This window comes from Myotis daubentonii, chromosome 5 (genome assembly GCF_963259705.1).
Source record: "Myotis daubentonii chromosome 5, mMyoDau2.1, whole genome shotgun sequence".
NCBI lineage: Eukaryota > Metazoa > Chordata > Mammalia > Chiroptera > Vespertilionidae > Myotis > Myotis daubentonii.
Window position 1 is genome coordinate 6,994,116 of NC_081844.1, and position 70,345 is coordinate 7,064,460.

The following is a 70,345-nucleotide window of genomic DNA, read 5'->3' on the forward strand; positions in this document are numbered from 1 at the left end:
AGGCCTAGTGCAAGAAATTCATGCACGGGGGGTGGGGGGTTGGGGGGCGGGGGGTAGGGCCGGGTCCCCAGCCCGGCCTGCACCTTCTCGCAATTCAGGACCACTGGCTCCTAACTGCTCGCCTGCCTGCCTGATTGCCCCTAACCACTCACCTGCCTGCCTGATCACCCCTAACCACTCTGCCTTGGCCCCCGCCACCACAGCTTCGTCAGGAAGGATGTCCAGAATGATGTCTGGAAGGCCATTTGGCTGTCCGGTCTAATTAGCATGTTACTCTTTTATTATTATAGATTATAAACAAGATGAAATAAAGAGATATATAGTGCTACGAGAGGATCATTTCATAGTTTCATTCAGAGGTAAAAATATCGGTTCATGTGTCTTTGCAATAAATTTTAAAAGGAAGTTTAATATTAAAGCTTGAACAATTCAGAAATAACTCTCATGAAGTTACACACTTTGCATTGCAGTTCTCCTTCAGTGATTTCCTACACACTTTTATAGAGAGTTGATTCTATGGCAGTATAGTTCCAAGAACCAGTTCTATTTGCCATGAATTTAGTGGTTACAAGTAAATCATGGTGAACCCTATGCAGTCCAAAATTTTGAGGAAGCATAATTGTTAAAAACAAGCTTTCAGTAGTTCTACCTTGTCATGGTCCCTTCAGAAACAACTTTGAGGTTAAGGAATGAAAGATTCTAGTTAGATTCAGGTGATTTCAGACATTTGCATGGTGAAAACAGATGCCCCTCATGAGTGATCCAGAACAAAAGCAAGAAAACTGAAGAGTATGGAATGTGCAGAACACTTGTGGTATGTCCTCATCCCTTGTAACTGTGAATAGATATGTGCAGCAACATTGAATTGAGAAAAGTATTACTATTAAGGGTTCAAATCCATAAGGATCAAGGCTTGGGTCATATCTCCGGAAAAGCACCAAATCTGCTGATGGGATCGCTGAAGGCGAAGGTTATTTAGAGTGGACAGTGGAGGAGGGAGAGGATAAGTACCAGCTGAGGTCCGCAGTGAATAATAGTGACAGAGGCTGACTTTATCCCACTATTTTCCTTTTCGGAGTTTGCCTTTAGGGCAGTGATGGCGAACCTTTTGAGCTTGGCGTGTCAGCATTTTGAAAAACCCTAACTTAACTCTGGTGCCGTGTCACATATAGAAATTTTTTGATCTTTGCAACCATAGTAAAACAAAGACTTATATTTTTGATATTTATTTTCTATATTTAAATGCCATTTAACAAAGAAAAATCAACCAAAAGAATGAGTTCGCGTGTCACCTCTGACACGCGTCATAGGTTCGCCATCACTGCTTTAGGAAGAAGAATCCATGAGAATCAGGGAGGAGATATCTTCAGACCTAGATGAAGTAAATCTACACGACACAAAGGGCCGATTCAGAGGGCCTGGGCTATTTTCTGGGAGCACAGGCTCAGGCAAAATCAACTTTGCTCTGTGTTAGACCCAGTGAGGTGACTCTTACGAAATTGTACAGCAACTACCTTTATTATGACCCGTGAGGCATAGGTTGTCAGAGGCATTAAAGAGAAGAGGCCCAAAACGGACTCGCTTATGCTTAGCCCTCATCAGCAAACCACGACGTACTTACAGTTTTGAAATGAAATGTTAAACCAGGCAACCAGAAATCGCCTAATCAGCACAAGTGGGATAAATCTCAGCCTCGGTCACTATTATTCTGTTTTGCCCCTGCTTTACCCGAAAGGAAAGCAACCTTGCATTAACCAACTCCCTTTGCCTCATATGACTGCCCCCTCTGCCTAGAAAAGCCTTTCATTTTGTACAGCGTTAAACAAGCACTTAGCTTCCATTGCCAAAAGGCTTTTCTGAAAGAAAGCGTCTATAGAGCCACGTGATGGCCAGGAAAGGACCAGGTTTTGGATCATGACATCTTGTTAGAAATAAGGTGAGCCCCTGCCCTCCCCCATCCCCCACTCCCCCAATTCAGGGGTCCTGGTAGAACACAAAACATACGTGGGAGCCAGGCAGCAAGGCAAATAACTTTTTTAAAAATATATTTTATTGATTTTTTACAGAAAGGAAGGGAGAGGGATAGAGAGTTAGAAACATCGATCAGCTGCCTCCTGCACACTCCCTACTGGGGATGTGCCTGCAACCAAGGTACAGTACATGCCCTTGACCGGAATTGAACCTGGGACCCTTCAGTCCCCAGGCCAACACTCTATCCAGCGAGCCAAATTGGCTAGGGCTTTCCTGGTTTAATTTTGAGACCCAACAGGCACCCTAAAAGGGTCCAGGAAAACTTTTTCCTTCCCTATACTCTGGTCTGTGTTACGCAAGGAATGGGAGCAAACCATGCTCTTTAGTTCCAAAGGGTCTGGATACTAATCTTCAAATGAGTAAGGATTTTGCTCTTTGAAAATTCGTGTAGCAGTGGAAACAGCAGGAGTTGGGAGTCAGACGGAACCTGCAGCATATCTCTGGTTTGGTTCTAATTGAGCAAATGATTAAACCTTAAAGCTTTGTGAATGGCATGGGTAAAAATGAGTAATGAAAATCATGTTGACCTCCAACAAATGCAGAGAAGATTCGACAAATTAAGATCATCTGCCTCATAGCAGGTACTTAATAAATATTAAGTCCTTCTCACTAATAAAATAAATATGTACCTGAGAAATAATCACGTTCTAATATTTAAATGATCCACCTATCATGTTATAGATTACCTTCTTGGTTTACCCAGAATCTTACGCTAGACTTTGGGGGCAAACGGTAGGAAAGAATCTTGATTCTGTGAAAAACGTTGTATGTGAGTTGGGAAACAGAACACCCAGCTTGCTGAATTCCCACATTTGATGGCTGTCAGTTAAGAAAGTAATCAAACGGTGATTGTTTTGACTAAAATACACAGAAAGTTGCTGAACAATTAACATAAAAACAACAACAAAAGCACAACTGGTTAAGAAAGGCAGTAGAAGCTGTGGAAACTCATCTTTATAACTATTAATTTCATGTAGAGGGACTTTTGAATTATATGTGTTGCGCAGTTACGCATTACAACATATAAGTTGGAATGGATACAGCTTATGGACGTCCAGGAAGAGGTATACACTTTGGGAAGCACAGGTCCAGACCAGGTCTAACTGAATGGTGCCAAATGCCATCCCTGGCTTCTGAAGGAGTTGACGGCCGGGCTGGAGATACCCCCTCTCCTATTCACCCTTACTCCTTTGCCACCTCTCTGTCACCTAGCAGCAGCCTCCTCAGTGCCCCCTTCACCTCTCTGTTTCGGAGGGTGTAGATCAGGGGGTTCAGGAGCGGGGTGACGATGTTGTAGAGGAGGGTGAGGAACTTGCCCTGGTTCTGGGAAGAGTTGTGCCCCGGCTGCATGTACATATAGATGATGTTTCCATAGAACAGTGAGACCACTGTGAGATGGGAGCCGCAGGTGTTAAAGGCCTTTTTCCTCCCAGATGCTGACCTTATTTGTAACACAGCCCTTACGATGTAGCCATAGGAGACCAGGATAAACACCAGGGGTGACAGCACAATGCCCACTGCCAGAACAAAGACAGTGCCCTCAATCACAGCTGTATTGACACAGGCCATCCGGATCAGAGCAGGCATCTCACACAAGAAGTGGTCCACACTGCGGTGCCCACAGCGTGGTAAGTGCAGGGTGACGGGGGACATGGCCAGGGAGTTGGCCACACCACAGCCCCAGGCCAGCGACACTAAGCCCATGCAGAGGCGAGGTTTCATAATTACCATGTAGTGCAGGGGATTGCAGACTGCAACAAACCGGTCATATGCCATGACGGCCAGGAGCAAACACTCTACGCCGCCCAGACCCAGGAAGAGAAAGAGCTGGATGGCACAGCCTATGTAGCTGATGGTCTTGTCGTGCCCACTGAGATTATAGAGTAGCTGGGGGATGGAGCTGGTGGTGAAACTGAGGTCCAGGAAGGAGAGGTGGGTGAGGAAGAAGTACATGGGGGTGTGGAGGTGGGAGTCCAGCCGGGACACCAGAATAATGGTGGTGTTGCCCACAATGGTCAGGAGATATGCAACCAAGATGACCACAAAGAGGATCTTCTCCAAATGGGGGTGGTCAGAAAATCCCAAAAGGATGAAATTTCCCTGGGCACTATCATTGGTCCCATCCATCTCTACTGCACCTGAAGAAGAATAGCAATACTAGTAGCGGTCACAGACAATGTAAGGCAGCACTTACTATGAACCAGGGATCCTCTATGCTTTTATACAGTTATTTGCGGGAAGCCACAGCTTGCCAGTACTGTCAGTGCACCAAGGAACACGGAAGGCTGATGGACCTTGGGCATTAGCAGGGCTGATGCTAAGCCCTGATTGTTCCTGTTGAGATAGTGGTGGCTCAAGGCAATTCCCTAGCCTGATAATCCTTTTACTGTTTACCAAACTTTACCTTTGATCTGCCTGTATGCATTGCTAAAGGCAAATGTGTATTCAAGTAAATAAAAAGCAGACTGGCCAGAGGTCAGTGTGCTCTTCATGAAAGAGACACCGCCTGGCCCCCACCCCTTAATAATTCATATTTCTTGTCTAGTGTTTTCATTTGTGTGTCAGCCCCTCCTTCAGATCCTGAACCCAACCATTCAGGTCGCATCACTCATTTACTCATTTAACTCCAACAACAGTGATATGGAGTTGACAGTCTTATTATCCCACATTTACAGAAAAGGAAACTGAGGCAGATGTATTTTAAGCCAATGATCATATTCTAGAAAAGGCAGCGCTTATCTGAACCAAGGAAATTGGGCTCAGAGTCTTTGTCCTGCGCTGCTGGCACCGCTTGTCATTTTAATGACAGAAGCTAGTCCTGTCATGGCCCAGCCACTGATTTTTCTTGAAACAATTTCCTGAGCTCCCGCTAAAACCTCAAAAGCCCACAATGGAATCCCAGAATAATGAATTAATAGCATGTAGAAAATATCCATTATATGAAGAATATTTTATTTGTTCTTTAACTCAAGGACACACCTCATTCATTTGACCATTATTCTTGGGGTAATTTTAAAGTACCCAAATAAATAAATAATATATGAGATAACTGAATATTACTAAAGCAACATACACATAAATTAACATCTCTCTCTCAATTTGGTCTGATTTTTAAGAAATCGAGTATATATATTTTTTCTTCCAAAGCACTATATACTGCTTGAGAAAAATAAGACCACAACAAGTAAGGCAACTTTAATGCAATAATGTACATACATGTGCAGAAACCTCTATCCTATTGCAAAACTAAGAGTTTATCACATGCAAACAAAGCATGTTTGAAGACTTAGAGCACCAGTCTTACAGACAACACAGAGGAATCAATTTAACACATCTTGTGCTACATCCCCAACCCCACTGCTACAGTCCCTTAGCCAACAAGATCACAGAAAGCTCTTTACCTTTTATAGTTTTCTCATCTAAGATGGTAATCATCAAGCTACCTTATTTATTTTATAGATACTTTGATATTTTTAATTTAATAGCTGGTGAATATGAAAGTGTGTTGCATAAAGCTTATGTGTCACATACACAGGAAATGGGAGACTAAGCCCATGTGACCAGGCAGAGAAACTCTGTATTTAACAAATATTCAAACAAACTGTGGTAAATGGGGCATTTGGAGTTGGGGAGTGTGACTCACTCATTCACTGCTTTCACCAAAACAAATAACAAATCAAATATTTAAACATTAGATATAACTATTATAATAAAGCAAAAAGTTGTTTCCTGATCATCTTGAATTTAGATAAGTCTCACTAGGCAAATTGCAATTCTCAAAAGCAATAAGGCAAAATATAACTAAATTTGCATATTTTTAATAATACTACAAGAAACACCACTAAAAATATAAAAAATAATAAAAATACTAGAGTATTCAACATGACAATTGAAAGGCTACCTTTTTAATAATATTTTCAAAAAATTGTCAAGAAAATAAACATTTTTTTAATATTGAAGACTGAAGAATTTAACTCCCAAAATATGTGGCTGTGATGATAGATGGCAGGAAACAGGACCATGTTTTTCAGAGCAGGCCCATGTTTTGCATCTTTCTAGCTAAGAGTGACACCTCTCCATCACACCCACAGCTGATAATAAACCTTTTCAATGCTCTTCCTTTTAAAAAAAAAAAAAAAGAAAGAAACACATCTCAGGTCTCATTTCCTCACATGCACTTGACAAACCTCAGTCTTTCTTAACAAAACAAACTCTAGTCCCAACATAAAAAAATAATAACTTTTTTTGTGTGTTCTTTTATATTTTGTCTCTTCAGCACTTTTATATCTCATCTTTAAAAAGATAATTTTGCACTAGTAAATTTCATTTGTTTTAATTAAGTAACATAAGTTGTGATGTCATGTGTTTGTGTATAGATTTGTGTCTAAGGTGTATGTCATAATCCATACGTTTTCCAATAGCAAAGGGTGTCGTTCCTCATTTTCTATTCCTTTGAGACATTCTATATGGCTTGTTAAATTGTTGACAGTATTACAGATGCCCCCCAGTTTTCCTCCCCGTCCGCCCCCCTCCTCCCAGCACCCGCCCCACTCCAGGCTTTCACCACAGTATTGTTTGTGCCCATTGCTTAAATTCTTTGGTAAATCTCTTCTCATCCCCCTCACCCACCGAGGTTTGTTCCATGTATCCTCTGGATCTATTTTGTTGGTCAGTTTATTATGTTCATTAGATTCCACAAATAAGTGAGATCATGTGATATTTGTCTTTCTCTGGCTGGCTCATTTCACTCAGCATGATATTCCCCAGGTCCATCCATGCTGTTGTAAAGGGTAAAACATCCTTCTTTTTTTACAGTTGATAGTTTATCTATATGGCTTTTTAATTTAACCAACCAATAGAGAAGTGCAATTTATAAACTGAGTTCCTCAATCCAGAAATCTACTCACAGTATTTACTTCTGTGCTACCAGGTTCCGTTAAAAATCAGAAGTCGGAAGGTGCAGATCCAGCTGGGGGACCCCCATGCACGGGATGTCTTCTCCTCTCCTGGGTTCAGGCAGTTGCTCTACCAGGTGTAACGGCACATGTGGAGAAAAAAGGCACCTCTCCTGGCTGCAGCCCACGGCTCTGTAAATGCAATGGACCATGATGTTTGTGCAGGTGTATGGGAATGAGCCCCAGTGATGCTGTTTTCCTGAAAAAAGAATGGAGAGAGACCCTGACGGTGATCTGGGGTCATCCACAGCCCCACGCTCCAGGGAACCTTCTGGACCCATAGGGCTCATTAGTACATACTCTGAGGCGTGCCATGGGCATGCACACAACAAATCCCATGGGCTCCAGGCAGAAAACGAGGACCGAGAATTTGTCCCTTGATATATTGAGGATTTATTACTTCATGAGAGCGAAGTTGGGACTCGCGCCACTGCTGGGTCATTTGTTCCCTTGCCCTGCCCCCAAGAATTAGGATATGTTCAGAAATCACTTGAGGCCTAGTTGGTCCCATCCTGCTGCAACTGGATCACAGTTTGTGTTCTTTTCCTCTTTAGATCCACTGAAAATAAGAAGTGTTTGACATTTTTTTACTAAGAATTTTATGCATAAAAAATGAATAACCCATTGTTCTAGAAGATAGTGGAAAAAATTTTATGGGCACATTGATTAATATTATTTCTAATTTAAGGAACCAACAGGGTGAGCTATTTTATTTAATTTACTTATTTAGCTTTATTTGGGGATTTGAAAGGAACATGTCATCATATGTCAGTTCAAACTTTTTTATTTCTATTTACTTTATTTCTTTTTATAATAAATTTAGTGGGTGACATTGGTTAATAAAATTATATAGGTTTCAAGTGTATAATTCTATAATGCATCATCTCTATATTGTATTGTGTGTTCACCACCCCAAGTCAAGTCTCCTTCCTTCACCATTTATCCCCTTTCACCCTTTCTACCTCCCCGCATCCCTTTCCCCTCTGGTAATCACCATGCTCTCATTTGTGTCTATGAGGGTTTGTTTTGTTTTGCTTAATCCCTCCAGTTTTAAAAACTGACTAGGGAGAAGTGGAGAAAATATCGTAAACCCATGATTTATTATATTGTGTACATATGACTGTGGTTTTTTTTTTAAATAAATATTTTTTATTGAGTTCAGAGAGGAAGGGAGAGGGAGAGAGAGATAGAAACATCAATGATGAGAGAGAATCATTGATCGGCTGCCTCCTGCATGCCGCACACTGGGGATTGAGCTCGAAACCCGTGCACGTGCCTTTGACCGGAATCAAACCCGGACCTTTCAGTCTGTAGGCCAATGCTCCATCCACCGAGCCAAACTGGCCAGGGCTATGACCGTGTTTTAAGGCTCTTACAGAGGCAACTATGATATCACAAGGCTGAAAATTTAAATAATAATAAAGTAAATAAATGAATAATAATTGAGTCCTTGCAGTCAGCCAGGCAACATCAGAGCAAAATCATACTTTTTGAGTCAACTGACTAAGGAATATGTCAAAATAACTTTCTGGGTGCTTTTGAATAGATACAGGCACAAACTCAGGATGTGAAGAGAATGCACCATGCAGGAGAGTGTGTAGAACTGCAGATGTGTAGCATGTGCAGCCCTCCTCCATCCTGCCCTCTTCCTCGGACAACGGAAGAGCTGCTCCCCAGAAACGTGAACGTAGGGCCAGTGCTAGGAGAACAGATGGGTTTAATAAATCCCAGTGTCCCCATTTCTCTGCCCTTGGGGACTGAAGAGTTTAAATTACTACTCTAAATTTGCTCAGTTCCTTCTACTGGCGAATAAAGCTATTTTACTTCCTGCTCCCACCAGCTCCACATATCACCACTCTCCCAGTTCTCGTCATTTAGGGCCTTCCCACATGCTAGAACAATTAGCAATTTAGTTACATCACTTCACCAAACAGTCAACCCATTGTGGGGCAAAGGTGGGTAAATGATCAAAGTAGCTATTTAAATAAATCATCCAGTTTCTGATAAACTGTAGACATAGAAACTAGAATCTAATGTTAGGGGGTGACTTTTTAGTCATTCTTGATTAATTTAGTTATCCTTTATAATAATGTGGGCTAGAAAAAAGGCCAGTGTATAACAACAGAGAGATGCACAATAGCAGGAAGAGATGTCAAGGAGGCAGACCCAAGGTACCCTGTGGGGAGAGGAGTTGGCACTATTGTGCAGGTCAGATGAAGAGGGACACATGGAACATAACTCAATTTTTTTTAAAAAAAGGTTTTAGTCCATAGAATTTTGTAAAATGTTACCCATATTTCTAGCAAGTATAAGAGAGGTGTCATGTGTATGAGGCAAAGCGGGATTTCGAGGTGTCATTGTGTTGTCACAGAAATTAAAGCTATAGGAGGCTCCGTAGGACCATGCCTATCACTAGATTCCATCACCTCTGCAAACTCAGTCTTCTATTCAAATTTCCTCTACACATAAAAATTGATTTTATTCATTTAGCACTTGACATTAAACTTTATTGGCCAGTGATTGGTTATAAATAATAATAATAATATCACTTTAGAATACTACATTTCCCACAAAACACTGTCAGCTCCATCATTTATTTCTGCAACCCCAGCAAGACAATCATTTATTTGTTCAGTAAGTGTGCAGTGAATGACACCAAGGGCAAACCAGTGTTTGAGGTGCTTAGGCGATATTGAACATTGCTGTCAACAGACAAAGACCCCTCCCACAGAGTGCTTACGTTCTACCAAAAAAAAAAAAAAAAAAAAGACAAAAGCAACAGAACAAAAATGAACTAATAAATACGACAGCAATGTAACACATTGGAAGTTGATAAATAATATATTGGAAAATATATTATTTTCCAATATATTATCGGAATATATTCCAATATATTACTGGTGAAGGGCACTGGGAGGGTGGGACCAGAGTGGATAAGGGCTGTATAGTCCTCACTGAGAATCTGAGTTTGAGCAGGATTTAAGGTTTAAATGGAATAAGTAAAGGAGACATCAGGGAAAAGGGAATTGCAGGTAGAAGACACAGCTGGGAGAAAGGCCTGATGGTGGAATGTGGCCAGCAAGGGAGGCCAGATTCTATGTAGCAGGATGAAAAGGGGATGTAAGGGGGGGAGACAGAATCAGAGAAGACACTGCATTCACATCCTATGGGGCCTGAGGGTTCACTGTAAATATGTTAGCTTTCCTTCTGAGTTGAATGAGGGGACATTGTGATTGTATTTCTGTCTTGGACACTAAAAGGATGAGCCAAGCTGCAGCATTAAGAATAGATGTGAGAATGGCCAGAATACAGCCAGGATTATAATGTTAGGAAACTGATGCAGCAACCCCAAGGGAGAGGAGGGAGTTCAGGCCATGGATGCAGAAGGCAGAGATAGGGCTGGCAGAGCTCTGGTGATGCTGTGAAGGGAAAGCTGACAAACTGACGAACTGACGAAAGCTGGCGAACTGAACGTGGGCCAGTGAAATCAAGAGTGGCATTTTACCTGGGCATTTGAAAGAATGTAGAATGTAGTTGTCACCCACTTAGATGTAGAAGCCTGTGTGTGTGTGTGTGTGTGTGTGTGTGTTCACTAGGCAAAGAGTTGGGGTAAAACTTTAGGGTAAAGTTTTAGGTATGTTGACTTTAACGTGTATTTTGATGACAAGTGGAGAGTTGAGTAGAGAAGTCTGCATTCAGGAGAAAAGATGGAGGAGAAAGTAGAAGGATAATCAGGAAATGGATGTGGATTTAGAACATTTTACTGGTAATGAATCAGAATTACAGAAAAAACATTAGAGGCCTTTCAGGAATTGGGAAGGGAAGACGGACAGTCATACCAGGAGATGCACAAAGTTTTTGTTGTTGTTGTTTTTCATAGATATTTCTTTTTTTAATTTTTATTAAATTTTATTAGGGTGACATTGGTTAATAAAATTATATAGTATACAATTCTATAATTGATTAGATATACATTGTATTGTGGGTTCAGGGATTTCTGATGTTAGGAAATCATAATATGTAAGATTATACTTAGCAATTAGGGTAACTCAGATCATGGTAATTGGCATATGTATAGTTACAATTTGCATTCCAGCTACTTACTAGTAAACTTAGATATCCTTGATCAGGTTGAACATACTGTGAGTAGAAGATCTCTTTTTCCAAGAAATAAGATGGAGAGAGTCTCTAGAGAATGGCCTCATTGAACTGGTAACTAAGTTCCTCTGGATTTTGGTGATTTCCCCAGTTCTTCCATAATTCCTCAGTGCTCTGGCCATTTTCTGGTAAGTCAAGGTCTTTTCTTTTGCCCCAAAGTTGGGCAATTTTTTTTTATACAAACTGAAAGATGCCTTTGGTTTTATCTATCACTGAATACAAGATGCCATCTTGGGATTACAGAGACTCATGAAGGTATTCAAATAGTCAGAGCTTCTTCCTGCCTTTTCCTCCCTTTTGCTGGAGAACAGGAGGTTGTACCAGCTGGTTTTCAGGGATGTTCTGCAGAGATTGATGAATATTCCCTTCAAGACAGAGGTCCACAGGACGGTTTATTACTGTTTTCCAGTTATAGACAGGTTGCTCTGGAGGCAGCGCACCATAGTAGCTGGGATTTCCTCGGACATGAGAACAGTGGTTGATGAAATGCATGCAGTCTTAGCGATCTGGTGGGTACTGAAGATCTCCAGTTGAATGTTGCCTCAGTACATCAAAAGCGTCTTCAAATGCTTGGCCCAGCCTATCTTGTTCGACACAAGCCCTACTTCTCATTAACTTGGCAATTCTGTAAACTGCTTGAAGTTGCTGCATTTGCCGAGGCATCCGTTTTCTTCTTTGGCTTGAAGGTTTCTTTGCGATAGTTTCCAGTGGCTCTGATAGAAACTATGGGTGCTCCGTTCACCTATGATTGTTTCATTCTCAGCCCATCCATCGTACCTGTTCTTCAGAATCCAATCTAGCATCCACAGGTACCAGGTGGAAATCACCTGCTCCTCTGAAACACGAGCCTGCACCACCCTCTGCACAAAGTTTTGTGGTTCTTGGAATGCAAGGGATGAAGAAAGGCTTAAGTTGGTTTAATGAATAAAATAAATCATAAAATGCACAATGAGATGACAAGATTTAAGGGCGACAGTGGAGACCAGACTCTGGCTTTGAGGCTGAGGTGGAATTTCTGGGACTCCCTTTGAATTGGCAGTAGGTCTATGCTGGTGATCTCCTTCCAACCCATTAGGCTTCCTTGTCTGATGGGTAGAGCACCCAAGAACGTGGGATCTCAGACCAATGATTCTGCACTGCCCCATCCCCATGAAGGTGCTGTGCTGCTGAATGTATGTTCTCTATCATGACTCCTGTCTCCCAATACTGGCTTTCCCATGACTCAAGCACTCAGGTGATGACCCCAGATGATGGGGAGGTGTGGGCTGAGACCAGAGCATGTGGCTCTCCCCCATGCAGATTATGTGTGGACAGACCTAGCGTGTGCAGGGTCTTTAAATTGCAACAAGACAGATGTAAGGATATGTTACTGTCAACTCTGTGTGAATTATGTTTTGTTGTTAATCCTCACCCAAGGATATATTTCCACGTATCTGTTTTTAGAGAGAGTGGAAGAGAGAGGGAAATACAGAGAGAAACGTCAATGTGAGAGAAACACATTTATTGGTTGCCTCTTGCACGTGCCCTGACCAGCGCCTGGGCCGGGGAGGAGCCTGCAACTGAGGTACGTGCCCTTGACTGGAATTGAACCCAGGACTTTGGCCTACAGGCTGACACTCTATTCACTGAGCCAACCGGCTAGGACTGTTTGCAAATGAGAGATGGAGAGTAAAAATGTTTGCTAAATCTAACAAACGTGAATGTAGAAATCTAAGGTTAATCAAGGATTCATCAATAAGTAAAGTAAATCCATCTGAAAATAGAGTTTGAAAATAACCTTGCTCCATTTCTAAAGTTCCTCCAAATGCAAAAAGTCTAGAAAATAATGTTTCAAAGCCTAAAAAGAAAACTGTTAATAATGTTATTGGAAAGTAACATTTTTTAGTTTTAAAAAATCTCCAATGGACATAAGACACTGGGGGATAGGGGAGGCTAGGGGACTGTCTAGGGCGGGGGTATAAAATGGACACATATGTAATACCCTTTGTAATACTTTAAGCAATAATAAAAAAAGATTTATCCCATATTCAACAAATGGTTATTAAAGCACTAATTATATGCCAGGCACTGGGCCTGCCAAATGAGAAATACATATATTTCTGGCCCTCCAAAAGCTCACTTTCTATTAAGAGAGACAAACCTGTAAGCAATACAATTAAAATATAATGAGCTAAGAGCCTTTATAGGAGATGGTACACTTTAAAACATCATGCAAATATAAGGTGTTATCATTAAGCATAGCTGTAGGACTGAAAGACCTCATCCTGTTTTCAGAAGTGCCTAATTTATCTACAAGGAAATCTGTGGTACTCAAATGATCTGAAGTGGATGGAGGCACACCCTGACCCAAAACCACATGGCACTACCCTTCCCGTCTTTCTGAAAAAAAAAAAAAAAATCCGATTAAAAGAGACAGAGAAAAGCATGATGCTTGCCAGCCCAGCAAATAATGGACAATCTTTGGGGATTTGAGAGAAGACTGAAGAAATATATGTGCCCAGGACAGGGAGTAAGAAAAGAGGAGTTGCCCTAACCGGTTTGGCTCAGTGGATAGAGCGTTGGCCTGCGGACTTAAAGGTCCCAGGTTCAATTCTGGTCAAGGGCATGTACCTGGGTTGCAGGCACATCCCCAGTGGGGGGGGGGGGGGGACAGGGGGCATCTGATCGATGTTTCTCTCTCATCGATGTTTCTAACTCTCTATCCCTCTCCCTTCCTCTCTGTAAAAAATCAATAAAATATATTTTAAAAAGCGAAAGTAAAAAAAAAAAAAAAAATCTCCCGGAAGACATAAACACTGTAAAATCCCAGGTCCCGGAGTTAAAGAGGAGGATTGAAGTTTTGGCAAAATTATTAACATAACATAATGTTAAGAAAATTTGAATTAATAATTTTAGCATCTAAACATTTAGCATTTAACAATTGGTTAGCAATTATTTATTAGATACAGATACATAAAAACATAGTGGCAAAGTTAGCCTTCAATGACAAACATTTTTTTTGGAACATACAGAATATACTTCAAAAATAAGCCAATTATTCTTATTTCTTCATCATCATTATCATCTTTACATTGAATTTAAGTATATTTAAGTATCAAAGTTGAATTTTAACTAATCATATCAATCATGATCTTAAATACTTACCATAACATTGTGAAGTCAATATCATTGTTCCACGTATAGAAACAGTGTTAAGTAACTGATACTGAGGGGTTATATGTTTGAGCTCTTATAACTAGTAAAGGGCTAGGTCAAAGAACTAGTTGAATCAGAATTCTGAGAAATTCCTACTCTAAAATATATTCCAAAAATGAAGGAAAAAATTGCAATCCCAGAGGATATGGTGTGGGTTTCTGTGATATTAGATTCGAAGGAAAGAATTTCATAATCTTCAAAAACCAGTCCCAGATTGTAAATCTTGAAAGTAATTAGTCATGGCAATTGTAAATACACACACACACACACACACACACACACACACACAGAGTGGCCAGATTATTATGAGCACCCCATCAGTACTTCGTTGGGCCACCTTTTGCCTTCAATACTGCGGTGATTCTTCTTGGCATTGACTCCACGAGATGTTGAAAGGTGATGCAAGGAATCTGACACCATGCCTGATGAATAGCACTGTCCAGTTCTGTGAGATTTTATGGTTGTGGAACCAGTTAAAAGTTATGGCTCTTTTAACTTCGTCCCACAAATGCTCAATTGGATTGAGATCTGGTGATTGTGGGGCCACTCTAAGCAAGGTAAAGTCTCCCTCATGTTCTTGAAACCACTCCTGCACAATACGAGCACCGTGGCATGGCACATTGTCTTATTGGAAGAAGCCATCTCCATTGGGATATGCCATCAACATGATAGGATGAAGTTGATCAGCAACGATACTTAGGTATGTTGTGCTATTCAGACGTTTATAATGATCTGGCCCTCTAGCAACTTCAGCAGGAAATTATAGCTAATTTGCCTACAAACGTCAGGTGGTCATAATAATCTGGCCACTCAGTGTGTGTGTGTGTGTGTGTGTGTGTGTGTGTGTGTGTGTGTGTGTGTGTTAGAGGCCCAGTGCACGAAATTCATGCATGGGGAGGGGGGTGGTCCCTCAGCCCAGCCTGCACCCTCTCCAATCTGGGACCCCTGAGGGGATGTCTGACTGTCTCTCACAATCCCAGACCACTGGCTCCTAACTGCTCACCTGCCTTCCTGCCTTATTGCCCCTAACCTCTCTGCCTGCCTGCCTGATTGCCCCTAACTTCTCTCCTGCTGGCCTGATAGCCTCTAACCGCCTCTGCCTTGCCCTGCACCCAGGACCCAGGATTCCCTCTTCTGGCTGGCTGCAGGCACCCAGGACCTAGGCCAGCTTCGCCTGGGCCAGCTGCAGCCACAGGGGACTGTGGGTGGGTGACTTCACCTGGGCCGCAGCCACAGGTGCCCGGGACCATGGGGCGGGGGTGCGGGTGGCTTGTCCCTCTCCCGGGCTGCAGACCCATACGCTGGTGCCTGGGACTGTGGGGCATGTGGCTTGTCCCTCTCCTGGGCCACAGGCACAGGCGCAGCCACTGATGCCTGGGACCATAGGGCAGGTGGCTTGTCCATCTCCCGGGCTGCAGGTGCAGGCACAGCTGCTGGCGTCTGGGACCATGGGGTGGGTGGCTTGTCCCTCTCCCAGGCTGCAGCCTGGCTGAACCCCATTCCTCTCTCCCCAGTGTTGAGTGTCTGAGCCATTCATGTGTGATGGCAGGAGGGCGTGATGACCATTAGCATATTAACTCTTTATTACACAGGATATATATATATATATATATATATATATATATATATATATATATATATATATATATATATATATGGAAGAATATGGAAGATGAAATAATAATAGGTATCATGCAAAAAAAGAAGAAAGAGAGGAAGAGGGAGAGAAATAGAGTGAAAGATACAGAGACAAAGCAAGAAAAAAGAGAGAGGAAATGAGAGAGGAGAAGAAAAATGAAGAGAAGAAAGACAATTATGAATCTGATGCTACAATGATATTGGACAGTTCTCAATCAATTTAAGAACTGCCATTTCTACTTCTAGTCAAGATGGCAGCATAGGTAAACGAGGTACTTGAATCCTCACACAACCACATCAAAATTACAACTACAGAACAACCATCATTCAAAACTGCCTGAAATCTAGCTAAATGAAAGTCCTACAATCAGGGATTTAAGGAAGGAGCCATTCCAAGACTGGTAGAAGGGGTGGAGATGTGGAACAGGCTGGTCCTACATCCATGTGTGATGCTTTAAGGTTGGGAGACATACCTTGGCTATGGAAGTCCTTCTGGAGGAGCAAGGGGTCCCAGTCCCACACCACACCTTCCAGCCCAGGGATCCAGGGCCAGGAAGAGAAATTCCCCATAAATTCTGGCTGTAAAAACCAGCAGAGATTGTGGCTGAATGAAATGGAGAGCTGCTGAAGTCCCAGGCAGTTCCTCTGAAAGGGCCCATGCACAGACTTACTTGGACTCACTCCCTCTGAGGTCCAGTGGAGCAGCAGCTTGAAAGGAACCAGGAACATACAGGGAGGAACTGAATCGTTCAGCATCAGGGTGAGAGCTGGGGAAGGCAACTTTCTGCTACAAAAAAGGCTGGCAGAGGCCAATGTTCCTTTTCTGAGCCCTCCCCCCACAGACCCAGCAGGTGTGTGCCATATCTAAGTCTCCATCAACCTGGCTCACACTGTTCACCCCATCAAACTGATTCCCTGAGACACCCCCCGCCCCAAAATTGTGGGCCCACCCAGGCCCACCCATTTCTATATGAATAGCCTCTTTTGCCTCATGCTTAGGACTTTCCCAAAATCTCTCAAACAAGTAGCATCTGGCCTCTGCATACCTTGTACCTCTTCCCAAGAGGCTCCACACCTGGCACTAATGGCAGTCAGGCTTGGTTTGCAGATTGGCTTCTCCTGGGCACCTCTAGGCCAAGTACAAGTAGAAACCATTTGCAGATCACTCTGTGGCTTGTGCTAGGTGACCCCAGACAAGGTACCCAGTCCCACACCACACCTTCCAGCCCAGGGATCGAGGGCCAGGAAGAGAAGTTCCCCAGTACTGACCTAGTACCTCTCAGGAGGCCCCAGAGCCAGTGGAGAGCTTCAGACCATGCTAGATTAAAACCCTACCACCTCCATGAGCTATACACTAAAGGGGAAGACTTGGTGAGCTCCAAAGCTCCACCGAAGCAAGTTCTATGCCATACAGTTGAATCCTGCACAGCAACTCCTCTGCTGTAGTCACAGTTGGTCCTCACAGCCAATATGCCTGGGTGTCAATCCCTCACAGTGACACCAACAGCAATCAAGGCTCAACTACACCAGGACAGTGCACACAGCCTACACAGGGGCATACCTAGAGCACCCAGCTTGGGTGACTGAGGAGGCTGCACCACTGGATCCTACAGGACACCTTCTACAAAAGGCCACTCTACCAAATCAGGAGATACAGAAGTCTTACTACATAGAAACAAACATAAGGAAGAAGCCAAAATGCAGAGATAAAGAAACAGGTCCCAAATGAAAAAACAAGAGAAATCTCCAGGAAAAAATTAAATGAAATGGAGGCAAGCAAATTACCAGATATAGAGTTCAAAAAAAATGGTTATAAGGATGTTCAAGGAACTTACTGAGAACTTCAACAGCATAAAAAACGGACACAGAAACTATAAAAAAGAACCAGTCACAAATGAACAATACAGTAAGTGAAATGAAGAATAATATAGGAACATCAAAAGTAGAGTAGATGAAGCCAAAAGCAAATTGGCAATTTGGAATATAAAGAATCAAAAAGCATCCAGTCAGAACAGCAAAAATAAAAAAGAACCCCCAAAATAAAGATAGTGTAAGGAGCCTCTGGGATGACAAGCATACTATGGGGGTACCAGAAGGAGAAGAGAGAGAGTAAGAAATTGAAAATCTATTTGAAAAAATAGTGACAGAAATCTTTCCTAACTTGCTGAAGACATACAAGTCCAGGAAGCATAGAGAGTCCCAAACAAGTTGAACTCACAGAGGCCTACACAAAGACACATTACAATTAAAAGTCAAAAGGTTAAAGACAACGAGAAAACCTTAAAAGCAGCAAGAGAAAAGCAAGGGAAGTCCCATAAGACTGTTAGCTGGTTTCTAAACAGAAGCTTTGCGGGCCAGAAGGAAGTGGCATGAAATATTCAAAGTAATGAATAGCAAGGACCTACAACCAACATTACTCTACCCAGCAAAGCTATTATTTAGAATTGAAGGTCAGATAAAGAGCTTCCCAGACAAGAAAAAGCTAAAGGAGTTCATCACCACCATGAAATGTTAAAGGGTCTTCTTTAAGAAGAACAAGAAAGAAAGAAAAAGATAAAATATATGAATAATAAAATGCCAATAAATACATATCTATTAACAATGTAATCTAAAAAAATAAATAAATAAGCAAGCAGAACAGAAACAGACTCGTAGATATACAGAACATTTTGACAGTTGCCAGATGGAAGGGGGTTAAAGGGATGGTTGAAAAAGGTGAGGGGATGGAAAAGTACAAATTCATTGTTATAGAATAGTCATGGGGATGTAAGGAACAGCATGGGGAATATAGTCAATAATATTCTAATAACTACTTATGGTTTCAGGTGGGTATGAGATTTATCAGGATGACTGTTCAGTAAGTTATATAATGTCTAAGCACTAGGGTATACACCTGAAACTAATATATCATATGTCAATGGTTTTTGAAAAAATAAATTGTTGAAAAAGAACTGCCATTTCTAATTGTTAATACATGGAAGACATGAGTTGAAAGGAATGAGAAATTATAATGAATATGTAAATATATTTAATACAAAATTCATTTTAAAAGAGTCCTCAAGAAAGCATGTGGAGCCATCTTGATAAAAAGTGATGGGAATATTCCATTTCTAATATTATTATATTTCAATTTCACAATGCTCTTCCAAATGCAAATAATTCATACTTTGTCTTTTGTCCCTGTGGGAAATTTTCCATAGCAGCAATGACTAAAGTGCTGTCCTAAATGGGGACATTTGGTTAGGCCTTGCATTTGTATTTCCTCCACTCTGCTCCAGGAAACTGCTACACTTGGAGTGTATCTGCAGACAGAATTTTAGGAATGGTCATCTCTAATGTTGGAAGCAGGATTAGGATGACTGCTGGATGCACTATTTCCTGACTCTGCTTCTGTCATAGGTGGCAGGACAAGAGGATTTGTGTCACAGATGAAAAAGTAAGGTCGGAGAACACCATTGAACAGTTGGCTGAATGTGTAGATGTAAGACCCATTTGTGATGTCATAAAAGGAGATTTCACCTGCTTCATAGTCCAAGAAAATCCCAATGCGACGAGGCCGCTCTAGGTAGAGGAGAGGCACGGATGGGGAGGCAAGGACCATGTACTCATTCTCTTTCAGCAGCCACATGGCCCACACTCCGTTCTCGGGAGATGGTGTAGTTTCCCCCTTTCTTGGCACTGTGTCTTGAGAGACTCCTAAACCCCACTCTGCCCTTTCTCCCACCATGACTTCCCAGTAATGCCTTCCTGATGAGAAGTTCTGCAGACCCAGGATGCAGGGCCACGTGTCAAATCGCTCGGGGTTGTTGGGGACATCCCTCCACAGTTCTCCGTCCTGCACACTGCGCAGGTCAGCAGTCAAGAGGAGGCTAGGATGCGCTGTGGCCGGGTCCAGCTTTACATCAACTGTGGAAAAAATTTTGTGGGAGATGGAAAAGGCTGGTAAACACATAGGAATCCATTATACCGAAGAGAATAATCACATCATTCCTCGTTCTCTAACAACTGCTAGAGAAAGCACAGTAAGTATTTCATCTTGCAGGTCACTGAGAATATTCTTCATTACATTTGAGTGTATTCCACTGCTACTCTGAATCCAGGGCTCATTATTGCCCCCATTGAAAACAACCACTGATGCTATAACAAAATAAGTGCATAACCACTTAGCACCCTTTTCTCTACACCCAAAGCACTTGGGTGCTCTTCGGAATATCTTTGTGAATTTAAAATAAAATTTAAAAACTACTTGGAATATAGAAAATTTCTTCTAAGAAACTATAAGAAAGTTTAATATAAAAATCATCACTTTCAAAGCTATGTTAGGTGGAATTCTGAGGTAGAACCCATGACCTCCATACTCTGGTGATACTCAAGAGGGAGATTATCTGGGTGGGCCCAATATAACCACATCAACCTCTTAAAAAATCAGAGCGGCTGCTCTGGATATTGGGCTCCTGCCAGAAAAAGGCAGAGATATTTGCATCTGATCTGGCTTTGCTGGCTTTGAAGATGGAGAGGCACCCCATGAGGAGAAAGGCAGTTGACCTCCAACTGGCAGTCAGCAAGGAAATGGGGATCTCAGCCCTATAACTGCCCCGAAATGCATTATGCTAAGACCCTAAGGAAGGCTGGGAGATATTCTTCCCAGATCTTTCACAGAAGCCTCGCCTGGCCAACAACTTGATTTTGATCTTGTGAAACCCTAAGCAGAGAAGCCAGCTCACCCCATCTGGAAGTCTTATCTGCAGAACGTTGAGCTAATAAATGCATGTGGCTTTAAGTAACTAAGTCTGGGGCAGCAAGAGGACACAAATACTGACACTGGGAAGTTCCAATGAGATTGATGTGAAATTTTACTTGTACACATAATAAGCAAATCTACATATGAAATCTCGGTGAAGAAATAAGCATGTAAAATATTCAGTGTTTTCTCTTTATAAATAATTAAAAAAGTGAATTTCATTAATATAGTTTTATTTTTAATATCACAATTAACAAATATTACGACTATGATTGCTATTCTTTGTCTCTAAGTCACTAATAGTGATTTTTTAAAATACACCTGAGTGTGTCACACAGGCAGCATACCATCTAGGTGACCCATGAAACCACCTCCAGGTGGCCATTCTCATCCCCATATTACGATGACAAGACTCAGTCAAAGACTTCATGTGATTATTTTCTCAAACTCTAGAAACTATAAATAGCAGGGCTTGAAAGTGGGTCTCCGTGGATTGTTAAGCCTATTTAACATGTTATGTCTTTCACATCATTCCTGCTCCAGCAGCCTTCTCTGTTCCATTGATAAGGAAAGATATCTGTGCGGTGGTTTTTAATACAGTCAGGCTTCCTCTTTTTACCCTTTCCATCTTAAACTCAATCACTCACGATGATAGAACTGTACCCTAACTCAGTGGTTCTCAACCTTCCTAACGCCGCAACCCTTTAATACAGTTCCTCATGTTGTGGTGACCCCCAATTTCATTGTTACAAATTGAACATAATTAAAGCATAGTGACTAATCGCAAAAACAATATGTAACTATATATGTGTTTTCTGATGGTCTTAGGCGACCCCTGTGAAAGGGTCATTCGACCCCCAAAGGGGTCGCGACCCATAGGTTGAGAACCGCTGCCTTAACTGCTCATGTCCATCTTCCCAGTGACCTCTAAAACGGTGAATATGTGGAGATCTTAACTGCCCTTTCTATAGCACTCAACACTGTTGAGAAAACACTTGTACAAGAAAACCTGCATTCTCTTTACCAAAAGGCAGTCATCATGCCTTCCCCCACTCTCTACTCCCAGCCCCTTCACGGTAACCACCGTTGGGAAAGCCAGTGATCCAGGACTGGGACTTCTCTCTCATCTCACTTCCATGTGGTTTTGGCCTGGCTGGCTCAGTCCTTTAATTAAATTGCAATCATATGCTTGCTAATTCTAAATGCATAGCTCCAGCCTAGACCCTTCTCCTGACACTCCATATTTATAAATTCATCTGATGGCCTGACATCCATATTTGGATACTTAACATTCTTCACACATTGATCTGTCCAAAACCCAACTCCTCCCTGTCTTATCTGCAATTGTACCATCAATGGAAATGGCAAGTTCACTGTCAATGAAGAATTAAATCTGGAAACCACTCATAAGTCTTCTTTTTCTCTGACATCTCATGTCTAATTGAGCAGCATATCTTCCAAGCTCTATCTTCAAAATATGCCAAAATCATGTCCATTTCTCAGCACCCCCAGTACCAGTCCATAATCAACTCTGATTGAAGTATTGCAAAGATTCAAACTGCTTTTCCCACTTCAAGACTTTCCCCTCTCTAAGTGATTCTCAGTAAAGCATACTATTCCTCTGCTTACAATTGTTCACTGAGTCCCTAGTTCACATAGAGGTAAGGCATCTGGACCAGTGGTCTAATTACTGTACTTCTGACTCTGCCACTGCGGCACAGGCCTCCTCACAGGCCCTAAAAGACATCATCTACCAGACTTCCTTCTCTGGAAGGCTCGCCTCTAGATCAGATGTTAGCTGAGTTATTCCCTACTGGGTCAGGCCTTCCTCCATCACAAAACTCAAAAGTAGATGCCCTACCCCCAGAACTTCTGGTCACCCTTACTTTTCTCCTTGTTTTCAATATTCTGTATCATCTTCTAACATTTCCTGTATATTGAAAAATTTAAGTAAATATTAGCAACATGAAGCTGGGATTTGTAGCATTTTTCTTGTTCACTGACATATTTCAATGCTTAGGAAAGTAGCTGGCATATCTGTTGAACTAATTAATTGATTACTTCAGTCTGTAAATAGCATTGGGAATATGAGGACATGAATTCTGAGAGTGTAATGATTGTAAGAATTTATGCAATTGATATATATAAATCTGCCTATCAAAACACAGGTTAAATCATTGAATGTCACTGCTAAAGAGGGGGTTGGGGTTTTGGGGGGGGTTGGAGCATAACATAGCTTTATTTTTTTATAATAAAAATTTCAAATATTAAAAATATAAAGAATAAAGTAAAAATCACAATAAATCCCATCTCTCATAGATAAGCATTATTATACTTCTGTGTATATGTATTTTGCATAAATGGAATTCATTTTATATGATTTTATATTTTTATAGCTTTCTTCCTTCATTCAATATGTTCTATTTTCTATGATCCAGGAATATCTATGTCTTTTTTTCCCTCTTTATTGAATACATTGGGTGACACTGGCTAACAAAATTATACAGGCTTCAGGTGCACAATTCTACAACACATTATCTGTACACTATATTGTGTGTTCACCACCCCAAGTCAAATCTCAGTCCCTCACTATTTATCTTCCCTATACCCTCCTCTAGCTCTCCCTACCCCATCTCCTCCCCAGCAATCACTATGGGACAAGGCTGTTTCCAATTAAGTAGTGAAACCACTATCTAGTCATAATGTATTTTCATTATTGGTATAAGTTGTATTTAAAAAGAATTTTAAAAATTAAATCTGGCCTGGCCAGTTTTCTCAGTGGTTAGGGTGTCAGCCCTCAGACCAACATGTCTCGGGTTCAAGGGCACATACCTCAGTTACAGGGTTGCAGGTTCAATCCCCAACCCCAGTCAGGGTGCAAGCAGGAGGCAACCAGTCGATGTGTCTCTTTCACATCGATGTTTTCTCTCTCTCTCTCTCTCTCTCTCTCTCTCTTTCTCTCTCTCTCTCTCTCTCTCTCTCTCTCCCTCCCGCTCTCTCCCACTCTCTAAAAATCAATGGGAAAAAAATATCCTCATTTGGGTGAGGATTTTTAAAAAAAATAAAAATTGAATCTGTATTGTTGTAAAGAATAACATAATCAGGCCAAACCAACTAATTTATGACACTACGGTTTTCCTACCTAAAAATAATTGACTAAATATTTGTTACTTTATTAATTCTCTAACTTAAGCAACTCATCAAATTGACGGATAATAAAATAAGCCAAACTTATTATTCGAACCTCTGCAATGCTTTTATATTGATTTTTTCTGTCTTTAAATATGTTTCATCTAGTCCTTCAAATTTTACTGTTTTAGTATTTTATAAACAAGAAAATGCAGATTTATTGGAACAAATGTTACTCCCATCACAGCTACTGAGCCACTATTTTAACCAAATGCAGCGTATATATTGGCATCAAGACTGTTCACCACATTCCCGTCTTCTTCCCTCTGGGCACGGTGCGTGTCCCATCCCCTTACAGCCTGGCATTGCCATGGGACACATTTTCATGAATAACATCGTCGGGGAAGCCACGTGCACCACCTCAGCATGTGTACCTTCAGGAGCAGTTCCTGGTTCACCATAACCTCACCCTCTCCATGGCTACCAGCAATACAACGGAGGTGGGCTCTGTCTGCAAGGGCCCCAGAATGAGATGATGTGAAACCAAACCCTCCATAATCCTATATAATAAAATCCTAATATGCAAATAGACCGAATGGTGGAACGACCGGTCGCTATGACGTGCACTGACCACCAGGGAGCAAACACTCAACGCAGGAGCTGCCCCCAGCCCACAGGCCCCAGGCCAGCCAAAGCAGGTACCGGTGGGGGTCCCCTGATTGCTCTGCAGAGGGAGGCAACCAGCAGTGGCAGGGGACGGGGCCAGCAAGCAGGCAGCGCCAGGCCAGCCACGGCGGTGCCAGCAGGGGCCCCCGATCACCCTGCCAGTCACCCACAGGGCGGCCCTGATCACCAGCCAAGCCTAGGGACCCTACCTGTGCACAAGTTTCATGCACCGGGCCTCAAGTCCAGTAATAAACCAATAGCATGACCTCAAAATAAAACTGTGCTGACTTTAGTCACGAAACTTTGGGGTTTGCTTGTTACTGTACCTGACTGCTCAGTAAGCAGCCAGACTCCAAACACCCTGTCCTCCAAACTCTAAGGTGCAACCCACCTTGGAACTTCCTCAACATTTCTCTCATCCCAGGGATTCGACACATGGTCTTCAGCTCCAGGGGGATGGTCTCCGGTTCCAGCTGTGTGACACTCTTACTTCTGGGAAGAGCACAGAACCCACAGTTTTTAACATCCACCAACCTCCTTGGCCTCTCCCAACCATGCTCTGCTTCAGAAAGTAAACATACCGGCTCAAGGTTCCTCTCACCCCCTGGAAACAAAAGAGAAATACAAGCAGGTGTGAGTTTGATATCAGAACTGCTTTTGACAAAATGGGGACAAACCATGAACATCTCTTTAGGAACTATTGGAAATCACTAACTATTATAAAGTATAGAAGACATGGATCTCTCTTAATAAAAAACATATATAGGCTATCGTTGAATTTTCTCATGAATTTCAAATAATATAATCAGTTTCCCTCTATAACAATAGAATATACAAAAGTTTAAGTTAATTCCTATGATAGCTACCAATTTAACTATTTTCCAAATTGATAATTCTGACATTTGCATATTTTAATAAAGAGCTATGTTCTGCCACAAATGTATGTGGGGAAAAGAGGGGAAGGGGAACGTCTGCAATAAAGTCAGCATTAAAATTGTTAATAAAAAATATCTTAGATATCTACAGAATGTGTTTGAGAAAGTGAAAGGTATAGACAAAACGTTACTCTCAGTGTCTCTGAAAGAAACCCCAATTCCTCATGTCTCTGGACTCTTATGTGAACAGTTTCCCTAAGTGGATAAAGACAGAAGTCACCTAGCATCATTTTATTGCCAAGTAGATTATTAAGTAAATCAACTGCATACATTTCTCCTCTCCCTCTAAAAACATTCACCTATCAGATTAATTTTTGTAAGTAGGAAATGACAGAGTTTACATTTATGGCAGACCTTGTTCTTGGCCATTGGATATAAAATGTAGTTTACTGATACTGAGGGGAAAGGGAAAGGTGAGGATGAAAATAAAAAGAAATTATTTGAATACATCCTCCTAAGATTTGCATTATAAATCATTTTAACATTTATTTGGTGTTAATGAATCCTCATTTTATTTTTATTTTTTTAAAATATATTTTATTGATTTTTTACAGAGAGGAAGGGAGAGGGATAGAGAGTTAGAAACATCCAGGAGAGAGAAACGTCCATCAGCTGCCTCCTGCATACCCCCAACTGGGGATGTGCCCGCAACCAAGGTACATGCCCTTGACCGGAATCGAACCTGGGACTCTTCAGTCCACAGGCCGACGCTCTAGCCACTGAGCCAAACTGGTCAGGGCATGAATGCTCATTTAAATAGCTTGTATTTTGAGATATGATAAGACAATGAATGTTATTAAAAATGCTACAGTTCTGCTCTGGCTGGTGTGGCTCAGTTGGTTGAGTGTTGTCCTGTACACCGAAAGGTGGCAGGTTCAATTCCCAGTCAGGGCACCTATGCGGGTTTGATCCCTGCTTGGGCTGTAGGGGAAGCAACTCTCTCACATCGATGTCTCTCTCTCTCTCTCTCTCTCTCTCTCTCTCTCTCTCACACACACACACACACACACACACACACACATACACACACACACATCAATAAAAAAATATCCTCAGGTGAGGATTTTTAAAAAATGCTAAGTTCTTGTGTTTACCTACCATTTAAAATTTAAATTAAAAAATCCTTTCTGACCTTCAGTGTGCTCACAAGGAAATAGGTATAGCAACAATAACAATAATAATTTTTATATAGAGATATTTTGAATACAAAATGGGTAAAATTAAATATAAATGTTTTGTAAATCCTTCATTTAATGGCCTCCACTGTGCTAAGTCACCATCCTTGTATGAGGATATGAATCACTTAGTTTAGAAATCTCTGAGTAAGTCAATGGGACGGAGATGGAATTCAGTCTGCCTGGGAACTTTCTATTACAGTGGTTCAGTCAGATGACACGCATGCATCAAGGACGGCATTTCTGATTAACCAGGATTAATGCCTTCATGGAAGATAAAATGAACATCTCCTTCTCCCTGTTATTTGTCTATTCTATAATACCACACAGAATATGAGCCAACTGCACCAAGCTCTGTACTTGCACTGTGCCTGGACTAGGCATGCGATGTGGCTGTTTGCCTTAAGTTTTAATGTGAAAATCCCAATCTGGACAACTTGAAATTTATTTATGTGCTTGACTATTGCCCGAGACAGGTTACCAAAGACGTTCTGAATTGGCCATTACTGAATACAGCAATATTGCCATTGACAGATTGTAAGGTTTTAAGAAGTGTTTTTGCCCAACATAGTGTAGGCTGTCCTTCTGTTTAATGTTACACACATGACAAAGTTAATTTTTAAAAAAATATTTAGGTTTTTCTCTTCAATGTGAACTATTTTATAAGATTCTGGAGGATCCCCTGATTCTCCTGCGCTTCTGGTGAGCTGGAGGGTGTGCTCTCCGCGGGGTTGTGAGCGCTGCAGCGCCCTGAGACCTCACCTCCAGCAGGTCCAAGGCCGGGAGCCGGCAGCGGTCCTCCAGCTCCTGCGCCAGCTCCCGCAGGGCCCGGCCGCGCTGCGCCAGCTGCCGCTGGCCTTCGCGCAGTCTCTGCAGCGTGGCGCGCTCCTCCTGCTCCAGCCGCCGCAGCTGCAGCTGCTCCTCCAGGGCCAGGAAGCCGCGGTACTTCTCGAACTCCAGCCTGAAGCGTTGTCTCTGAGTTTCCACTTTCTCCTGCAGGAAGAGGTGACTTCCATCACCAGGGCGGGCCCAGCGCCTGCTGCTGCCTTCCTGAGGCAGTGAGGCTAGAAAGGCCACGTCCTAGGTGAGCGCAGCTCCCCCACTCTGGGCACGCACTGGCTAATTTTAAAACACGCTGACACCTGGCTTGACAGAGCTTTCAAGCTGAGAGTTTAAGAAAGGCATGGATTTGGTCTTGGGGGCAATGCACTTTTATATTCCAGTTTCAGCAATGCACACAAAATGTGGGGAAAGGAGTAAGGGTATTAGAATTAAATGGCTGTTAAGTTATTGAGGAAACTCACTAACATACCAGTTGAAATGTACTATTAGGGATCACTAGGAGGAGCCATGCGCAGAAACAGCAGGGTCATTAAAAGAGATCAGAGACCTGGGTTTATAGATGGAATGAGGAAAGGCTTGGAGATTAGAGAACCTGGATGTATCTTCTCAGTTCCACACCTGGAAGCCTGGGGCCAGCCCGCTCTGCAGAGTCCGGAAAGAGCTAAGCACTGACTGCAGACTCAACCTCAGGAATTTTGATTTCTACTCAAATCTCACTGCCATGATTTTTTAATAGACCTAAGAAACATATTTTTTTAAAAAAAAAAACATATTTTATTGATTTTTTACAGAGAAGAAGGGAGAGGGATAGAGAGTTAGAAACATCGATTCAGCTGCCTCCTGCACACCCCCTACTGGGATGTGCCCGCAACGAAGGTACATGCCCTTGACCGGAATCGAACCTGGGACCCTTCAGTCTGCAGGCCAACGCTCTATCCACTGAGCCAAACCGGTCAGGGCATGAGAAACATATTTGATACAGCAGTATTATATCTAAACTGAGTGCAACAGGCTAATTTTTCTCCCACAGTCTCTCCACATTTTACATTCTCTGGCCCAGATTTAAACATGATCACATCTTGATTTGCTTAAGGAGCATAAAATATCACCTTTCAGAAATTAATAATAGTTTTCCTCAAATCCCATAGAACTCAATTCCTCTCTCCAATTTCCCATCTCTACTTCCATCTACCTCTTGGTAAATGACTAGATTCATATAATGCCTATTTAAATGAACCAACTCTGAATTTGATAATCTGATCTGTAACTCAGGTAATTCCTCCAGATGCTGGAAGCTATGAGGAGTGGAGCATGAGGGATGGTGTGGTGAGAGGGGGTTTGGCTGCAATGCATCTTTCCCTCATATTATCATTTTCAGTACCACAATTATATCTACATATATAAGAAGGAAAAGGGTTTTGTAGAATTTACAGTTCATCTTATCAAACCTGTGCTTGTCGTATTTGGCTCATAGGGGTATATTCTCAATAATAAAGATCATGCAAATTTATTTGGCTTAGAACAGGAATCTTAGCATCATCTCTACTTTAGAATAACCAGTGTAGATTTTTTTAAAATGCAAGACCAAGATCTTGATATGGAGTTTCTAATTTTGTAAGTCTGCAGTTAGTTCAGGATTGAAAATATAAAATCATCAGATATCAAGTTATACCATTAAGCTACTCTACTCAGAATAGCCTGGTACTGGCACAAGAACAGGCATATAGATCAATGGAACAGAACAGAGATCCCAGAAATCAACCCAAGCCATTACGCTCAGTTAATATTTGACAAAGAAGGCAAGACATACAATGGAGTCAAGAGAGTCTTTTCAATAAATGGCGTTGGGAAAATTAGACAGGTACATGCAAAGAAATGAAACTTGACAACCATCTTACATCATACACAAAAATAAACTCAAAATGAATAAAAGATTTAAATGTAAGTCATGAAACCATAAAAATCCAAAAAAGAAACCATAGGCAGCAAAATCTCAAACATCTCTCATAGCAATGTTTATGAATATATCTGCTAGGGCAAAGAAACTAAGGAGAAAACAAACAAATGGGACTACATCAAAATAAAAAGCTTCTGAATAGCAAAAGAAACCATCAACAAAATGAAAAGGGAGCCCACTATATGGGAGAAAATATTTGGCAATGATACATCTGATAAAGGGTTAATCTCCAAAATATATGGGGAAGTCATACAACTTAACAAAAGGAAGACAAACAATCCAATCCAATTAAAAAATGGGCAAAGGACCTAAATAGACTGCTGAGGCTAAAGCAAACAGTAGTTAGCATATTAATGCAAAACATAACCTGTTGGAAGGCCAATGGACTTTGATATTCAGCAGGGCTGAAAATCAGCATAATACTGCCCTGCTGTGGGCTCAATGGCTCATGGCAATTTCCTAACCTATACTCCTTATGCTGTTTACCAAACTTTACCTTTGATCTGCCTGTATGCATTGCTAAAGGATAAATGTGTATTCAAGTAAATAAAAAGCTGACTGGCCAGAAGTCAGGGTGCCTCTTCAAGAGAGAGGTCTCCACCTGCACCCCCCCCCCCCCGTGCCTTCTAAATTCATATTTCTTGTATAGCATTTTCATTTGTGCATCAGCCCCTCCTTCAGATCCTGAACCCCGCTGGGAAGGTTGTGGCAATAGACACTTCTCCAAAGCAGACATAAAGATGGCCAAGAGACATATGAAAAAATGCTCAAAATTACTGATCATCAGAGATATGTAAATTAAAATGACAATGAGGTATCACTTCACAGCTGTCAGAATGTCTACCAACAACAAACCAACAAATGACAAGTGCTGGCAAGGATATGGAAAACAGGGAACCCTAGTACACTGCTGGTGGGAATGCAGACTGGTTCAGGCACATGAAAAACAGTATGGAATTTCCTCAAAAAATTAAATATGGAACTGCCATTTACCCAGTGATCCCATTTCTAGGAATATATCCTAAGAAATCTGAAACACCAATCAGAAAGAATATATGCACCCCTATGTTCATAGCAGCACAATTTACAATAGCTAAGATATGGAAACAGCCTAAGTACCCATCAGTAGATGAATGGATAAAAAAGCTGTGGTACATTTATACCATGGAATACTATGCAGCAGTAAAATAAAATAAAAAAGGATCTCTTACCCTTTGAGACAGCATGGAGGGACTTGGAAAGTATTATGCTAAGTGAAATAAGCCAGTCAGAGAAAGACAAGTATCACATGATTTCATTCATATGTGGAATCTAATTAACAAAATGAACTAATGAATGGAGTAGATCCAGAGACATGGAAGCATGGAACAGAGTGCAGAATCTCAGAGGGAAGGTGGGAAAGGGTGGGTGGATGGGAAAAGATCAATAGAGTGTGCAAGGCCTGCAGCAGGGGGACAGGAGGCTAGAAGGGGTCTATTGGGGAACAAAGGGGACATATGTAATACTTTTAAAAATAAAGATTTAAATTTTTTTAAAGACCCAAATGCAACAGTGTGGCCCATATAACTAACACAAAGGACATTCCAAGAGCACCCAGGTCAGAAGATCAAGGAGACTACTACACTGTGTCCGACAAGAAGGCCATTCAACCAAGACAGGGTGGTACAGCAGTCTTATCCAATACAAAAAACACACACAATAAGTAGGGAAACAAAGTCACTGGCCACAAATGAAAGAAGAGGAATCTCCAGAAAAAGGGCTAAGTGAAATGGAGGCAAGCAATTTATCAGATATAGAGTTCAAAGTAATGGTTATAAGGATGTTCAAACAACTTAGTGAGAACTACAGGAACTTAGTGGGAACAACATCAGCATGAAAAATGACATAGAAACTATGAATAGGAAAGAGTCAGAAATGAAGAATGACATAGCTGAAATAATGAATAGCCTGGAAGGAATTAACAGTAGGTTAGAAGAACCTGAGGATCAAATTAGTGAATTAGAAATCAAGGTAGAAAAAAAATCACTCAATTAGAGCAGCAAAAAGAAAATATACTTAAAAAGCAAGAGGACAGTTTAGCAGGGGTGGGCAAACTTTTTGACTCGAGGGCCACAATGGGTTTTTAAACTGGACCGGAGGGCCGGAACAAAAGCATGGATGGAGTGTTTGTGTGAACTAATATAAATTCAAAGTAAACATCATTACATAAAAGGGTACGGTCTTTTTTTTTTAGTTTTATTCATTTCAAATGGGCTGGATCCAGCCCGCGGGCCGTAGTTTGTCCATGGCTGGTTTAAGGGAACCGAGGGACAACACAAAATGCAGCAAAATCCACATCATAGGGGTACCAGGGAAAGAAGAAAGTGAGAAAGGGCTAGAGAACCTGTTTGATAAAATACTGACAGAAAATTTCCCTAACCTGGAAGAGGAAAAAGTCCCATAAGGTCAGGAAGCACAATGAGAACAATAAAAATGAACACAGAGAGACCCACAGCAAGACACATCATAATTAAAATAGCAAACTTTAAAGGCAATGAATTTTATGGGCAGCAAAATAGAGGCAGTTACCTACTAGATAGCTATATCTGATTTCTCAACTGAAACAATACAAGCTAGAAGGGAATGGCATGAAGTAGTTAAAGTAATGAAGAGCAAGAATCTAAAACCAAGAGTACTCTATCCAGCAAGGCTATCATTCACAATTGAAGATGAAACAAAGAGCTTCCCAGACCAAAAAAAAAAGTGTAAAGGAGTACATTACCACCAAACCAGCATTGCAAGAAATGCTAAAGGGACTATTGTAAAAAGAAGAAATAGAGAGAGTGAGAAGAACATGGGCATACAGAATAAAAATGGCAATAAATAAGTACCTATCAATAATAACCTTAAATGTAAATGGATCAAATGTTCCAACCAAAAGACACAGGATAGCTGAATGGATGAGACAGCATGACCCAACTACATGCTATCTACAAGAAACTCACCTCAGAACAAAAGACACACACCAATAATGAACTATCAGGAAGAGGAACTAAGAAAACAAGCCCATATACTATTGTAACAACCACAAAAAAATAGGGTACTTAGGAGATAAAAGACCTGTACTCAGAAAACTATAGAATATTGAAGAAAGAAATTAAGCAAGATACAAATAAGTGGATGCACATACCATGTTCATGGGTTGGAAAAATTAACATAATTAAAATGTCCATACTACCCAAAGCAATATATAAGTCCAACTCAATTCCTATTAAAATATCAATGGCATATTTCAAGATAAAAAAATATTCCAAAATTTATATGGAACCAAAAGACACTGAATAGCTGAAGTCATCTTGAGAAAGAAGAAAAAAGTTGGAGGTATCACAATACCAAATTGCAAACTATGCTACAAGGCCATTTTGTAATCAAAACAGCCTGGTACTGGCATAAGAACAGGCATATAGATCAATGGAACAGGACAGATCCCAGAAATACACCCATGCTTTAATGGTCACATTTAGTATTTGACAAAGGAGGCAAGGGCATGCAATGGACTAATGACAGTCTCTTCAATAAATGGTGTTGGAAAAATTGGACAGGTACACACAAAAGAAAGGAAGGAAGGAAGGAAGGAAGGAAGGAAGGAAGGAAGGAAGGAAGGAAGGAAGGAAGGAAGGAAGGAAGGAAGGAACTAGACCACTAACTTACACCATACACCAGAATAAACTCCAAGTGGATAAAAGATTTCAGTGTAAGTCATGAACCATAAGATCCTAGTAGAAAACATAGGCAGTAAAATCTCAGACATCTCTTGCAGCAATATATTTGCTGATATGTCTCTGAGAACAAGGAAAACTCAGGAAAAAATAAACAAATGGGACTACAAAAAAACTAAAAAGCTTCCCCACAGTAAAAGAAACCATCAACAAAATGAAGAGAACCCACTGTATGGGAGAACATATTTGCCAATGATATATCTAAGGTGTTAATCTCCAAAATATATAAAGAACTTGTACAAATCAACACTGGAAGACAAACAATCCAATTTTAAAAATGAGCAAAGGATCTGAATAGAAACTTCTCTAAAGAGGACATACAGATGGCAAATAGACATATGAAAAAAAATGCTCAACATCACTAATCATCAGAGAGATGCAAATAAAAACTTCAATGTATCACCTCATACCTTTTAGAATGTCAACTCTCAATACATCAACAAACAACAAGTGCTGGTGAGGATATGGAGAAAAGGGAACCATAGGACACTGTAGGTGGGAGTATGGACTGGTGAAGCCACTATGGAAAACAGTATGGAGTCCCCTCAAAAAATTTCAAATGGAACTGTCATTTGACCCAGTGATCCCACCTCTGGGAATATCCTAAGAATCCTGAAACACCCATCAGAAAGAATGTATGCACCTATGTTCATGGCAGCATTATTTACAATAGCCAAGCTCTAGAAATAGCCCAAGTTCCCATCAGCAGATGAGTGGATTAAAAGAGCTGTAAAAAAGAAGCATGGCTCAGCCTGGGAAGTATTATGCTAATCAAAATAAGCCAATCATAGAAAGTCAAATACCATATGATCTCACTTATATGTGAAATCTAATGAACAAAATAAACTGACGAACAAAATAGAACCGGAAGCATGGATACATTCAACTGACAAATGTCAGGGGGGAGGGGTTGGGATGACCTGGATAAAGACGGTGAAGGGATTAGCTAAAGAACATACCATATATGCATAGCCATGGACACAGACACTAGAGTGGTGAAGGCCAAGGGAAGGGGACACGGCGGGCTGGGTGGAGGTGGGCAACGGGGGAGGAAGGAGTGGGGGACATCTGCAATAGTGTCAACAACAAAAATTTCAAATTTAAAAAAGGAGGCTGAATGTCCAAAGGATCCTGCTCTATGTATGATGGATCTCTTCTAGCTGTGTTTCATCTATATCAATGCTATGAAATGTTTATTATTCATTCATCCAGCAAATGCAATCTTCAAACTCGTAGTGGTAGAATCGGACTCTGCTTGAGGTTCCAGGGATGCAGCAGTGAGATACAGTGAGAGCCAGATCGGCAAAGCTGTTTATGATTCAGGTGGGGGTTAGGGATAAGAAGGGCACAGCCGTAACAAGAGTGCGGAGCAGGGAGGAATAATTTAATGACCCAAATTTGTATCCTTCAAACATGCAAGGCTTCTGAAGTCACAACATTCTCATACCTTCCAAATGACAGTTTTCTTCCCCACGTTGGCCTCCTGCGTCAAGGCCTCCTCCATCTCTTTCCTCACAAGTTCCAGGGCCATCTGGAGCTTTACCTGTTTGGGAAGATATGCTGAGACCATTAAGATGCCCTCATTCAGCATCTATCCCGACTAAGCGTGTCAGGGATACACTACACCTCAAACAGGCCTTGTGAGCATAGCAATATGTCCAACCGCATTATAACTACATGAAATACAAATACACTTTGTCAATGTGAGACATAACCAAAGGTTTATCTAAAAGTATGTTCATTATGGCATTATTTAAAATAGCAAACCCCCAAAAAATAAAAAATAAAATAAAATAGCAAACCCACAACTAATCAAAATATTAAAAGTAGGAGGTAAGAAAAATATATTTTACATTAACAGGATACAATTAAAATAAGGTGCTTAATAACAAGAATAAGGGGCTTAATAACAAAAAAATGCTCAAAATTCTAAAGTTAATTAAAATAAGTATATTTTATTTAATGTGATACCAATTTTGTAAAATGTGCTTTAAATAATATATAAAAACTAGGCAGAGATCATTAAAAACATTCAATGGATTAAAAACCTTACCTATTAGTGCCTGGTGAGAAATAATGTTATTCCTAAATCTGTACATGTCAACTTCCAAAAATTATTTACTACTTTGTAATCAGAAAAGTGTTTATTATTATTAGACAACAAGAAACCATGTAAGTTGGTATGTACTCAATGAAAAAGAAATAGAGAATGTTGTAAATCTCACAAGGAGTGGAAAAAATTTAATGAAAACTAAATCTCCTTTCAACCCTAGCCCCGGCTAGAGGTAAACACATATTTTATTTGCAGCGAACACACACAAAGATACACCTACACACAAATTTTAAACCTCTACCCAAAGTCACCCAATAAGCCTCATAAAATAAACTCTTTTCAAAGTCATTAATAACAAGTTATTTCTAAAAAATAATGATGATAAAGTAATGCTCATACACGCAGTTGGACTGATGAAGGATTTAACACGACCAAATGGCATTGGAGTTAGCATTTGAAAGGAATAGAAACATATAGCTGGAGAAAAGCTCCCTCCCGTGGAAGAAATTGTGAGCAAAAGCAAGAAGGTGCCTAAGGCCTGGTGTCTTGGGGACAACCGAGATCCGGCTAGTGTTGCTGCATCTTGGCTGGTGAAGACGACAGCTGTAGAAAGAGAACATGGGGCCCTAACAAGTTGAGACTGATAGGCTAAGATGCTCAGAAGATATTTATTTGGTATTTAATTGAAAGTATTAAAATAGAGAAAACTTCTCTAGAAATATTACACTAGCCATGCTCTGTATGGTGCTTTCTGGATGTAAAGAAGGCAGGAACACTCTGCAGAAGTCTAGTTGGAAAATAGCTGGCATCTGAGTTTTGTAGGTGGCAACCAAAACCAAAGAGAAAACTCAGAGATATTTCCAGGTACGGCCAGAGGGAAGGGAGGGAATAAACACCCCAAATCTTGATTTAAACAAAACCAAGTTTTAAAAATAAAAGAAAATTTGTACTTTAATTCATTTCATCGTGATGGTATTTCAGATAACATGTCAATATCTTCTTTTGCTAGTAGCTGTTCCAGATGTCAGGAATTTAATTGCGTTCAGAATATGTCCGGGAACTTTTGAAGAGCACTAGGACGGAGAATTCTATGTATAGAGTTTCACAGATGACCCTTTTGGGGGGCAAGGATTCATATAGGAGGCACCTCTTCATTAAGGTGCTCACATCCTTAGTCCCCGAATAGGAGTTGAATAAAGACCTGCTTGTGCCCTTAGCTCCTGGATTCCTACTTCAGAGCCCTGCGCCCACTCAGGCGCTATTGAACTAATACTCAAACCCCGGGATTGTGTTGGTAACAGTGTTAATAAGGCGGAGGTAAACATTATGTAAAAGAAGGCGTTGTGCCAATGGTCGCTTTTAGGGAGGTTTTCCGTAAAGCGCACACCTGTAACCAAGCAGCAAGTGGACACCGGCGCTCTAACTGTGGGGCCCAGACTGTCAGCATGGGGGACGGAGCAGAGGAGGGGGTACAGGGCCGGGAGGGCCTGTGGGGGAGGAACCCTGCCCAGCCCTGCTCTGTGCTCCTTAGCAAGGGCCGCCGGGGGTACCACGGAGCAAAGGCAGGACCTCCCCAACCTGAGCGCGCGCTGTGGGAGGGGGACTCGTCTCCCAGGGGGAAGGCCAGGGGTGTGCGGAGGTTGGGGAGAGGGGGCAGTGCGGGCAGGGGCGATGGGGGCGCGGGGCCGAGGGCCAGGGGCACGCAGGGGAGGCGAGGAGGGCGGGGAGGCGCGCGGGGGCAGACACGACGTCCTTGGGAGCAGGCGCCGGCGCCAGGCTGGTCCCTGGGCAGGTCCCCGGACGCCTCCGCGGGGCCGGCCGGGGTCCGAGGGCCCTTCCCGCCCGGCCGGCCGGCAGGTGCGCCGCGAGCACAGCTCACCTGGTGGCGCTGGGCGGCCTCCTGCAGCGGCGCCGTGCGGTGGCCCCTGTGCTCGGGGCCCGCGTCGCACGCCCAGCACAGCGCCGCCTGGTCCTCCTCGCAGAAGAGGCTGAGCTCCTGGCCGTGCCGCGCGCACTGCGGGCCCGCGGGGCTCGCGCCCGGGCCCAGCTGCCGCAGGCCGTCCACCAGGCTGGCCAGCTGCCGGTTGGGGCGGAAGCCCTCCCGCCGGAAGGGGCCGCGGCACTGCGGGCAGGCGAAGAGGCCGCCCTGCTCGCCGGCCGCCCGGTCGCAGAACTCGGAGATGCAGCGCAGGCAGAAGCTGTGGCCGCAGTCCACGCTGACCGGGTCCTGCAGCAAGTCCAGGCACACGGGGCACCGCGCCTCCTCCCGCAGGCGCTGCCCCGCCGAGCCCGCGGCCATGCCGGCCGCCCCGCGCGGGCCGTGCGCCCCCCTCCTGTCCGCTCGGCGGGCCCTGCGCCCGCTGCCTCCACTATCTCTCTCCGTCCTGTCCGCACGCTCGGGAGGGGCCCTGCCTGAGGAGCGGGCAGCACGCGCTTTATCTGCAGGATTGCGTTCGGGAGGCCGGGGAGCCCCTCCCTGTGAAAAGCGACAGCGCACAGGCCCCGGGCTACGCGGTGAATGAACACTCTGACGGGAGCCCCTGACTGTGTGCCTTCCTCTGCTCCTGTTTCCACCTCCCGTGACTCGGGGAAGGGCTGAGAGCCTTCCTTCTGCCATGGTCTGCACCACCCAGTAGCCTCCTCAGCCTTAATGCATAATGATTTCTTAACATCTTTTTTCCAACCTGTCTACCTCCTGTTAATTAGCTCATGGTTTTTTGAAAAATGAGTACATGAATTGAAGGGGAGATGGATGCCCGAATAGACGTGTGTGGCGGTGATGGGTCTGTAGACCAGCAACACTCAGAGCATTTGAATGACTATCCGGTTGGGCTCACAGAGGGTCCGCAGGCTTGCCAGGGAGGGAGTTAGGGTTGCTGCCCAGCGGATCTCAGAGGTGACAACGCCTGAGGCCAAGAGGTTCCTTGGAGGGACAATCAAGCAGAGGCTGTCAGTGCGGCTGCTCCTGTGACATGGGGGCACTGAGAAAGACAGGGAAGGAGGAAGACGATTCGACAGACAGTATGTGGGCCATCCTGACCCACGATGAGTACGGTGAGGTCATTGGAAGGTAGACATCTGCCATTGAACAAAATGTAATTTGCATTTTGTTGGTTTTGAAGTGATAGTAGGCATGTCTGCAGCAAACTACCCAATCTGGTAGCCAAGGCTCCCAGATGCAAGGTGAGCAAAAGACATGTGGCCCAGCTCTCAAGAGCCCTAATAACTGGAACAAGGAAACTCGCCAGCGCTGCAAGACTGTAACAGGGGACTGGAAACCAGCCTCTGGGGCCAGGTGGAACCCTGCGCTAGCACCTGAAGAGCAAGCGCAAACCACAGGTGGGAAGGGGGTGGGGGACGGGTGGCAAGCAGAACAGTGAGAGCGCAGAGTCCAGATGAGCTGCAGAGGCGGGCGCAGGATTTACCCGTTACTCCAGCCCCAGGCAGGCTGGTGTGCGGCCAGATGAGGGTGAGCGACGGCAGATAAGGTCCCAGTGAGAATCCAGGCCAGATGGCTCAGGTCCTTGTGGCACTGCTCCCGTGACACTTGGCCTGGAGCTTTGGCAGAAGGCAGAACCTAAAAAGGTCTGAGAGCACCTGCTGAAAGAGTATGTGCATAATGAAATGGATAGATTCTTTGAGAACAGACAGTATGAGCTAAACCTGATGTTAGAAAAGAAAGCAAAAGTACAGAGGGCTCCATGACAGAAAATGTACCCTGACCCCGGGCTGGAGACGTGCTAGCTGAGGGGCTTTAGGGGAGCTGTGTCAACTTTCCATGCCCACTTCCTCTAACAGTGGTTCTCAACCTGTGGGTCGCGACCCCTTTGCGGGTCGAACGACCCTTTCACAGGGGTCGCCTAAGACCATCGGAAAACACATATATAATTACATATTGTTTTTGTGATTAATCAATAATGCTTTAATTATGTTCAATTTGTAGCAATGAGATTGGGGGTCACTACAACATGAGGAACTGTACTTTAAAGGGTAGCAGCATTAGGAAGGTTGAGACCCACTGCTCTAACATGTGAGGACAGTGCTAGTGCCACTCAGGATCCAACAAGCTAATAGATATCACACATTTGACACAAGTCCTGGCATGTAAAATGTATATTTAACTAAGAGAGAGAGAACACGTAGCAAAAGGAGTGAAAGAATAGTGAGACAGGGTGTAAGCTATATGAGGACAGAGGGATGTTTTTCTATTTGGTCCAATGCTGTATCCCCAGTACCTTGAGGAGTGACTGGCACATAAGTACACCCAATAAATAGTAGGTGAATAAATAAGTGAATAAATGAACAGAATCAGTACAGTTTATCCTAGAAGCTAATGAAAGAGAGAATTTCAAAGGTGACCATATGATATCAAATGTGAGATCCATATTTTTCTGCATTTTACATATATGGTCATGCTTTTTATTACCATGATTCTGGGAGATACTAGAACCTGTTTCTCTTTTATTTGGAGACAAAACAAAGCAACTTATTTGCTCAGATGTATGGACAACTTGATAGCACAGGTCACATGAATGCAGATGGCCTAGTGTCTAGGAAGTAAGAGGAAGTCACTGGCTCTGTTGAGGGGGGTCACGGTGACTTTCCGGAGGGCAGAGTGGGGGGGTGAGCTGACACCAGATGGCATGTCTCCCGGGTTGGCTCCAGGATCACTCGGCTCTGTTCTGTCTCCAGCCTTGGTAGATAAGGACGGAGGTCTGAGCCACTGTTCTTGGGAAACAAATATCCCTTACCCCCATCTCTGCAGGCAAGCTGTGGACTCAATGCCATGTATTTACAAGTGCTAAGTGAAGGGCCACTCGGGCAGTTTCTTGTTTAGTAGGGCTGGTCTAAGTTAAACTTCTAATTTCTTATGCTCATTCTTTGGAGTGAATAAAACATCTCCGCATTTGTGCTGGTGTAACCACATTCAGTGCACCCCCTCCCTGATCCTCACCCTGACTTCATCCCCTGACTCACTTGCAGCTTGCGTAGCTACCCCACCCCCAGCTGTGTCCTCCCTTCTCCACTGGTGTTTCACCTTCTGTGCCGATAGGGGCTCCTCCGTCCTCTAACCTGACTTCCTGCTCTCCCTTGTTAATGTCTGTCACCCTGACTTGGGGCTCCTGAAACCACTCCCACGGGCCATCCCTGCCTCCTTCCCTAGCTGAGTCCTTTTGACCATGGCCTTAGGCTTAGGGACTCACAGTCTTCTAGCTCAAGCTCAGCTCACTCCACAATGGAGAAAAAAACACAGAGCAGCCAGCACAAACCTCAAAATATCCTCAAAAGCAGCAGCCAACGACGCAGGCTTTCCTTCCTGAGTGTGGTCTTTAAAAGGATCTGTGCTGCTTTTCATTAAAGCAGTTGCACCCTGGATTTTTTACTGTTTCTTTTTCCCAGAGACTATGTTGATTCCTTGAGCTAAGGTGGACTAGCATCTGCTCTCACAGCTTCAGCTTTCCCTGGCTGGGCGAGGGGCGCCTGCATCCAGGCACCTCTGCATGTCCATGGGAGGATTTCAGAGGACAGAGAGGCCGAGAAGCCTCAAGCAGGGTCTCTGAGACACTGCTGGGAGCAGTGGGAGAAATGCCCGGCCTACTTCCCATGCACGGGAGCTTAATCAGCACTGTGCATGTCAACACAGATAGGTTTATGTGGTAATGCTGCAGGTGAAGAATGATTTACATTAATATTTTCTTTTAAGTAATTTAATAAATTCAAAGACAAGAATATATCCTGTTCATACTTGTATTCCAAACTTGCTTCACTCTGAGCCTGCACAGAGGGGCCAATGTAGGTTCTGGAATACATTAGCAAATGCAGTGTCCCTTGTGATGGATGATATTGTATTTTTTTAGAATTCCTTTATGTCCAAGGGCAAACTTGGGCAAGACGGTTTTCTATCATCTAAAACCATCCTACAATCAAGTAACTGAATAAAGCTAGTGAAGTAATCAAGACAACTAGCCACAGATGATAAATCGCCTATCTAGAAATCAACAATTACTCTTTTCAAGACAGCTGCATTCTTTAAATTAGATAATTTGTTGTTATCTTCATAAACCTCCTGGCACATAATTAGGAAGAAATCCATGGAACACACAGAGGAGGTGTGGAAACATCAGAATGATTAGCCTTTCACACAACGGAAGAGAACATGTCCCCAAAGGTTTCCACCTTCTTTCTCTTGGGTGCGTTATGTGATTAGAGAATAGGGATTTGGGCAAGACTTTGTTGAATATACTGGAAAAAACTCAAAGTGGATAAAAGATTTCAATATAAGTCACAAAACCATAAAAATCCTTGTAGAAAACATAAGCAGTAAAATCTCAGACATCTCTCGCAGCAATATTTTTGCCTATATGTCTCCACAGGCAAGGGAAACTCAGGAAAAGATAAACAAAAGGGACTACATCAAACTAAAAAGCTTCTGCACAACAAAAGAAACCTTCAACAAAATGAAAAGAGAACCCACTCTATGGGAGAACATATTTGCCATTGATACATCTGATAAGGGGTTAATTTCCAAAATATATAAAGAACTCACACAACTCAACATCAGGAAGACAAAAATAATCCAATTTAAAAATGTGCAGCCCGGCTGGTATGGCTTAGTGACTGAGCACCCACCCATACACCAAAAAGTCACAGGTTTAATTCCCGGTCTGTGGGAATTAAATTTAATTTCCTGGTTGTGGCCTTGATCCCTAATAGGGGGCGTGGAGGAGGCAGCTGATCGATGTTGATGTTTCTCTCTCATTGACATTTCCATCTCTCTCCCTCTCCCTTCCCCTCTCTCTAAATAAATAAAAACATATTTTTAAAAATGTGCAGAGGACCTGAATAGACACTCCTCCAAAAAGGACGTTCAGCTGGCCAATAGACATATGAAGAAAATGCTCAATATCACTAATCATCAGAGAGATATGCAAATTAAAACAACAATGAGGTAACACCGCACACCTGTAAGATGCCACTATCAATAAATCAACAAACAAGTGCTGGCAAGGATGTGGAGAAAAGGGCATTCTTGTGCACTGCTGGTGGGAATGCAGTTTATTTTTGTGCATCTGTTTATTCTGCAGCCACTGTGGAAGACAGTATGGAATTTCCTCAAAACATTAAAAATGGAACTGTCTTTTGACTCAGCAATACCACTTCTGGTTATATATCATAAGAATCCCGATATGCCAATCAGAAAAAAATATATGCATCACTATGTTTATAGCAACATTGTTTACAAGAGCCAAGATCTGGAAACAGCCCACGTGCCCATCAGCAGATGAGTGGTTAAGAAAGCAATGGTACATTTACACAATGGAATAGTACATGGCTATGGGAGAAGGAGGAGGAGGAGGAGGAGGAAGAGGAGGAGGAAGAGGAGAAGGAGGAGGAACTTTTACCCTTTGCAACAGCATGGATGGAATGGACCTGGAGAGTATCATGCTAAGTAAAATTAGCCAGTCAGAGAGAGACAAGTACCATATGATCTCACTAATAAGTGGAATCTAGTTAACAAAATAAACTGAAGAACAAAATGGAACCAGAAGCATGGATACAAGGTATAGACTGGCCCATGCCTAAGGGGAGGCTTGTGGGGGTGACTGGCTAAAGAAGGTGAAGGGATCAGCTAAAGAACATACCATATATGCATAGCCCATGGACACAGACAATAGTTTGGTGAAGGCTAAGGGAGGGGGGTGTAGGGATGGGTGGAAGTGGGCAAAGGGTATAGAATAGGGTAACACTTGCAATTATATCAACATTAAAAATTTTAATAAAGAAGTACTGTAAAACTACAGAGCAAGATAATGTTGTTGACCTGGAACTTCATTGCTGAGTTAACAAAGTATTTGATTGCGCTGATGTGACAACCCTAACACTTAATAAACAACCATCTGTGAATATTCATTCATAGAGAGGAGAAATCTCTATGTTCACTGGTTGATCTCTTCCCACCCACCCTCCCCTTCCTTCCCTCTGAGGTTCAACAGTCTGTTCATGCTTCTATATTTCTGGGTTTATTTTTGTGCATCAGTTTATTTTGTTCATTAGATTCCACATATGAATGAGATCATGTAATATTTATCTTTCTCTGACTGACTTATATTGGTTAGCATAATACTCTCCAGGTCCATCCATACTGTTGCAAGTGGTAGGAGTTCTTTTTTTAATTATTGCCATGTAGTATTCTATTTTGCAAATGGACCATGGCTTTTTTGTCCACTCTTCTACTGATGGGCACTTAGGCGGTTTCCAAATCTTAGCTTTTGTAAATTGTGCTACTATGAACATAGGGGTGCATATATTCTTTCTGATGAGTGTTTCAGGTTTCTTAGGATATATTCCTAGAAGTTGGATCACTGGGTAAATGAGATTCATTTTTAATTTTTTGAGGAAACTCCACACTGTTTTCTATAATGGCTGCATGAGTCTGCATTCCCACCAGCAGTGCACTAGGGTTCCCTTTCTCCACATCCTCACCAGCACTTGTCATTTGTTGATTTGTTGATGGTAGCCATTCTGACAGGTCTGAGGTGATACCTCATTGTAATTTTAATTTGCATCTCTCTGATGATCAGTGACTTTGAGCATTTTTTCATATGTCTCTTGGCTTTCTATATGTCCACTTTGGAGAAGTGTCAATTTAGGGCCTTTGTCCATTTTTTAATGGGATTGTTTGTCTTTCTTTTGTTAAGTGTTATGAGTTCTATATATATTTTGGATATTAGCCCTTTATCAGATGTATCATTGCTAAATATGTTCTCCCATACAGTGGGCTCCCTTTTCATTTTGTTGGAAATTAACCACCTATCAGATGTATCATTGTAAAATATGTTCTCCCATGCAGTGGGCTCTCTTTTCATTTTGTTGACAGTTTCTTTTACTGTGCAGAAGCTTTTTATTTTGATGTAATCCCATTTGTTTATTTTCTCCTTAGTTTCCTTTGCCCTAAGAGATGTATTGATAAAGATATTGCTATGAGAGATGTCTGAGGTTTTGGTGTTTATGGTTTCTTCCAAGGTTTTTATGGTTTCATGACTTACATATAAGTCTTTTATCCCTTTTGAGTTTATTTATGTGTATGGTGTAAGTTGGTAGTCTAGTTTCATTTTTTTGCATGTACCTATCTAATTTTCCCAAAACCATTTATTGAAGAGACTGTCTAGACTCTAGACTCCATTGTATGCTCTTGCCTCTTTTGTCAAATATTAATTGAGCATAGTGGCTTGCGTCGATTTCTGGGATCTCTGTTATGTTCCATTGACCTATATTCCTGTTCTTGTGCCAGTACCAGGCTGTTTTGAGTACAGTGGCTTTGTAGTATAACTTGATATATGGTTCCTCAAACTTTGTTCTTCTTTCTCAAGATTGCTGCAGCTATTTGGGGTCTTTCTTGATTCTAAATAAATTTTTGGAGTATTTGTTCTAGGTCTGTGAAAATGCTGTTGGTACTTTAATGGGGATTGCATTGAATCGATAGATTGCTTTGGGTAGTATGAAACTTTTTTAAAAAATATTTTTTTTATTGATTTTAGAGAGGCAGGGAGAGATAGAAACATTGATGATGAGAGAAAATCATTCATCGACTGCCCTACACTGGAGACTGACCCAGCAACCCAGGAATGTACCCTGACCAGAATCCAACCACGACCTCCTGGGTCACAGATCAATGCTCAACCACTTAGCCACGCTGGCAGGGCTGGTAATATGGAACTTTTAATGATGTTGATTCTACCAATTCATGAACATGTATATTCTTGCACTTGTTTATATCTTCTTCTATCTCTTTTCTCAATGTTCTGTAGGTTTTTGAGTACAGGTCTTTTACCTCCTTGGTTACGTTTATTCCTAAGTATCTTAATTTTTTTGTTGCTATGGCAAATGGGTTTTTTTAGTTTCTTTTTCTGAGAGTTCATTATTGATGTATAAAAATGCCATATATTTCTGGGTGTTAATTTTGTATCCTGCTACATTTCCAAATTCATTTATTAAGTCTAGTCATTTTTAGATAGAGTCTTTAGATTTTTCTACATACAATATCATGTCAGCTGTGAATAATGAGAGTTTTACTTCCTTCTTTTAAATTTGGATGCCTTTTATTTTTCTCTTCTTGTTTGATCGCTATGGCTAGGACTTCAGTACTATGTTAAACAAGAGTAATGAAAGTGGGCATCCCTGTCTTGTTCTCATTCTTAGGGGAAATAGTTTTAGTTTTTGCCCATTGAGTATGATGTTGGCTATAAGTTTGTTATATATGGTTTTTATTATGTTGAGGTATGATCCCTCTATTCCCATTTTGCTGAGAGGTTTTTGTTTTTGTTTTTGTTTTCAAAAAAGGGTGTTCAATTTTGTCAAATGCTTTTTCTGCATCAACTGATATGATCATGTGATTTTGTCTTGCAATCTGTTTATGTGCTGTATCACATTTATTGATTTGCAAATATTGTACCAGTCTGCATTCCTGGAATGGGTGTATGATCTTTTTAATATATTGCTGGATCCGATTTGCTAATACTTTGTTGAGTGTTCGGGTGTCTATGTTCATGTAGGATATTGGCCTGTAGTTTTCTTTCTTTGTAATGTTTTTATCTGATTTTGAAATTAGGATAATGCTAGCCTCATAGAACGAGCTTGAAAGTCTTCCTTCCTCTTGAATTTTTTGGAATAGTTTGAGAAGGACAGGTTTTATTTCTTCTTTGAATGTTTGGTAAAATTCCCCTGTGAAGCCTTTCAGACCAGGGCTTTTGTTTGCTAGGAGTTTTTTAATGACTGCTTCAATTTCATCAGTTGTTATTGCCCTATTCAGGTTTTTTAATTCTTCCTGATGGAGTTTTGGAAGATTATATTTTTCTAGAAATATGTCCATTTCATTCATGTTGTCCAATTTGTTGGAATATAGTTGTTCTTGGCATTATTTTTCTTTTTTCTTTTTTTAAATTTTATTTTGTTGTTTAAAGTATTACAAATAGTACATACGTCTCCTTTTTTCCCCATTGACCTACCCCTGGCCTCCCCTACTCCCCCCACCCCCGCCCCCAGCATATGCCCTCACCACCCCCAACCCAGTGTCCCATTTTTTTTTAATGACCCTTTGACCCTTTGTATTTCTGTGGGGCTAGTTGTTACTTTGCCTCTTTCATTTCTGATTTTGTTCATTTGGGTCCTCTCTCTTTGTATCTTGATGAGTCTGGCTAGAGGTTCCTCAATCTTGTTCACTTTTCAAAGAACCAGCTCTTGGTTTTGTTGATCTTTTGTTTTGGAGGGTTTTTTTGTTTGTTTTTTTAGTCTCTATGTCGTTTATTTCTGCTGTGATCTTTATTTTTTCCTTCCTTCATCTTACTCTGGGCTTTCCTTGTTGTTCTCCTTCTAATTCGTTAAGTCATAGAGTTAGATAACATTAAAAGTTTTTCTTGTTTTCTTTGAGGTTGAGCTGTAGTGCTATGAACATCCCTCTCAGAACTGCTTTCACTGTGTTCCATAGATTTTGGATTGTTGTGTGTTCATTTTCATTTGTTCCCCGGATGTTTTTTATCTCTTCTTTGATCTCTTTGGTAACCCATTCATTGTTAAATATGCTATTTATCCTCCATGTATTTGAGTGTTTTTATTGTAGCTGATTTCTAATTTCATGACATCATGATCTGAGAAGATCCTTGATATGATTTCAATCTTCGTGTACTTGGGGAGACAAAGAGAAGACAAAACAAAACAATGAAACAAACAAACAAAAAAAAAACACACCCACAAACAAAAAAGAAAAGAAAACAAGAAAAGGAAGGGGGGTGGAATATGTAGATGCAGAGCTGAAATAAATGAAATAAGAATAAAGAATTAGAGGAATACAGGAATAAAAACGGTACAAAATAAAGGAGGGAGAAAAGAAATGAAAAGACAAGAAAATAAATTGAAAAGGAAAATAGAGGAGAAAGTGGATAGACCTAAAATAAGAAAAACAAAAATGATGAGAAAGCAGGAGAAAAAGAAAAGAGAGAAAAAATTGAGTAGTAAAAAAGAAAAAAATTGAGTAGAAAAGGGGAAGAGAAAAATTAGATATATGAATGAAACAACAGAGTAGAATAATAACAAATCATTGAAGCAGATAGATAAAGAAAATAAATTTAAAAATGGAAATGCAGAAAGGTAAGAGAAAAATAAAAAAGAAAAGGGAGGGGAAAAAAGAGAAAAGAAAAAAGGGAGAAAAAATCAGTTTTTAAAAAAGTGAAGTGGTGTTGTTTCCGCCATTTAGTGTCCCATGGGAGCTTGCTTTGGATCCCACTCTTCTGTTCTGCCTGCCAATTCTGGGCTTCCTGTGAGGTGCTTAGGTGCCAACCACTGTCAGGCACTGTCCTTTGGCTTCCAGCAACCTGCTTGAAGCTCCAAGCAACCCACTGACCCACCATTTGTGTGTCTCCACAGGACTTCGCTGTGAGCGGGAGGGGACAATCTGCCCTCTAAAGCAGGTCTGTTAGCAGCGTGGGGCCAGGGCTGGGTCAGCAAACTTCCCCTGGTTCTCCAGGCTCCACTTCTGCCCATCTTTGCCTGTTAGTCAGCTGTCAATCTTAATCACTCAAAGTCTGTTTCTGAAAGAGCTTTAGGCAGAGAAGGTCTATTTGGTTTCAGGGACTGTGGTTGCTGTGTTTCCCTGTCCCAGGGCTACTCCTCTGCAAGTGGCCCAGAATATGACTCTGCTCTCGGCTGGACAGAGATCCTCGTATGGAGACAAGTGGGGTTGGCTGGGAACCTGTCAGCTCTCCTGTGCAGGGAAAATATCAGATGGTTCCCAGGATAGTGGGGCAGATGGCCCTTCCCCAATCCAGTCACTGAGGCTCCTTGAGACTGTTCAAACCTATAAGTTTGGCCTCCACCTGTGAGAATAAACAAGTCATCTTTTCTGTCAACCAACAGTTTAAACAGCCTCAATGTTGGCCGCATGGCTTGCAGCTCCCCTGGGAGCCACCATCTTGAAACAGCAAAGGCCAACCCCTCCCTTTGAATTAGCCAATCGCAAAAGACTGTGAGCCTGAGCGCCAATCAAGAGCGAAGACAGGTCACGAGCTTCGGGGATTATAAAGCTGAGCAGACCACCTGCTCGGTGTGCACGCTCTTCCAGACCATGTGTGCGCACCCTTCTTAGAAGTAAAGATGTTTGCCTTGCTCCTGGCTCCCGAGTGTGTTTTGTGTTCTACCAGGACCTCTGCCTTAGGGGGGCTCGCCTTACTTCTAACGTGCCTTTGTTTCCTCTGAAAAGCTCAAAACGCAGGGTGTGGCATCAGGGCTCCTGCGGGTGGGCTGGGCTGTATCACCTAGGGCAGGTTTTTTTTCTTTACCTGCCCTGTGGCTGCCAGGAGCAGCTAGCTCCTTTCAGGAAAAATGGCCATTTTGGTTTGGGGGCCTACTATCAAATGCTCCTGGCTTCTGTTTTTCCAAGTCTCCCCACAGTGCTTCCCACCCCAGCCTCTCCTTAGGCACCTCAAGTCCACGTTTCCCTCCCTGCACCAAAGCTTCGGGGGAGTAGTTTCAAATGAAAACTCCTGTGCTCTGGGCAAAACAAACACACACACACACACAAACACCCACTGTGGCTTTCTCTCCATCGGTCTGCCAGCTCCAGGCTCTGCCAGCCAGCCTGCCGCCTTTCACCGCTGGATGTTACATAGGCCATGGGTCTTGGCTCTGGTGCTCCGTGCTGTGGAGCTCACCCTCGGTTTGGGCCTCTGTGTTCCGAGAGAACAGACCTTCCTGTAGCCCAGCGCCACCTCCTCTCTTGGCCCGCTGGCCTGCACCCCTGGAACCTGGGTCAGCTCCTTTCATGACCTTGCCCTTCCTACCAGTTTCCAAGTGTTTTCTGTCCTTCCTTGATATAAGTCTCCTCCTCAGCTGGACCTCAGTTGGTAATTCCAGGTGAATGTTCTCCAATTTAGTTGTATTTCCACTCTGGCCCTGGGACGAGGTGCACAACAGATCTGCCTATTTGGCCGCCATTTATTTCTCCATTTGTATTTTCAAGGGAGCTCGTCCCCTATCTCAGTTTCAACACTGCCCCTGCGGACATTGGGGCAGTGTCTCTGGTAGCTCCCACGGCCCAGGAAAAAGGCTCTGGGCCACACATGAGCTCATGCCCAGTAAGGTCCCCTCATCCAGGTGAATGCCTTTTGTGGGGAGCTCCACACCTCCTTCAGGATTCACTTGGCCTTTGCTTCTCCTAGGCAAGCATCCTGTTCTCTTCTATCACGACTGAAACGGCTTCACCAGTTGCTAAAGTCTCAGTCCTCCTTCCTGGCTCATAAGTGCACCCAAACTGAGTTTTAGGTGGTGTCATTATCTGGTTAAAGCTACACACAGGAAGAGGAAAATGAAGAGCAGGGATAATCCTGCTTATAATTCATGTTTATAGCTAAGAGGGGGGATGGCTGGCTTACCAAAACTTCACTCCCCCAAGGAGAAATGCAGAAGAGAATTTGGGGTTGATTTTGGCAGCATTAGTCCCCATGTGAGCACTGAATCTGGGATGAGGACACAAACCTTGAGTCTATAACACTCTGCTGAATTCAACACCCAACTCCAAGAAGGCAATGCAGCTCTTCCCTGTAGCCTTTTCCCCATCAAAACTCTTCTGAAAAAATCCAGACTTTTGTGTCAACAAGAAAGAAAAATACACAGGAGCAAGGTTCAACCAAGAATTTTACTCAGGAAAACTGAGATGTTCTGAGCTCAGCCCAAGCCAGGCTCTCAGTCCGGACAGATTGCCAAGGCCCTGGGGATAGAGAAAGCGGTTACCTGAATTTCAACACAGGAGTCTGCAGGGAAATGCCAGAATTTGGTCAATTTCTACCTGAACATGAAACACTTTCCTGAAGGATCTAGGCCCAGTTTGGGCAGGACTGGAGGTCTTCTGATAATGGAAAAACTTTATCTGAAGCCCCCAGCTTGTGCCCTTGGCCTGGATCCTGGGTCTTGAGGTCCACGGCTCCTCCTTGGGGCTTGTGGCACCATCCGTAGCCTCCATCCTTCCATGGGCTGCCTCATTTGGTCTCTGTCTCTCCCCTTATCTTGTGCTACCAGGGTCATGCTCTTCAATGTGCTCAGTTCTGTTGATCACACCCTTTAGAAAACCCTATTTTTTTTCTGTTGCAATTGCAAAAAAAAGGCACAATTGCTTATTTTTGCCAAGAAAATAGTAATAAGAGGATTTCACAGAAACTGGGGAACCCAGCTGCTTACATTGGATTTCTAAGCCGCTTCACATGTCATCATCTGTAGACAGTTTGCTTGTTTTTCACCTCACCTGAAACTTGCAGAGAACTTAGTTGACCCCCTCAGTGCCACTAGAATTTCCCCTGGTAACCTGCAGCTGGACTCTGGTGGGTATTTTTTATTGTCGGGCATCTCTACATCTTTTCTTTCTCCACTTTCTCCCCATCCTTGAGTGCCAGGTGGGAATGCCCGGGCAAGCAGAAGTGTTTCAGAACACTTGCTCTTAAACTGAGTTCACAATAAGTAATAAAGTTGACAGTGCCCTAACCAGTTTGGCTCAGTGGATAGAGTGTTGACCTGTGGACTGAAGGGTCCCAGGTTCGATTCCGCTCAAGGGCATGTACCTTGGTTGTGGGCACATCCCCAGTAGGGGGTGTGCAAGAGGCAGCTGATCGATGTTTCTCTGTCATCGATGTTTCTAACTCTTTATCCCTCTCCTTTCCTCTCTGTAAAAAGTCAATAAAATATATACATATATTTTAAAAGCTGACAGAGTGTCTTGGCCCCAGGGTTTGTGTTACCCCTCCTCCAGCTGTAAAAGCCCTCTTGTAGAGAAAAGGAAAAGAGATGGACTTAGGAGGTTCATAAATAAAATTCTGACCTTGGATTCTCATGATCAAACTTTGAGTTTTTTCTCCCAGTGTGCTTGTGCTTCAAGACAGAACATGGTAGGTAAGGAAATGAAACCCCGTCACACTCGAGGAAGTTTCCATGGAATTCTACAGATGGCTGATGATAAAAAGGATGTGATCCATGAGTAGGTAACACAAGAGTAGATGGCAGTTTTTGTTTTTCTGTCTTTGGAATTACTAACTTGTTAGGGAGTGGGAGGGACTGAGATGGTTAAAAATGACCTTTCTTTTCCAAGGTCATTTTTTCTTCACTCCTGTTAGTCTCCTAGTGGTTCCTTGTCTCTCAGCAAGACAGAAAGGAAAAGATAGAGACAGAAAGAGAGAGAGAAAGCTAGAGATACAGACAGAGAGACAGACCAATAAGGGAGACAGACACAGGAAGACAGAGAAAGACAGGAACAGAAAGACAAAGAGAGGGAGAGAGAGACCGAGACAAAAAGACATACCCATAGAGAGATAGAGGAAGAGGCAGAGATAGAGAGAAAGAGAGGAGAGTGTGAGGGTTGTGGGAAAAGGCTCCCTGGTGATCCAGAGCTCGTGTTTGAAGTCAGCAAACCTGTATTCAATGCCCATACATACTAATTTTGCAACATAGCAAAGAAATTTAATCTTCCTGAGCCTTTGCTGTTTTTGTCCTATTTTTCTAGGAATGGGGTAATATATTTGGGGGGTAAATATTACACAAGGTAGGTAGTTCGCAAAAAATCCCTGACACCTATTGAAAATTCTCAAGATCTTAATTTTTCTGATGGAAGCAGGGCTGCTGCAGAGGTTGGAGACTGGGTGTGTTTCCGGGCAGGGGTGACTCAAAGCTCACAGTCTGAGTGCGAGGTGATCAGGATGAAGGTGTCTGGGTGGAATGCCCCTCGACAGGCTAGTACCCAAAGCCTGAGTGGAGTGGAGAGAGATCAGGGGCCAGAACCTGCCTTCTGTGACCAATCCCTCAGCTTCGGCAACAACCAGACTCTGGGCTGTGGCGTCCGTGTTGCCCTCCAGCAGGACAGTCTGAGGGCGGCCTCTCCTGTCCTATCTCTCGCCCCTTGTCTTGGAGAGGAAGGTGCCGAAGCCTGGTGCCTGGTGAGTGTTCTGTTCGGTTCTTGCCTCAGAAGTGCTGAGTGCAGGCACTCATTCCCCAAGGTCCAGGGACATGAGAAGGGAGCCAACGCTTGTCCGGGGAGGGGACTGCGACTGGTCCCATCCATGGCCTGGCCAGGAGGTGTGTAGACACACAGTTTTGGGTGCTGACTACTGAGTTGGAGCAGAGATGGAGTGTACAGGAAGCCCCCTGAGGACTTTGCCTTCCAGTAGAAAGAACGTTTAATCTCAATATTAACTTTTTAATGTTTTTTAGTAGGCTTTAATTTTTAGAGCAGTTTTAGGTTTAGGAAAATTGTATTTTTTTAGGTATTTGTCCATTTCACTCAGGTTGCCCAATTTGTTGGCATATAGATGTTCATTGTATTTCCTTACAATCCTTTGTGTTTCTGTGATGTCAGTTGTTACTTTGCCTCTTTCATTTCTGATTTTATTTATTTGGGTTCTCTCTCTTTACTTGTTGGTGAGTCTGGATAAAGGCTCATCAATCTTGTTTATCTTTTCAAAGAACCAACTCTCCTTTTTATTTAAATTCTTTATTGTTTAAAGTATTACATGAGTCTCCCCCAGCCCCCCGCCCCATTGTTCCCATTTGCATGGAAAATATTTTTCCATCTCTGTACTTTCAGTATATGTATATATGAATCTTTAGTTCTGAGGTAGGTCTCTTGTAGACAACATATACTTGGGTCATGTTTTCTGATCCATTCAGCTATCCTATGTCTTTTTGTTGGAGTATTTAATACATTTACATATCAGGTTATTACTGATAGGCACTTTTTGACATTTTTTTCTTTATACCTACATTCCTCTCTATATACATTTCTTCTTCATAACACAATCCCTTTAACATTTTTTGTAATGCTGGTTTGGTGGTAATGAATTCCTTTAGCCATTTTTGTTTGGGAAATTCTTTATTTTACCTTCAATTTTAATTATAGCCTTGCTGGATAGAGTAGTCTTGCTTTCAGGTCTTGCTTTTTATTACTACTTTGAATACTTCATGCCAATCTCTTCTGGCCTGGTTTCTGTTTAAAAAAAATCACTGACAGCCTTATGGGAATGCCCTTGTGGGCAAGTTTCTCTCTTTCTACCCTTAAGATTCTCTCTCTTTTTTTAAACCTTTACCATTTTAATTATGATATGTCTTGGTGTGGGTTCATCTTGATTGGGACTCTCTATGTTTCCTAAATTTATGTGATTTTCTTCCTTCACCAGGTTAGCAAAGTTTTCTGTCATTATCTGTTCAAACAGGTTTTCTATTCCTTGCTCATTTTCTTCTCATTCTGGTACCCCTCTGGTGAAGATATTATTACACTTCACATTGTCCCAAAGTTCCCTTAAACTACCCTCATTTTTAATTTTTTAAAAATTTTTGTTGCTCTGATTTGGATACTTTATTCTCTTATCTTTTATATGTTTGATTTGATCCTCTACTTTATTGAACCTACTTCTAGTTTCTTCAAGTATATTCTTGATGTCAGATATGGTATTCTTCATTTCCAACTGGTTCTCATTCATGGTTTCTATGTCCTTTTTCATGCTGTAGTACCAAGTTCTCTGTAGTTTCCATTAAGTTCCTTGTAGTTCCCACTAAGTTCCTAGAGCAGGGGTCCTCAAACTTTTTAAACAGGGTGCCAGTTCACTGTCCCTCAGACCGTTGGAGGGCCAGACTATAGTTTTAAAAAAAACTATGAACAAATTCCTATGCACACTGCACATATCTTATTTTGAAGTAAACAAACAAAACGGGAACAAATACAATATTTGTATTTGCATGTGGCCTGTGGGCCATAGTTTGAGGACCCCTGTCCTAGAGCATCCTTATAACCATTACTCTGAACTCTACATTTGACAAATTGCTTACCTCCATTTCATTTAGGTCTTTTTCTGGAGATTGCTCCTTTTCTTTCATTTATGGCAGTGGTTCTCAAACTTCCTAATGCCGTGACCCTTTAATACAGTTCCTCGTGTTGTGGTGACCCACAATTTCATTGTTACAAATTGAACATAATTAAAGCATAATGATTAATCACAAAAACAATATGTAATTATATATGTGTTTTCCGATGGTCTTAGGTGACCCCTGTGAAAGGGTCGTTCGACCCCCAAAGGGGTCGCGACCCACAGGTTGAGAACCGCTGATTTATGGGGCTGTCTCCCCACTTTAGCTGTATATTTGCATTTGCTTCAAAGTACGAGGTAAAACTGCCAGGATTCCCAGTCTCGGTGGGGTGGCCTATGGGGTAAGTGTTCTGTGGCCCCCCGTGGTGCAGTCTCCTTGATCTCCTGAGCTGGATGTTCTAGAAATGTTCCCTGTGCAGCTTATTTGGGCTCTCCTGTTGCAATTGGTTCTCGATTATTGTTGACCCATAGTGGGTGGGATATCCCCTCAGGCTGGCTGACTGTGAGGCTCACCCCTAACCATGTCATGTGAGCTGTTGTACAGGTGCTGAAACAAAATAAAACAAAAACTTTCAAAAGAAAAAAAAGCCCCACAAACAAACAGCAATAAAACCAACCACAAAAGAGAATCAGGAAAGAGAAAACAACAAGAATAATGAGAGGGAAAGAAAGAATATGAGAAGAAAAAATAAAAATAAAGAATAGGAAAAGGAAAACTGTTTTAAAAATTATTTTAAAAAATGCGGAGATTCTCTCAGCAAAGTTTAGTGTCTGTTGGGATCTCCCTGGGGATCTTGCTCTTATTTTAACTGAGACTGACTTTTGTATGCCAGTTCCGGGCCTCACAGAAGATAGCCAATGTCAGAAGCTGTCCACATTTGGTTCTCAGTACTCTGTTCAAAGCTTCAAGCCATCCATAGTTAGTGGCTGCGTCTGCTGGGCTGGGCATGCGCAGGAGGAGCCAAGCTGCACTCCAAGGCCCTCTTTTTAGCAGCACAGGCCCAGGGGCAGGTCAGCAAATGTGCCAAGGCACTTTGGGGTCTACCTCCACCTGCTTCTGCCTTTCTGACAGCAGGCAGACTTAGTTATTGAAAAAGCTATTTCTGAAAGGGCTTTTGGCAGAACTGGGAGGGTAGGACCTGTGGGTCTCCCGTGATGGGTAGATGTCATTTAGACTTCAGGGAAGATCATCAGTGTGTTCTCCCCATTCCAGAGCCAACTGTCTGAATCTATCCCAGAATATTTCCCTTTGACAGGGCAGAGCCCCTCATAGGCAGTCAAGTGGGGTCTGCCAGGGGCTGGGAGTAGCTGTAAGCTCTCCTGTGAGGAGAAAGCACTAGTCAGGTTCCTAGGAATGGCCCCCTCCACAGCCAGTCACTGATGCCCCCTGAGACTGCCCAGATGCTTAGGCTTTGCCTCTGCTGCTGCCTCCTCAGCAGTGGAGAGATGTAGGGTCGGGCAAACAGGATTCCTGAGGGCGGGGTGAGTTGCATCCCAGAAGGCCAGGTTCCTTTGGCTGCTGCTGCTGCTGGGAGGGGCTTGTGCCTCTTAGAAAAATAGTTGCTGTGGCATCGGGGTGGGTAATGAAGTGCAGGTATCCCAGTAGTTGCTCTCCCACGTTTCTCCCCAATGCCTCCCACCCCAGACTCTCCTCAGGTGACTCCAGTCCACACCACCCTTCCTCTGCCAAAGCTCAGGAGAGTGGCTGCAAAACAAAATTCCTTGTCCTGTCCCTTTAAAAAAAAAGCGGTTTGTCTCCAGCAGGCTCCACCGCTCCCTGGCAGATAGATGCCCTGCACTTGTCATGGCTGGATGCGACATGGGCAGCTCTTCCTGGTCCTGGTGCTCTGGACGGGGGAGCCCAGCCTGGGGTCCAGCCTCACTTCTCTCAGGGGAAACCACCCCGCTCCCTGCAGCTAAGATACATTCCCACAGCCTCGGCCTGCTGCCCTTGGGAGCAGGGCCACCCTCTCACGGCCTCTCCCTTCCTGCCAGTCTCCAGGTGATTTCTGCTCTTCCTTGTGTAAAAGTCCCCTCTTCGGCTAGTCTTTCGTGGGTAATTCAGGGTGAATGTTCCCCAATTTAGTTTTATTTCCAGTTTGGTTCTAGACGAGGTGCGAGACAGATCCACCTACTCTGCCGCCATCTTGAAAACTGGCAGTAGTAGTGAATTAAGTCTTCCTTGCCAATTTAATTGGGCCAGCACAATTTTTCCTTTACATTTTCACAACACATCTGAAATTCTGAAATTCTCTTTTGGGTCTCTGTCTAGGGCACAAATATCCCGACAAGTTGTGACTTTTCTTTACCAGTAAATGCATGCATGTTCCTATTGCTTGATGCATTTACATAGTGTGTCCCTTCTGCACAAAGACCATCCTAGAAGTTCACCCATTTCCCAGCCTAACCCTTCCCTATCCTCAACCCAATGAGGCCTGCTGACTCTACAGGGGTCTCACCTCTGGAGTCACTGATGCCAAACCTCCTTAGCCACAGCCAGGCCTGCCTCCTTAGGTTTCTCGGCTGCATGTTTTATCACGCGTGAGGAAAGGTGCCTGAGTGTAGAGGAAGAAAGGTTTTCCTCGGCCCTCCTAGGGTCCTTGGCAAGTCTGAAAGGTAAACTGATAGATTAACAGGAGGAAAGCCCACAAAGTTATTTAAGTTTTATAGGACTTGGGGAGCCTTCATAAGGAGATTCAGGCTCAAAAACTAGTTTGGCCCGAGTGTGTGAATAGTGGACGGCTGTGGGCGACTGTGACAGGTCAAGCAGCACGAGGTGTAATAGTGAGCAGGCAAACCATAGCAGGGCCTGTTAGGATTCTTCTTGGCATCCCTTTTGTGTTCACAGATCAGGGTGTTCCTTTCCATTGGGCATAGGGAGGCCATCTCTCACTTGAGGGTTTCGCATGTATTTCAGGGGAGGACAAGGTGTGGGGGGGGGGGGGAGGTCAGTGACGTTCCTGTCTGGTATTTCCTCAAATCCTTCAGCTTAAAGTATTCAATATGCCCAGCTGCTGGATTTGAGGCAGCACGTCCTGAACCCTATCAGGAGCTAACAGAGCTTTATATTCTAGACTAGAGGCCCGGTGCATGAAATTCGTGCACTGGGGGATTTGGTTCCCTCAGCCCAGTGGATGTCCTACTTAGGGCCACAGTCTGGCCGCAGAGGCTTGGAGCAGGCGTCGTGTGTGTGTGTGTGTGTGTGTGTGTGTGTGTGTGTGTCCGCTGGGGGCCTGCCCCCCAGCCACATTGGAGGTTCAGAGCAGGCGCTGTGTGTGTGTCTACTGGGGGCCTTCCCTCAGCCACACCATGGAGGCTTGGAGCAGGCACACCTCTGTGTTGATCTCTCAGGCTCCTGGCCTCCACTGCGTGTTTTTCTCTCTCTTGAGCTGTGGCCAGGGTGGGGTGCTGCCTGCAGGCTGCACTTTCCTGCTCATGGATCACCGGATCACTGCAGAGACCAGGGGCAGGCCCTGCTGGGTGCTGCCTGTGGGGAACTTTCCTGCTCTGGGATCGCCATGGCAATCCCAGGAGCAGGCCCAACTGGGGACTGCCCGCCCTCCGCACTTGCCTGCTCTGAGATCGCCATGGCGTCCCAGATGGCAGCAGGGCTTAGGCGGCACACGGGGTCCCGGCTGGGAGCGGGGCCAAGGCGACAGGGGCTTAGGCGGCACAAAGGGGTCCTGGCTGGGGCTTAGGTGACGCGATCGCGCCGCCTAAGCCTGGCTGCTCAGGGCCGCACACGGGGCCGGATGGCATCTGGTGCTGGCCAGCCCTGCCTGCAGTATGCAAATTAGCCAATGGGAAGCATAACGAAGGTACGGTCAATTACCCTTTTTGTCTTTTATTAGATAGGATGGGGCATTAAAAGGAGCATTGGTGGGAAAGGCCTATGTGAACCCGTAGGAGGGTAGAGCCCAGCAGAATCCAGCACTGAGCCAAGTTTTTGCCCAGGATCGATTTCTGCCTGTGGTTTGTTCCCAGAGGGACCCAGACCATGGAGGGCACCCCTTGGGTAAGAACATAAGCATCCATGGGAAGCCCATTCCAGACCTCTGCAGTGACATGTCCATCCATGTCCCCTATCCCACGCACAATTGGCCGCCCTGGTCCTGGCCCAGGATCCTCTGTGTGCCAACAATGATGTGTACACTGTTCCTACTTACGAGCCAGGTCCATTGCCAGCTCCTACGCCAACCTTGTCTCACTACTGACCTCAGCTGCACAAGATAAGGAAGGACAGGGAACTGGAGAGAGGAGAGACGGGAGAACACATCAGCAGCTCTTTGCTGGCTGTGGATGACTCTGAAGTCTTCAGTGTCACAGAAGCACAGCCTGGATGTTAGGCAGGACACCGATCTACACAAGGATCACGTGGCCGTTTGTTGAGCTTCTCAAGTTGCAGATGGCCAGCCTGCTTGCGGCAGCCTGAACCCACGGCACATTCCGGGAGCAAGCCAAGTGCTGCGCCCACCAATGGGATGAAGGCGTCCTAGATCACGTGAGCCCCATTGGCTGCTCTGTAGCGTGGAGCCCTGTGGCTTCTCCAATCAGACAAGACTGCGGTCACTTCATTTGTACAGGGCCCGGGCGCCAGAGCGCGCAGCGCAGCACTATCTGCGTGCTGGGGCCCCGGGGACCTTACCCATGACTGTGTCCCAGGCCAAACAAACAATCGCCTCTGCCGCCGAAGGCCCCTTTCTGTTCGGCCACTCCTCACTCCTCGGTCCGGTCCGGGGTTTCCTCCGATGCTGGTGGCCCAGAGTGCGGAAGCAGTGCCTATGCCCCCCCCACCCCCTGCAGCTGGGTCGGGGGGGCCCCAAGGAGCCCAAGACAGGCTGGCCTCGCCCCAGTGTGGATGCAGACCGGGTGCTGTCGCCAGCTCTCCACAGGCCGCCTGGGTCTCAGGACAAAGGAGTGGTGTTCTAGAGCCCAGCCACAAAGAACCGAGTCCTTGCGCAAAGGCCACCGCCAGGAGAGCTGCGGTGCGGGAGACGCCATTTTCTCATCACATAACAAATTCGGTGGCTAGCCAACGTGTGGGACTGAAACTCTCATTAGAGGGGGGTCTTGTTCTGACACACAGGAGACACGAGGCGTCTTTATCTATGACCAGTATGTTCCCTTTCCTGTTGATTTTGTTTAAATCTGCCCACTCTTATTTGTGCAAAACTGCCTTGTTAACAAAAACAAACACACACAAAATTAGAGGTTGATACTGTGTCCTGTTAAATCCTGACTGGTGACTTGACTGTGTTGTACTGATGACATGTTTTGACTGAGCCATCTTCGTTACTTCGTGGTTTTATCAATACTTACAGGATCTGCCAAGTGGCTCACTACCACATCCCTCTTAAGGAATGGAGATCGAATAAACCTCAGGACCCAAAAATTATCTTATAAAGAAAAAGGACCATGGTGTCTATGTATCATTGAAACCATGTCTCTAAACTGAGTTAGAGTCCTGCTAGGAAATGAGGAACCTCAGCCTTGAGCCACCTGACTTGGGGCAGGTGGGGCTCTGGGACCCACAAAACTGCTTTGCCACTTTCCTCCACCCCGGGAACCTGCCTGTCTGAGCCATGTCCTCAGTTACCGAGTTTGTCTGGGGCTCCTGACCCCTCCCCAGGCCCAACCCTCCCGAGAAATGGCGGCGCCCAGGTAGGTCTTTAGGTCAGTGAAAACAGCTGAGCCAGCACAGGGACATCCAGGGCGAAGGGCTTTCAGGTTGCCAGAGAAGCAAGGAATACTGGGGCGGGGGGCGGGCGGGCTCAGCCTCTGGGGGAGTCTCAAAGTGGCAGTCCAGAGAAAATTCACCCTCAACTCAACCTCCTCTCCTGCCCCACAGACAACTATCCTAATGGGTTCCATTTGTCAATTTTAAGTGTTCTTGCAACCATTAGTTGTGTGCATGCACTGTAAGTTTACATAAATAGTGCTGTGTTGTTTGGCTTTCATTTGTATCAGCACGGTGCCCTCAGCCCCATTGAGTGGCCCAGTCCAGCTCCTGTGTCCCTGGGGTTGGGCCTTCTCCATGGCCTCCATCCCCCATTTGACCTCCCACTTTCCCCAGTAAGGAGCACCTGCACCCCTGTCCGCTTCCTCTGCAACCATGTACAGGTACCCCCTAAATCAGATGACATCTGGCAGCTGTGCTGCACATGCAGCAGCAATGCAGAGCCAGGGGCAGGCATGCTTTCTCTCTGGTTTAACATGTTTGACCTTCTCCCCCTGTGCTTCTAGCTACTCTTCTCACCTGCTTGTCCACACCCTGTCGTGTGTTTTCATCCAGCTCCTTTTGACTCTTCCAGATCTGCAGGAGTTGCCTGCACAATCTCAGTGTGAATCACTGCAAATATCTTCTATGGTTCCATCTGTCTGCTACTCTGGCCATGATCTTAAAGAGGCATTTTTTATAAGCCAACTGCCTCACTTGTGGAAACCATTCCAAGCACCAGCCTGTCCACTGGTGGCGATAAAGCTATGGCAGCGTTCCCGTCAAACTACTACAGGTAGTTCTCGTGTTCTGTGACCCCCACTTCCTCAGCGCAGGGCAGAGCTGGGGAAGGCATCAGTCCACGGGTCAGCAGAGCAGCCTGCCCCGCCTCCCCTGCAGGTAGCACCCTGCCTCTAGGATAGGTTGGCAGCCTATTAACCTGTCCCTTCTTCCCATAATAAACCATCACCGTGAGCAAATGACCTTCAGTGGCTCTGGGAGCATTTATAGTGGATTCTCGAGCTCCAAGAGGGTGTGGGAAACTCTGGAATTTGCACATGGATGGGAAGCAAGGCTGGTCTTGGGGACTGGTTCCCCCTAACCTCCTGTTGGCCTGACTCCCACATGTGTTAGTTTGAACCTCAGGGTACTATCCAAAATGGTAGCACCTGTTCATACCCCACATGGGATCCCGACTCACATCTTGCAGTCATCGGGTTTCTGATTTCTGCTGGGAGCAGCTCACCAGTGTCTCCACATGCAAGTCTGGATCGCATGAGGTGTCAGTATCTCCTCATAACATGATGTATTGACACCGAGCGTGAAACAATCCTCAGCATTTGTCTCTGCTCCCCTTGGACTACGGATCTGAAATTGAAAATGGGCCGCAGTTCCCAAATACTGGTGACTTTCCCACTGAACTCTGATAAAATGACAAGTGGAGGGCCTCATCTCAGTACTGACTATATGAACCCATAAATAAACAGGCTGTCAGAGCTCTCACTGCCCACACACTCAGAGGAGCTGTGAGGAGGCAGCCAGGCCTCACTGGAGCCCAAGTCGGGACACAAAACTTCCTCCTGGGTCCCCCAGAGTTGGAAAGAGGCCAGAGGGCATCCTAGTACTGACCCCTGATCGAGGGGTCAGGATTCTTTAAGACTATTTAGCCAAAGGCATTCCGTCTGACAAGATGATGACTGTCTCTAATAAACTGACTCTCTGCCAGTCATCCTTACATAGACAGGATGTGAGAGCACCAAAGACGCTCGCCACTGTCAGAATGCAAGCAAGTCTGTGCCGGTGGGTCTTGTGTCTCTCCCCAGCCCCCGCCCCGCTGGGCACCATCGTACTGAGCTGCACCGAAGTCTCCAACTGAGAGGCCTCCCAGCGGGCATCTGCGCTCAGTGCACAGGAGCCTGGACCAGCTCCCATGGTTCCCCACTTGACGAAGGTGGGAAGTGGGAGCACATCAAAGAGAAGACCCACCTGCAGAAGCTCCACCCCATCACAGGGCACTAGAGGAGACAGAGGGAGGAGGGATGCGAGCAAACCCTGATCCGGGCTCCAGGAGTGCCAGCCTCAAACTTGAGCCAGTGGCACCCAAGTCTGAAAAGCTCTGTCCAGAAATGGCCCACTGGTCACAAAGCTGCTGATCTGGAGCGACTCAGCCATCCTGAAGGTCTATGCTCATGCACTGGGACCCCTGTCCTGTCCCCATGTGGCATTTTTGTCCCTTGAACTCATCTACACAATGACACTGCCACTAAGTCATGGGTTCTGCTAAATTCATCTATGGGAGGAACTACACAGCAAGGGAAGCCAGGGGTACAGCAAGAATGACAGCACGCCAACCTGCTCCTAAGGGACCGTGCTGGAGGAAGAGCAGGGCAAGCGGACACACTGGGAGACACCGGGAACAGAGCTGCAGGTGAGGTGCACAGGGGGCTGACTTCCCAGATCCAGGAGAACCCATTACTGCAGAGAAATTGAGCTGTGGGTGATTTGTGGGGGACACAACCTGTCAGGGCCTCCAACAGGAGTGGCAGGTAGATCTACCTGCCCATCCTCCCCATCTGGGTACCCTCGGACTCCCTTTCCTTCGATGATCACCCCAAATTTAACCTTAACTCTTCTGCCCGATGCTCAGACAGGGGTCTTTAAACCTGAGTAGAACAAGGCCCATCATGGGCAGCATTTAAAGGGGGCAGGTGCCAGGTCTGGACAACCCCGCCACCCGGCAGCTGTGACAACAGCTGTCACGGAGATCCCAGGCGGATGTGAAGAGACTCGGCGGCGGCAATAACAGCTTTATGAAGAGAAAGAACAGGATACACTTGAGTTACTGATGCCTCCCCACCGCTTCAGGTCTCCACAGTGAGGCCGGCTTTTATAGCCCAGAAACACAAACACCCAAGGAAAGAAAACACCATCACTACTGAGGGGACAACCCAAGGTGGCACCTACGGTACGAAGCCCAGTCACACCTAGGACCCTCCGGGGTCCTGAACGAGGCGATGGAGCTGCTGGGGGCCGGGCCGTGGTCGAGCCAGCTTCCTCTGCCTGGCATCACTGCAGAGAGAGAGAGAGACAGGGAGAGAGAGAAAGAGATAGAGGAGGGAGCTGCTGTCCTAAAATCCAGATGGCCATGCCCCAGTTCCACCACCACAGGCAGCTCCCCAAGGCTGAAACCAAGCCTCCCACGATGATCACCCCACACCACCACCTACCAGCAGCTGATAACAAGCATTCCGAGTGAAATGGCACTTCCCAGCCCAGAGAAGGGGAGGGTGGGGGCTGCTGGCTCAGATCAGAGGGGGCACAAAGAACCCAGAGCCTCCAGGGCCTGGCCTCAGACATAGGGAGTGAGGACACGTAGGAAAGAGTCAGATGGCCATCACCTTCCTGGGGACCCTGTGCTCCTGCACCGCACGGCCAGCTCCTGCCCGCAGAGTGCTTGGGTAGGACAAGGGCCTGGTGCTTCAATATTGGGGAGCAGCCCTGCCTCATGAAAGACCACCAGTAACATGGAGGCTGGGGAGTCCGCTGGATTACTCATCCTGAAATTCAGCCCCAAACAAAGGCCAGGCCTCGCCGTAAGCCCCCTCTTGGTGCTAAAGGCTTTCAAGATGGGGCCAGGGCCCACCTGGAGCAGCATGCTAAGGCCCAGGTTGCGGTGCCTCCGCTCCAGCTCCGACAGGGCCTGCAGGAGGGACCTGAACCTCTCTGCAGGGTCAGCATCCTCATCTTCGGGGGACCCCTCCTCTTTTTCTGCCTCCTGCAGGAAGCGCTCCTCCTCCTCCACAAAGAAAGCCCGGAGCTTCTTGTAGTCGGTCAGGGCCTTCTTCCTGCGGTCCATCACGTGTCCCTGCAGGGCAGGTGGCAGGGAAGGACACCTGTGTCCTGGGCTGCACCCAGGACCCCAGCCCCATGCTGACCACCTCAAGGAGAAAAGGTTTGCTACCGAGGGCTCAGTTCCTTCCCAAGGCCCTGCCAGATAGTCAAGAGGACATACCCATGCCCCCTCATTCCCACAGACCCAGGTCCCCTCCTACTTGCCTTCCACACAGCAGCAGCAGACTCGGCCTGGCCATGCAGGTCCCGGGCATCATTCAGATCTTTCCTCATGATCTCCACAGACCCCTTATTCTCCTGGGAAGAGAAGCTGGTTACCAGGTGGGTGACCACCCCTAAAGGTCTGGGACACCCCTCCCTTAGCCCAATCCAGGGGACATCACACCTCCGGAGTTTACTAAAGATCTGACTATCCAGAAGGTCCCACTGAACGGTCCTGGCCCGCCAGACTCATCAAACAGGCTGCAGGTACCAGAGGGGTCTTAGTGACCCCCCTAAGCTTGCTCCCGGAAGGAGCCTCTTAGAAAATCCTGTGCTAAGAATCTAACCAAATAACTGGACATGCGTGTCCCCTCAGTTTCCAGTGTTACTGTCACTAGCTCTGGAATGGATATTTGCCAAAAATAGTCACCATATCCTTTTCAGAAGGAATGGCCCTGGCAGGGCCACTCTAGGAATCCCACAAGACCCTGCACGTGCCCCCTTGGGGGTGAGCACGGCCTCACCCAGGGCCCATTAGGCATGTCACGCTGTGCACTGACCAGGTGGGTGGGAAGAGCCCCCAGCAGGAGAATGCAGCTAGTCGGGCTGGCTACCTCTCATAAATTACTCTGAGCACCCACAACCTAAAAGGGTGGGTCCCTGGGTTGCCAGTTGGCGGGTTTCCACCCAGGGTCAGATACCACATGCCGTGCGGATAAGGTGCCAGAACAAAGTAAATGGAGAGGCTCAGGGCGGGCTAGGAGGGGATGAGAAGTGTGTGGGAGGGGCCTTATCTGCTTCAGAGGGTTCACCCGTGGGGGGCAGGCTGCCACCGGGTTAGGTCATGCAAGGAGGAGGGGCAGGAAGGCCTAGAGAACTAGGCACAGGGGCGGACCCCACAGCAGGCCACCATGGGGGGAGGGGGAGGGGGAGGAAGGAGAGCCCAAACGGGAAAGGGTGGGCAGGAGAAGATGGGGAGGCCCACAGACACCTTCCGGGGGTCAGGGGGAATCTGATAACAGGGCACTGGCCGGAGGTCGGGGAAGGTGGTCAGGGCGCCGTCCCGGGGCAGGGACCGGGGTCGGGAAGGGGGTAGCAGCGCACAGGCACCGCTCCGGCGCACCTTGCCGCGCAGCACCTTCCTCCAGCGGGGCTCCCACTCGGGTGGCTCGGGCCCCGCCGCCATTCGGCAGGCGGCGCACAGCGGACCCCCGTCGACGCGACACAGCAGCTGCAGCGCCGCCTCCGAGGCCGCGCCGTCGCGCGTGGGTGCGGCGGCCGCCTCCTCGAGCGCCAGCAGGCGGCGGCTGAGCGGCGGGCGGCCGGGCTCCACAGCGCGCTGCCAGCAGTCATCGGCGCACTCGGGGCAAGGGAAGGGCCCGTCCTCCTCGGCCCAGAAGCGCACCACGCACGCCCGGCAGAAGCAGTGGCCGCAGTCGGCGCGCACCGGCTCGCGGGGCGCGCGCTGGCACAGGGCGCAGGCGGCCTCGGCGGGGCCCGCGGGGAGCGCCAGGGCTGCGGCGGGTACCCTTGGAGAGGGCGAGGGGCAGAGGCCGGAGAGCGCGGACCGGGATGGGGGCGCAGACGGAAAGCGCAGACGTTGCGCTGGACCGAAACAAGGATGCCGACCAGGATGCGCAGGGCGGGAACCGACTGGACGCTGCACGCACGGTCCTGGCAGTGGTGTACGCCACCCGCGGGTCCTGTCAACGGAGCGCTTCACTCTGGCCGGTGGGTCACCCACTTTGTCGCACCCCGAAATCATACAGGGATTTTCGCGTCCTCTATAAATGGCTCATGGGCGAGAGAGAAGCCAAGTTTTATTATTTGGAGAGTATTTAAAAGTCTTTTGTCAGCTGCTAGGACCTGAGCGGCAACCACCCCACCCCTGCCACACACGACAGCAACCCCTCCCCCACCACGCGCACGCACGCGCGGTGCGCCGTGCTCGCAGGGCTGGCGGAAGTGCGGAAAATGGTCTAAGCGTCCGTCCTCAGAACCACGGTTCTGCGCGCCCCTCACCCCCAACGCGCCCCTCCTCCGGTGAACTGTTCGCGCTGCCCCCAGTGAGGACAGTTCATTGATTCAGAATATCTAGGACATCCCACGGATACTGGCCCCTGGATATTCGTTAGCTTTTCTTTAGGAAAAACAAAAAAGTTTCGGGGAGGAACAATCTGTTTCCTTTGAACACAACCAAGCACCCAGTTTAAAAAAAAAAATCACGGGCTGGGCTGGTGGCTCAGTGATTGAGCGTGGACCCAGGAACCAAGAGGTCCCCAGTTCTATTCCCAATCAGGGCACGTGCCCACCTCCAGTAGGGGGCAGTCAATCCATGTTTTTTCCTCACAAGTTTTTATCTCTATCCCTCTCCCTCTCTAAAATCAATAAGAAAAACGTTTTTTAAAAAAGAATACATTATGAGCCTAAAATAATCTGCATGGCACTTATATGTGATTTTTAAATTTTTAAAAAATGAATTTACGCCGAAACCGGTTTGGCTCAGTGGATAGAGCCTCGGCCTGCGGACTGAAGGGTCCCAGGTTCGATTTCGGTCAAGGGCATGTACCTGGGTTGCGGGCACATGCCCAGTGGGAGATGTGCAGGAGGCAGCTGATTGATGTTTCTCTCTCATCGATGTTTCTAACTCTCTATCTCTCTCCCTTCCTCTCTGTAAAAAATCAATAAAATATATTTTTAAAAAAATGAATTTACTCTCCCACACTGCTAGAGGCTAAGACCAATAAGCAGTTAACATACAAATGCGAGAAGTCCATTAGAAGGCTGGTGGACTTTGGTATTCAGCAAGGGCTGAAAATCAGCATAATATTGCCTGCTGCTGGCTGAATGGCTAAAGGCAATCCCCTAACCTGATAATTCTTTTATTGTTTACCAAACTTTGCCATTTATATCTCTGTTTGCTTTGCTAAAGGGCAAATGTGTATTCTAGTAAATAAAAAGTAAAGGGGATGGAGAAGTCAGAGAGCTTCTCTGCTAGAGTGAAGCCTCTGCCTGGCTCCCCCATGCATTCTAAATTTATATTTCTTGTCTATTATATCCATTTGTGCACAGCCCCTTCTCCAGACCTTGAACCCTAGCTGCAAATGGATGCAGCAGTCACACCATACAAGTGCAAAACCTTTCAAAGGACTGCTTTTTGGTTTTATGAGTTTTTAAAAATCAGATATAGACTTAAAAATGCACCGATTGGGAGTCATAAATGAGACTGGCAAACCTGTGGTGGACAATTATACATGAGCCGAGCAAAGACTATATAGGCAGGGTACAGAAGGACACAGGGCAGAAAGCCCTGGGTGCCTAACAACTGGCAAAACTGGGAAAATAAGGACCTGGCTTCAGGGTAATCTTTCCTCCGTTAGCATAAAGCTGGTCATGTGGTTCAGACCCTCCCTGACCTTTCCTCCCCTGGCCTGTCACTACTCATGTAGTAGATTCCTCTCCGCCTTGGAGGTGGAGCTGGGGAGCTGGAGAGTAGCCCTTAAGCATTGAGCACCCAGGACAATGAGTTTCTGACCCACATCAAATACCTCTAGGCCTTAGTTGCTTCTCAGCTCCAGGTCCAGAAAAGCAGCAAAATCATACAAGCCATGCCATGGCTGCCTCAGGACCACCTGCATTGACTAGTGACCACTGCCCTGGTACCAACCAATCAGTGGAGACCTGGAAATCTGATGAGTATTCTGCTAATATCCCATCCCCTCATGCTACCATTACCTTTCTCCAGAACTCAAGTACTGAGGTTGCTGAACCAAGATTCAATCTGACTCCACCAGTCTAACACCTGATTCTGTTTTCACTGCCAACACAACCAATCAGTTCCAAGTATAACCTCAACCCCCTAACCCAGCGGTTCTCAACCTGTGGGTCGCGACCCCTTTGGCGGTCAAACGACCCTTTCACAGGGGTCGCCTAAGACCATCCTGCATATCAGATATTTACATTACGATTCATAACAGTAGCAACATTACAGTTATGAAGTAGCAATGAAAATAATTTTATGGTTGGGTCACAACATGAGGAACTGTTTTTAAAGGGCCAGAAGGTTGAGAACCACTGCCCTAACCCATGGTGTCTTGTGATTTTGCCCTATATAATCTGGAACCTTCACTCCATCAGGGAGTGGAGTCTTTCATAGCACTAGCTCCCCGTCTGTGGATTGGCCAATTTAATATTAAATGTCTTCCACTCTACACTGCAAACTCCTGCTTGTGCATTTATTTTGGCCTGTGTGCACAGGCAGATGGACTCATATATTAGTTGGTATCACTAGTAAGAGGTCAATTTGGAATCATTGTGGTTGTGAAATTGTGATTTAATAAATATATATATATTTTATTTGAGCTTCACCTCAAATAAAGCTCTTAAAATCCTTAGAATTTCCTGTGATAAGAGTCATAAAGATGTCTTTGTTTGTGAATGAGGTGATTCTGTAAAGTCCTGAAGGATGGAGCTGGACATCAGGGGAACTAACCAGTGATTAGAGGGTTGAAAATTTCAGTCCCACCCCTCACCTTGGGGGAGAGGAGGGGCTAGACATTGAATCTGTCACCAATGGCTAGTAATTTAATAGAGCTGCCACAAACTCCAAAAAGGATGGGTTTTGGAGAGCTGGGTTGGTGTATGTTAGGGTCACTGAAGGAGGAATGCATGATGCAAAAAGGGGTAAAGAATTATGAGCTTATTAGGTCATCTGGATACCAGATGGGCTGAGCCCCAAAACTCCCTCCTAAAGCCAGGGAGTCAGAGGTTTTAAAGGACTGTAGGCAGGCTTTTTCTAGGTAGAGAATTCTCTGGGTGGGTCCTGGGGGGAAAGATAATGGTCTTAGCAAGTGTAATGTGGTCTTAGCAAGTGAAATTTTTGTCTAAGCAAAAGGGAATGTCCATTGAGAAGTGGTCTAAAGGTCAGGTCCCAGGTGAGGGATATTGATACAATTATTTGAGCAGACTTAACATTCCAGCCTTTTTGTTTTGTAGAATAGAGATGAAGGTCTTATCTTCTGTAGTTACTTCCTGCTGAGGGGGGACCGGAGATCATAGGGGGATAGACTTTGATTGCAGTTGGCTGGAACACTGTATAGATTCCTCCTGGTTGGAGCAAGGGGTCGCAGCAGCATGGTTTCCCCAAGAGACTGGTTGGTGACGGCTTGAAAGTGGTCCTGTTGAGTGATTGGGAGGTAAAAGCTGCTTCTGAGGCTGCCACAGTGTCACTTGTCTGGTTTTGCTGCTTTTCTGGGCCTGGTGCTACAATACAACTGAGGCCTAGAGGTTATCTTTAGGGAGGAAAAGGTCAGGGGTTTAAGCTGCCCAACCTGGATTTTCAGTGGACTTCCCTTCAGCACTTTGGGCAGGGCCCAGGCGGGGGATCTTGAAGCATGGGCCCAGAGGAGGCTTAGCCCCTGACTTACCCTTGGTTGGAGGATGGGCATTTTGTTTGGGGTTTGTGAGAGCGGTGGCTAGGAACTGAAAGGCCTCCTTCTGGGCCTCAGCCTTGACCTGATCTCACTTTTGTTTTTGGATTTGGGTCTCCTCGTCTCTATCATTACAGACCTTAAAGGCCAGGTTAAGGAGATCTTTTTGAGGGGCTTGTGAACGGGTATCCATTTTCAGAGTTTTTGGTGTATGTCAGGGGCTGATTGAGATATAAAATGGGTGTTCAGAAGAAGGGTTCCCTCTGGGCAAGTGGGATCTAGGGTTGTAAATTTCTGTGAGGTGGGAGAGGAAGAGAGCTGGGTTTTTGCCAGGGCCTTCAGTGATCTTAAGTTTGTCATAGTTGACTGCCTTATGGGCAGCCTTTTTGAGTCTGGCAATGAGACAGAGGATTATATGGCTACAGAGCTGATACCCTGGAGACTTGACCTGATAGTCCCATCTTTGGTCAGTTTGGGGGGACGCATCAGCACCAACCAGGTGGGCCACTGCATCATGTCCATGGAGGGCACTGCCATGGTCCCAAGCTGCTCGCCAGACGTGCTTTCTCCTCTAGGCTTAGAGAGGAGGACAGGATGACACAGATGTTGTACCAGGTCAGGTCATAGGAGTGGGTCAGGTACTCAAATTCCTTAGTAAAGGTGGTGGGGTCTATGGAAAAAGACCTGAGACACCTCTCAATCTGTGTGAGGTTGGACATGGAAAATGGGATGTGTACCCGGACAATGCCCTCAGGCCCGGCCACCTCTCAGAGAGGAAGGATGGGGGTTGGAGTCTGGGCTGTCCAGAACTAGTAAGAGAGGCCTTGGTAAGGAGGTTGAGGGGGTGGAAGAAGACAGGGCGTAGTCAGAGGAGGGACATAAGGAGGTGGATTCAAGGGACCCGGAATGAAACAGAGAATTGAGTGATCGTAAGGGTCAAAGGGAGGATCTGAGGAACCTGACAGGTCAGGGAGGGATGGATCAGAAACCTCAGGGTGTAAAGGTCTGAGGTTGGCAGGAGAG

General features: G+C 44.8%; 3 protein-coding genes and 1 pseudogene across 3 annotated transcripts; all 4 read right to left on the reverse strand.

Moving 5' to 3' along the window:
* Window positions 1–3,213: 3,213 nt before the first annotated feature.
* On the reverse strand, window positions 3,214–4,158 carry LOC132234078 (olfactory receptor 2W3). The gene has a single exon (XM_059695127.1). It carries the CDS (start codon window positions 4,156–4,158, stop codon window positions 3,214–3,216), a length of 945 nt encoding a protein of 314 aa, XP_059551110.1.
* A 5,758-nt stretch (window positions 4,159–9,916) lies between these two features.
* Window positions 9,917–11,795, reverse strand: LOC132234462 (transcription factor Spi-C-like; annotated as a pseudogene).
* Window positions 11,796–15,988: 4,193 nt separating this feature from the next.
* On the reverse strand, window positions 15,989–37,695 carry TRIM58 (tripartite motif containing 58). The gene is made up of 6 exons (XM_059695757.1): window positions 37,114–37,695; window positions 34,629–34,724; window positions 27,386–27,616; window positions 25,095–25,117; window positions 24,905–25,005; window positions 15,989–19,883 (listed from the first exon to the last, which is right to left on the reverse strand). The coding sequence occupies exons 1-6, from the start codon at window positions 37,531–37,533 to the stop codon at window positions 19,294–19,296; spliced, it is 1,461 nt and encodes a 486-aa protein (XP_059551740.1). The 5' UTR covers window positions 37,534–37,695; the 3' UTR covers window positions 15,989–19,293.
* A 24,937-nt stretch (window positions 37,696–62,632) lies between these two features.
* On the reverse strand, window positions 62,633–65,673 carry RNF187 (ring finger protein 187). Its single transcript, XM_059695803.1, has 4 exons — window positions 65,017–65,673; window positions 63,897–63,989; window positions 63,484–63,705; window positions 62,633–62,909 (listed from the first exon to the last, which is right to left on the reverse strand). The coding sequence occupies exons 1-4, from the start codon at window positions 65,656–65,658 to the stop codon at window positions 62,907–62,909; spliced, it is 960 nt and encodes a 319-aa protein (XP_059551786.1). The 5' UTR covers window positions 65,659–65,673; the 3' UTR covers window positions 62,633–62,906.
* Between the last annotated feature and the right edge of the window lie 4,672 nt (window positions 65,674–70,345).

What these genes read in the sequence shown, in the direction of transcription:
- TRIM58 (XM_059695757.1), bottom strand. Translation starts at nt 37,533, where the DNA reads ATGGCCGCGGGCTCGGCGGGGCAGCGCCTGCGGGAGGAGGCGCGGTGC. An exon ending in AGGCCGCCCAGCGCCACCAG is followed by an intron (nt 34,725 to 37,113) that starts GTGAGCTGTGCT and finishes CTTCCCAAACAG; the next exon opens with GTAAAGCTCCAGATGGCCCT. An exon ending in AGAAAACTGTCATTTGGAAG is followed by an intron (nt 27,617 to 34,628) that starts GTATGAGAATGT and finishes CTCTTCCTGCAG; the next exon opens with GAGAAAGTGGAAACTCAGAG.
- LOC132234078 (XM_059695127.1), bottom strand. Translation starts at nt 4,158, where the DNA reads ATGGATGGGACCAATGATAGTGCCCAGGGAAATTTCATCCTTTTGGGA.
- RNF187 (XM_059695803.1), bottom strand. Translation starts at nt 65,658, where the DNA reads ATGATTTCGGGGTGCGACAAAGTGGGTGACCCACCGGCCAGAGTGAAG. An exon ending in GGAAGGTGCTGCGCGGCAAG is followed by an intron (nt 63,990 to 65,016) that starts GTGCGCCGGAGC and finishes TTCTCTTCCCAG; the next exon opens with GAGAATAAGGGGTCTGTGGA. An exon ending in CTGCTGCTGCTGTGTGGAAG is followed by an intron (nt 63,706 to 63,896) that starts GCAAGTAGGAGG and finishes CCTGCCCTGCAG; the next exon opens with GGACACGTGATGGACCGCAG.